We start from the raw sequence: 71,249 nt of genomic DNA on the forward strand, positions 1-71,249 counted from the left end.
ATGGTGGAGTGGAGTGAATGGTGAGGCCCTGGAGGGAACGTCCACAAAAGTCACAGGGGAGATCCCTGCCACAAGCCATCCCTCCCTCTGGCTCCCAGCTCTGAGAGCTCAGGCTGTTGTGGCCCCAGTTCCTGGATTTCTTCTTGAGTCGAAATGCATCCAGCAATTCCTGCTGATTTCTTCCCCGGACCAGAGTGATTTGAGAGTGTAGGCTGCGGTCCTGTTCAGCGTGTTTTGCTTCCCTGCTCCTGCCAAGGGGTGTGCGGGGGCAGTGAAGAAAGCCTGCTCCAAATGGCGGGAGAGGCCAGGGCAGCCCCTGCCCAAAGGCCCCACCTCCAGCACCACCTGGGTCCACAGGGCTCCCCAGAGTGCTGTTCTGAGCAGACGCTGCGGGACCAGTTTAGCCTTTACAAGCATCTGGTTTTGTGCTTTGCTGGAGCCACGAGAAGTAGAAAAAAAAAAAAAAAGAAATTCTTTCCAAGTGGACGGTGAACATGTAACTCCCTGGGGTGTAACAGGATGGAAATAGAAACAGGGTCAGGAGGGCACTGAGGAGTCGGGGCTCTGACAGGTCACTGAAGGGAGGGCGACTGAGGTCCCAAACCTTTCGCCAGGACCTGTCAGCGCCTGGAGCAGGAGGGACTAAGGGCTTGGTGTGGGGCTCCAGGGGGAGGCTTGGGTGGACTGGAAGGCACACAGAGCAGGTGTCTGTAGGAGTCCCGGGCACAGCCGGCTCTCTGGCTGGGACAGGACACAGGCTCCAGCCTTGTGAGGACTGGTGGAACCAGTGGGCCCATTCCATCAACCCAGGATTTCGTGAACACTCACACCCAGCCCTGCGCAGCTCCGGGGACAGGGAGCCCTCTCCCCATACACAGGTATGGACTCTGTCAGTGGGCTGTGGGCCAGGTTGATCTTGCTGTGAACTACCAGTGAGGCTAAGGGACACTCGGGGCTTAGTTTTGAGCAGGGGATCTGGGAAGATCTTGGGAAGATGAGGGAGGGGAGAAAGTGGGCAGGCTCAGGGCTTCCAGGAACTTACAGCCTCAGCACCAGTGGCCTTGTTGTGCCCGCATGGAGTCGAGAAGGTGGTCTTGCAGGAAGTGAGTGGGCTTGTCTTTGGGGTGTTTGAACCACCCAAGGGGGGGTGAACACACATCTGGAGGTATGGACAAACCCTTGGGAGCCGTTTATGTACAAGTGGTCATTGAGATGATTTGGAGTGGATGAGATCATGTGGCGAGTTGAGAAAAGGGGGAGGAAAACCTTGGGGGGACATATAAGGGCAGAGAGAGGCGCCTGCGCACGAGGCAGAGAGAGAGAGTGGTCAGGGGACCAGAAGAGATCCCAGGGGCGTGGCTTGGGCCGGAGAAGAACATTGCAGCCACCAACGTGGACTGTGGCAGAGACAGAGGGGAGGAGATCGAGGAAATGAGACGTCCCAGGTGACTTGCAAAAGCAGCTCTGGGGGCTGCTGGGGACAGAGGTCCCTGGAAGAGTGTGGGAAGCAAGGGAAGATGGGTGGCAAGAGCCCAGCTCAAGGGGGAGGGCAGGCAGACTAGATTGGGGCCTGGAGTGGGAAGCAGGAAGGAGGCTTTCTAAGGATGGTGAGGGGCAAAGGGCTTAGGCAAATGCCAGTGTTTTTGGAGGCTTGTTCTGTCCCTGTCCCATCTCACAGGGCCAACCCCTTTCCACTCACAAACTCCCTCAAGGCCTCTCCCCATCCCTTGAAGATCGTGTAAAGGAACACTTAGTCCCATTTTGATGAGTACTGAGTCTTCCCATTCTCCTGGTCACCCTGATACTTCATAGGACTTCCTGGAGGCAACGGCCTCATTTTCTGTGTGTACCTCAGAGACGGCGTCTCTAATCAGATGTGTGGACTGGGGCGCCTGACGACTCAGGAAGTGGTGAATGCACTTCGTCCAGATGTCCCAAAATCACTTGCAAGAGGCTCCCTCCTCCAGAAGGGCTTTTGCTAATCCCTCCATTGCTCTGGGCCAGCCTGCGACACTTTGGCATGCCCCGACACCAAGGTCAGCAACTCAGTGCTTTATTGATGATTCGAACTGGGTCCCTGGAGGGTCCCTGTGGCACAGCCTCTCTGGGGGCTCTGTAATTCTCCCTGATCTCCTGGAGGCTTGGTATGCGGTACAGGAGGAGACAGCTGTGTGCAGAGGGCCCCTGTGCCCAGGAGACGGGCGCTGAGGCTTGATCACATACATTCTGCAGATTAATCATTGTGCTTGGAGAACGCACTGGGCAAGGGGCCAGCCCCACCTGCCTGCACACCTTGTGGGTTATCCGGGGCAGGGAGGACCCCCTAAAACCCCCCTTATGAAGGTTCCCTCCCCAACCTACTTCCTTGTCTCCACTGTTGACCTCTTGCGGGCTCAACTGCCCTGGCATGTGGGAGCTCACATTCGCCTGCTCAGAGACCCTCCCCTGCTGTTGGAACCCCTGCCCAGGAGCCCGATGTTCAATTCCCGGATGAGGGGGTCAGGCCCTTCGCTGACTCCAGATTTGAGGGATGGCCCCGCCTCTGTGAGAAGACAGCAAGGACTGTCCCCAGTGTCCCCAGCTTTAGGGTGGCCAACGTGCTGTAGCGTGGGCCCTCTTTGGGGTCTGCAGCATGTTCTCAGCACCCGCCTTAAACGAGCTTCCTGTGCCATGGGGGGATGCCAGGCCTGAAAGTCTAGAATGTGCTATAGACCCACAGTATGAAATGTCTGCTCTTGGCTATCTTTTTACCCTATAAAATTGGGGTGAGAGGTCTAAAATTGCAGTGACCTTTCAAACGGATGACTTCCTCAGTACAGGATGGAAACCTCTGGTTCAAACTACTGGTCCGTGTTGGTCCCAGCAACTGGCTCTTCCAGTTTTGGAACATTCCCACTCCAGACACCCTGGGGTATCACCCAGCCAGCTTTCCACTGGACCACAGTCACCACCCAAATCTGGTTGTATGTATGTGGTTGATATTATCCAGCTGAAGCCTGAATTACCTGCAATCTCTTGAGAATAGGACAAGTGTTGGACATTTCACTCAAAGCTAACAAGCATGGTTCCTAGTTAGGTTTTCTTTCGCTCACCATGTACACTTGTCTACTTGGGCTTGTATATTTTTTTCATGTAATGTTTCACCCATTTAACTGATGGCCACCTTCCTCACTGAGGCCCTCAGGGCCTCACAGCTTCATCTGGGGAGACTGACAAAGCGAAATTATAATTACTTATAATTACTGTTTGGTTCCCAAGACTAATCATGTGAATTTTAAAAGCCAACAAAACCTCTGAGTCCTTTGGTCATGTGAAAAGTCCTAGAGGATAGCAGCCATCAGTTAAAGATATAGTTAAGTTGAAATTAGAAAAGTGAATGCAGACCCAGTCTATCCTCTAGTGGGGCTTTAGAACTTGAAAGAGTTTAGAAAAAAAAAGTAGTTCTTTATGGGTCACAAGCTAAAGAGGGACCGTTTGCACAGTTTGGACAAAATAGAAGTACTCTTACCAATAAATATGTCTCAAAATGACAAATAAAGCTCTCCCCCTTTGATGGCTCCAGATCCCGGCAGGAAGTGATGGGCACAGGCACTATGTACAGAGTGTAAACAGTAAGGCCCTTGGGACGTAATGAGGGGCAGGGCCAGGTGATGGGATATGCATGGAGGAGCCACTGTAGGGGAGAGTGGGTCCATGGGTAAATACGACAGGCTTGTAGGATGGTCATCCAATCTGCCACCAAAACTTGGTGGTCGTGGCGGCAGGTCCACGGGGTTCCTCCAGTCGGCAGTAAGGAGAAATTTTGTCCATGGAGAAGCCCTGGTCCCACTGACTTTTTCCCTCGGGGAGGGGGGGCATTGGGGACAGCCAGGAAGGGCCTCTGTGCCCTTTCCTCCCCAAGAGGAGGGGCGGGCCTGCCTCGCCACACTTGAGGCTGTCTGTCCAGGGTTCAGGGCATGGATGGGGCAGTGTTTCTCAAACAGAGACCCCCTGGAACCCGCAGCTCCTTCCTCCAAAAAGAAGAGCTCCAGGCACCTGCGTCCAGGAGGCGGCCCTACCCCCGCCCCAGTTCCTCAGGGAGGCCCCAGAGCAGCCACCCTGATCAATGTCTGGGTCCCTGAACCGGCCTCGGCCTCTTGAACAAAGCCAGCCTCCCTCACTGCCCTCCTCCCCCCTTCCCCCACCCGCAGCCCCTTTCCTCCTCCCCCCAGCACACTCCCCGGCCTCGCTCAGGCTCCTTAAATATCAGTCTCCCGGAGGTTGCCGTAGTCGGCCAATTCGTAGGCCTGGCAGGTGGCGCCCTCGGCCACGTCCTGGGGGACTCCCAGGGACACCGCCTCCACCTCTGCCCGCAGGGTGCCGGCGGCCTCCGCGCGCTGCGCGCTCCCGGCGCGGATCTTGTGCGACAGGCTGGAGACCTTGGCACGCAGCTGGGTGGTGGGTCTCCGCAACGGCCCGAGCAGCCTCCACTCGCGGAAGTTGCAGGGCGGCTTCCGACGACCGGCGACAGGCGCTTGCGCCTCGGGCGCGCTGGGGGAGCCGGGGGCCGAAGGCGCGGTGAGGGCCAGCGGGGCCCCAGGAGGCGCGGCGTCGCGGCCAGGAGCAAAGTCGGGCCGCGGGCCGCCGGTCGAGCCCCGCCAGTGGTGGCCGTAGACGCGCCAGAGGGGACGGCGGCGCCGGCGACGCCGGCACTGGCAGCGCAGCAGGCGGAGGAAGGCGCGCTTGAACTCGCGGCTGGAGCAAGGGTAGATGAGCGGGTTCACGCAGCTGTTGAAGTAGCCGAGCCAGAAGATGACCTTGAAGACGCCCTCCGAGGGCTTCAGCTGCGGGAACAGGGAGCCTGCGGGGAGGCAGAGACCCAGGCCCGTTAGACGGACACTCGGGGCAAGGGAGGCCCCGGGCAGCCCCTGCGCGCAAAGACCTCAACTAGGGGCTGAGTCCTGGACTGGGGCTCTCAAGGGATCTCTCCCCAGGGGGTCCCTGATCTAATCCGAGGGGTCCATGAACTTGGATGAGGAAAAATCATCTTCCATTTTACTCACATCTCCCTGATCTTGTGCATTTCCCCCAAGTCGAGTGAAGGCAACAAACCCGAATATAAGGAGAGGAAGCCATAGGAAGTCACGGCTCTTGTAGCTCAAAACCGGTGCAAGACCGGCAGTTCCCCCCGATCCGCCCTGATGGGAGCGGTTCCTGCCAGATATTTTCCTGTCACGTTCAGTTGGTGCAGATGCTTTGAATACTGTCTGTGCCGCTCAGTATTTGGAAGTGACAGGCATCAGAACATACCACTAGATCCTTATTTAATGCCTTAACCTAGTCACAGATTTCATTCACAAATAGTTGGGTGTTTTCAATGCAATCGGTTTTATTTGCAATCCGTGTATTTTAGTTTATGCATTTGAAAGGGTAACTCCGAGAAGGGCTCCGCGAGCTTTGCCAGATGCCCAGGGAAGTCTGTAGCATACAAAAGGTAAGCATCTTCGAATTCAGTGTTGACCAAGGCTGGCCCCATGTCAGGCACTGTGCCGGGCTCACATCACACATGGCCCCATTCCCTGAGTAGCTATGTGCATAAACTATCACGGGAGTGAAGACAGGGTGATGGCAGTGCTCAGCATGTGGGGTGGGGGGCTTCCAGGGTTCTCAGAGGATAAACAGGAGCCTGGCAGGATGAGGAGGACAGAGAGTGTTAGGAGTGGAGGGGACAGGCGGGCAAGAGAAGTACAAGTTGGGGACCTGGAAATGTCCTGTGGGATATGCCGAGAAAACATCATTTGGGACAGATGGTGAAGGGCCCGAAATGCTGGGAATTTCCACATTTATTTGTGGGTATTTGGGAGCCACGGATATTTTCAAGCAGGCGAGAGACAGAGCCTCGAATTAAGCCTCAGAAAACACAATGCCCATGGCTGTTGGAATCAAGCTCAGTGGGGCTGTGCCAGTGGAAGTGGTCAGCGAAGGTTTCTGGGGTGGCTTTGAGGGAGCAGAGTGCCAGGCAGGAGGGGGTGCGTGCACCGGGACCTGAGCTGTGTCAGAAAGACCCTGCTTCTCACACTTCTCCCCTGGCATCCCCACCACCGACCTGAGGGGTCATGTCTTCAAAAGGCACCTGACACAATGCAAGGGCATGACCCAGAAAGCAAAAGCCACTCTTGTTCTCACATCCTCAGCGGCAGCGGGGGGGGGGGGGGGGGGGAGGTGGCAGGAGCATCCCACCTCAGGCCAAAGTTGCAGGTGCCTGTGAGACTGAGCAGGCCAGGGGCAGTGGTCCTTGCCAAATTATGGGACCTGCTCTCTCCTCCCCTTGCCCCAAAAGAAAGGAGAGCAGGGTCCCCTACTGAGGGGACAGAGGCACTACGCCCCCTCTCTGACCTGGGGGCACTTTCCCATCACCCACCTCCCACCATACAGAGAATTCTCGGTGCCAAGACACACAGTGGCGGTGGCAGAAGAGGAGAGTCGCCCAGTGTCATGAGGCACAGGACTTTGAAACTGTGGTCACGTAGCCCTGAGCAAGTTGTGGAGCCATTCAAGTCTCACACTTTCTGCGAAATCCAGTAAGAGTTCTCTGGAAGGGATGTGCAGATTCATACGTTTCAGAGTGCAGGACTTCGCAGGCTCTTAAGAAACACTGGTGTCTCTACTGGTGTCTCTCTCCCTCTTTGGTGGCTTTTGAGAGAGGACAACTCCACCCTGGGAAGAGACCCAGTTCCCAGCTCTGGGGAGTCATCAGGAACAGAAGCCCAGACCTGGTGGGTTTGGGGGAGGCTGGGGCATCAGTCAGCGTGTGCTAAGGAGGCAGCTTCCCCTGGGAGAGGAGTTAGACAGTTGTCCTTGGAATGTGGGGACCACCAGGGTTGACTTCAGCCTCCAGGAAGGTGGCCCTCTGAATAGCATCCCTCCACGGTTGCAAAGTAAGACCCCGTGCTGAAAATAACTCTGACTCAGGGCACAGTTCTTTTATATTTAGCCCAGGATGACAAATCAGTGGACTATGCTTTCAGCCGCACGCCTGAAGCTGGCCAAACAGCATCGTTATCAGTGTGGTTTTTACTCAGATTCGGGGGCGACACGGTATATCATTAGCATGCCCTGGGCCGTGGTAGTTCACGGTCAAGCAGCCAGCGCGGACGCCCGCCCCAGGCTGCTCATTCCTTACACACAGAGCTGGGATCCATACCCAGCCTTTCCGCCCTGAGATTTTCCTACCGCGCCCTGCTGAGGTTCTTGTCTTCCTTCGGGCTCTCCCAGAAGCAGACCCCGAGACAAGGATTCAAGTGCAAGTTCCTCACTGGGGGCACCTGGGGCACAATCCCGCTGGGAGGCCGTGCAGTTCAGAACCTCAGAGCTGTCCCACCAGCTGGGGGAGGGAGGTGCGGTATCTCTACCCCCATTCCCATCAGTCACGGGATGGGCTACGCCCAGGGGCGTGAATTTCCCTCGCTTCCTGCCTGCTGTGGGGGGTGGATGAGGAGGATTTGGGTGGAGAGAGGCCCCTGGGCAAAGATGCGGGCAGGTGTTGGGACGGAAGTTGGCTGATGGGCCCCGAAGGTCCAGGGGGTGGCCTGGGGGGGACACTGACAGCATCTGGTGCAACTGTTTCATGTGCTCTCTGCCCACTGTGCGGACATCTTGCTCAGAAAATACAGACGCCTGTGCATGGGCTCCAGCTTCCACAGCAACAGCACCTGTGTCCCCCTCACAAGTGGCAGTTCAGAGCCTCACAGTCCCCTCCGCCCAGTGGGCTGCAGTCTGCCCCCATGCGTCCCCGCACCCAGTCTCACTCTCCCTGCTGTCCTGCCCCACCCCCAACACTCTCTCATCAGCTCGAACCTCTGGCCAAGATCTCTGGGGTCCAAGGGGCCTGCGAGCACGTGCCTGCCCTTTGCATGCATCGATGAAATGGGGAGCTGCCCCGAGACCCCTGAGGATGGGCACTTGGCTCATGGGCATTGTCCCTGCAATGCCGCCCGGCTGGGGGGGCATCAGTGGACAAGCCTCTTTTCAGCCACCCCCAGCTTTCTGCTCCCCCAGCCACTCTGACTTGGGGCTACTCAGGCCAACCTTGCCTGTATGCCTTCTCATCCCTCTCCAGCGGCCCAGCACACACCTGTGCCAGCCCCTGAGCCTGGCTACAGGAAAGCCTCAATGAGCGGGGGTGGGGGGGCAGGGCTCTGAGACAAGACCACGGTCTCTCAGTGCCTGGCAGCCCCCTTTCCTGCCGACCTGGCTCCCTCTCCTGCAGCCTTCCTTGTAGGCGGAAAGCCCACCTGGGCTAACTCAACTTGGCAAGTGCCACTGGAAACAGAGGCCTGTGTGGGACACCCTTCTTCAGCCTCCCACCGCTCTGTACTGGCGCCCCGCATCACACCCTCGCTCTCCTTTCTCTTATGGCTCCCACTTCCCTCAGCAGTCTTACTTCTGTCTTCCTGTGCATCAGCTAAATGGCCACGCTGACTTCTTGCTGCCCTCTGGCCACAGCGGGCTCCTCAGTCTTGCCCTCTGGCCACAGCGGGCTCCCCGGGCGTGCCTGGGGGCTTTTGCTCCTGCTCATCCTCGATTGCCCTTCCTCTTTCTTCCACTTGTTAGTGCCAGCTCTAGCGACACCTCCACCTGGAAGCCCTCCTCATACCACCCCTCCCAACCCAGCAGTTAAGGGTACTTTCCCTATAGTACATTTTCAGGACGGGCGACTATCAGTTGCCTATCTTATCTTTTTTTTTAAATATCTATTTATTTAAGTAATCTGTATACCCAACGTGGGGCTTGAACTCATGACCCTGAGATCAAGAGTCGAAGGCTCCTCCCAGCTGAGCCAGCCAGGCACCCCATGTCTATCTTATCTTTAAATGGTAAGCTCTCCACACGTACTCGGTGCATCATAGGTGCTCCGTACATCCCAACCCCTCTCTGTCACACCCTGCATCCCATCCATCACCAGCTCCTACTGGTCCTGGAATCCCCCCCCCCCCAGCTTTGTGCCATCCTCTGGTCCCAGCCACTATCACCATCTACCCAGAGTGCCCTTCTAAGTGGGCCCCTTGTGCCTGTCTCTGTGTCCCTGGATCTTGTTCTCCACACGGCAGCTGGGGAGGTCCTTCTATTTATTTATTTGTTTTAAAGATTTACTCATTTATCTCAGAGATAGAAAGAGAGAGCATGAGCAAGTGGAGGGAGGGGCAGAGGGAGAGACTTTCCAAGCCGACTTCCTGCTGACCTTGGAGCCAACGTGGGGTAATCGCACCTCCCAGGAGGCCACCAAGCCGAAACCAAGAGTCAGAGCCCAACCGACTGAGCCACCGAGGAGCCCCTGGGGGGATCCTTTTAAAAAATAAACCTGAGCATTTCATTTCTTCACTTAAAACCCGTTTGCCACTGCTGACTACCACTTGCTGTCCTCTCTTATCTGTTCTTGGACCCTCTGCCAGCCCCTGGATGTCCCCCATCACCCCTGCTTAGCCGTGACTCCTAGTCTCTCAACCCTCCCATGTCCACATACTTCTGGATTTGGACTCCAGCTCGGGCGTGATTCCCCCACTCCCTGAATACGTTAGGGTCCCCGACCTCAGCTCCGTCTGGGGCTTCCAGGGCCCTTGCTGTTCACCCTCAGCCTGTTCTCCCCCAGCCTGTTCCCCCAAGTCCCGCACCAGCTCCTTGAGCCTTTACTCCGCCCCTTGCCTCCTCCGGAGCAGCTGATCTCACTTCCTGTTTCACAGAGAAAACAGAAGCCAAGAAAGTTGCTCACTGGCTCAAGCCTTCCTCTCCTCCTTGCTAAGAGGGAGGTCTCTCCTCCTGCCCAAAGTCACATGCCTACTTATGTGGTCGTGCGCTCCATCCGTCCGTCCCCTTCCAGCGTGCCCGTCCCAGCTGCAACCTCAGCTGGTTGTCGGGCTACAACCTCGTTCTCTCGAGCCTTTCTGTCCACGCCTGCCTACTTCCCTTCCGCACCTGCTTTTCGCTGCTTTGCCCTACAGCCCCGCTCCTCCCAGGCCCCCGACCCGTGGACACGGCTCTCATCCACCCCGGACTCCTCTCATCTCACCCGTGGCTCCCAGGGCACCTCACTCTTGGATTTTCTACTCTGTATCAATTCCCTCTGCTACTTCTTCAGCACGTCGTCACTGCTAAATGTAGGAGTGCCCTTCTCAGAAGAGTCTGGAATCTCTTCCCTTTGTATTCTCCTGGCAATTTCATCCCAGCTCATGGGTTTAAATACTGACTTCAGACTGACAGTGCCCATAAGTTCTATCTCCAGCTCAGACAGTTCTCCCAAATTCCAGACTCAGATCCAGCGGCCTCCCAGACCTCTCCACGTGGGTGTCTACTGGCATTTCACACTTATCCCGACCTCATGAAGCTTACCTTTCATTGGGCAAGGCTGGCAAGACATAAGATAAACAAGGAAAATGCGAATGTATCAGGTAATACGCTAAGGAGAAGTAAAGCAGAGAAGGAAGATAGGAGGTGTGTGTTCGCGTATCTGTGTGGCTGGGAGTGGTGGTATAGATTTTGGACAAGGTGGCCAGGAGAGGCCTGCTGAGAATGTGACATTTGAGTAAAGGGCTGAATAGAGGCATGTGGACATCTGGGGGGAAAGCATTTCAGGTAGAGGGAACAGCAGGTGCAAAGGACCTGAGGTGCCCCTGGTATGTTTGCAGAACGATGAGGCTAGTGGTTACATAATGGAGTGACTGGGGGCACAAAGGACACGAGGTCAGAACTCAACAACTATCCTCCTCCCTGTGCTTATACCCTGCTTTCTATCCTCAACCCAGCAGCTAAAGTGATTCTTTAAAAATATAAATGTATCAAGTCACTCCTTAGGTTCCAAACCCTCTAACAGCTCCTCTTCCCCCTCACAGTAAGAGCCTATGACCCACACAGCTTGATATGTGCCTCCCCCACCCCTCTACCATCCCCTCTTCCTACCCCCTCTACTCCATTCAGCCACACTGCCCTCCATGTTGCTTCTTGGATATGGCAGACACACTCCCACCGCAGGGCCTTTGCACTTGCTTTTCCTCATCACCTTCTCCCCAAATATCCACATGGCTCGTGCCCTGACCTTTGCAGTGAGGTCTCCCTGATTTTCCACCTAAAATCGCATTGCCCTCCCCCCTTCCCGCGCTCCCCATCCCCCTTAACTGGGGCTATTGCTCTCCGTGGCACTTACCGCCTCCTCCCGTACTATTTGAGTTAGTTTTCATTTTGTCCAGCATCGCTGTCTGCAGCCAAGTCCCCAGGGCAGGACTCGTGCCTGTTTTGCTTGGCACTCCACTCCCGTGGCCCCGAAGCCCTCCCGAGCACACTGAACACACAGTAGGTGCAGAACACTTGCCGAGTTTGCTCAGCGAGCCCCTCTTCTCTACCCTCTGTGTCCACCTGGGCATCATGCCCGGTGCCTTCGATTTTCTCTCTAGCGGGGTCCCTCCCTTCACCTCGTTCCTGAAGCCTTTGCTTGGTCTGGCATCTCATTTTGTTTGCATGGCTGTGACAGCCCCCAAGGGTCCTCTGGCCTCCTCACTCTGCACACAGCTGCTGGAGGCTTTTCTAAAATTGGTTTCTCTCCTTAAACCTCTGAAAACCGCAAGTGGCTTCCAGCAGCTCTGAGGACTAAGCCCAAGCTTTCTTGTGTTGCATTCAAGGCTTCTTAGGACCCAGTGCTGCCTGCAGCTTGCTTTCCTCCAAATTTGGCCACAAGCCGAAGGATGAAGCTGCGAGGAGGTCTTCTCGTGGGGGCTGGGCTCCTTCTGCCTTTCTGCCTGGCCCCATCTGTTTCTTCCCTCCCCGCCCTTGAGCCTTGGGGCAGGCGTCCTCCCCACCAAGCCTGGGTTATGGGCCCTTTTATGCAAGCCTGCATTTTAACAAAATGTGTCACTGCTCTATCTACCCTCCTAGACTACAGGTTTCTTGAAGGCAACGATGAGTTTAATGCTTGTTTTCACCGCAGCCTCTAACACAAGTGCCTGGTCCAGAGCAGGGGCTGAGGGGTCGCGTCTGTGCACCTGTGAGGAGAGCTCGTAAGAACGCAGGTGGGAGATGAGCACAGACCCGACTCCTGCTTGCTTCTCTCTTCTCCTTTGCCTTGCTCTCATGTGAGTCTCCCATCAGGCTTGCTCCCACCTGCCTTCCCGCATTCTCTATATTGGGGTGCCTCTGTCAGGAGTCTAACTAATGTCAAGAGGGGCTGGACATCCACGAGTCATAAAAAGCAGGGCCTCTCCTATGTCAGGAGGTAGGCTCATCCTATGGCATGTTGGCTGGGCCAGCCTGGCCCACACATTGTTGGGGAAACTGAGGCAGCCTGTGAGGTTTGTGTTTGCAGGCTTGACGATCACAAGCCAGTCCCCACACCTAAGAACCAGAGATGTCCAGGGCTAGGAGTTTCCACTGAGATGCTGGTTAGGCCGGAGCTGACCAGTCTGGCCAACCTCGCTGAGGGGTGACAGCTCTGAAGCCACGGGGCAGACTGTGATTAACAGCTCTCTTCTGGCATCACCAGAAGGGAACTTGTTCTTGGCAGAATGTCAGAATTCACAGCCAGGCTTGCTCATAACTTGCAGCCAACCATGAAATATCAGGCTGCACCCCAGCTTGCCCCCTTTCCCACCCCCTCTATCACTAGGGACTTTTCTATCCACAGGCAGCCATTCTCTCTGGTTAGAGAGATAGAGTGGGGTTAAAAATACCACATTCTCCTAGATAGTCAGGTGTCTTTTCGCCAGTAGGGCTAGGAGAGAAGGAACTCCCCACCCTATGCTCCCTTTCTCTCTCCCCCTTCTCTCAACTGCTCGCTCAGTGGCTCTGACCCTGGAATCCAACAGCTCCTCAGTCAAGAGAGCCTGGGACCTCTGCAGCCGGTAGACCTCTTTGCTATACTGTAAAGGGACAAATAAACCTCTCGAGTAAAGCACACTTGAGCTGAGACCTCAAGACCCGAGGGGGGACTAAGCCATGCATCTATCTGAGGAAAGAGAATGCCAGACAGTGGAAAGGGCATGTGCAAAGGCCCTGAGGCAATAGGGCATCTGAGAAGTTGGAGGACAATCAAGAAGTTGGGATCACTAGCACAGAGAAGGGGAAGGGGAGAGTGGTAGGAGATAAGGCCGTTTTGAAGTGGGCACAATCATGGAAGGCTGTCAGGAAGAGGTGACCTGGATGGGGGCCCAGTCTCAGATGGATTGTGAGAACACCAAGGGGTGATTTGAGGGCACTGTGGGGTCAGCTGTGCCAAACCAATTCTCTTGAATTCCTTGCACTGCCAGTTTTCCATGGTGAGAGGTAACTGGCGGGTCCTTTGGCTCGAGATGGACCAGGAATAGATCAGAAGTCCTGTGCCCCCATGTTTGCCTCAGGACCCACGAACTCCGTAGGGCTGGCAGAGAACTATCTGTCTGGCCCTGGACGCCCTTCTATAGCTGTGGGGATGTCGGCGGAGGGGCGGCTCCTAGGTGCATCCCGTCAGTGGTGTGTTTTTCTTTTACAAAAAAGCTCTGTCTGCTGAATCAGGGGCCAACTCGGTGTCCCTGAACATCTGAGAGCTCAGACTGTGAGCTTGAAATGATCATCTGCCACTAAAAGAGACCAAGGCTCTTTACAGAAATGGCTGCTTCCAGGTTCTGGGGGAAGAAAAGTACAAGCCGAGCCTGAGACACCTTATGAGGCACCTGAGCCGCTCACCAATCGTAGCAGCACAAGGGAGAAGAATTCTTGGCCCAAACACCGAACCGGAGTCTCATCAAGCCAGTTGACAGGAAGTACAGGGAACAGAGGACGCACTGAATGGCCCTGCGGGGACGCAGACCCAGACTGTGGGCAACGCTTCAGGACAAATTATCTGGTTTCTTCACCAAAGAAATTGCAGGAAAAGGTGGGAGGAGGGATCTTACCAATTAAAGAGACCTCGCAGGCAAAATCAAGCCCACGCAACATACGCACCTTTCTCGGATCCTGATTCATACGAACAAACTTACGAGGCAACTGGCAACATCTGAACACTAAGTAGACCGTATGCGACACGAAACCGTTATTTTTATGGGTTATAATGGATTGTGGCTATCTTTCAAAAAAAGTTCTTGTGTTCTAGAAATGTATGTATATCGAAAAATTTACAGATGAACTGATATGGCGTCTGGATGGTCTTCAAAATAATCCTCAGTGCTGGGACAGCGGGTGGGGGTTGGGACGCACCGAGGCTGGCCTTGGGTTGACATTGTGGAAGCTGGGTCACGGGAATCAGAGTGCCGTGGTGGGGGCTGGGGGGTGGGGGGGTAGGGAGCTACTAATCAATAGGCATAAAGTGTCACTCAAGGTGAAGAATTCTAGAAATCTGTGCAATGCTGTACTTACAGCTAACGACAGCGTGTTGTGCACTTCAAAACTTGTTAAGAGGGTAGAGCACATGTTCAGTGTCCGTCCCCTAATAAAAAAAAACCAATAAAAAGGGGGTGCTGTGTTTTCCACTCAGACCCTGGGCATGGGGGGTGTGAAGAGGCCATGGGATCCACCACTTCCTCTCTCTCTCTGCACGCATTTACTGAGAACCTACTATGTGCCAGGTGCCGCAAAGGTGCAGTTAGGGGATGTCATGCCAGCCCTTTCTTCAGGCTTTCGGGCCAGGGGAGAGCGATGCCACTGCTGGGGACCTGTCACCAAGCACCCCTACCACTCCCCCTGCGACCGTAGGCCCCTGCGTGACCTCAGGGAACCTGTGCAGAGGAGTCCTTCGGCCTTTGGCCAACACTCTCAGAGGCACGTGGGGGATCTACCCCCTATAGCTGGCTGCCCCCGGGTGCTTTCCGGGCTGGACACCGATTCCTTGGCAGGGCTCAAGCTTCTCTTCTGCCTCCTCCCGCCTTCTCTCTTTCTAATTAAGGCAGCAGATAATGACAGTCAAGTTATGAAGCCCATGCATTTTAAGAGTATAGCTTGATGACTTTACATATGCACACGCCAATGTAGTCACTGCCTAGACCAAGATCTAGAATGTTCTCAGCCCTTCCAGAAGGTTTCTTTGCTCTCTCTTCCAATCAATACGCATACCCACTATCCTGACTTTGATCATCAACTAGTTTTGCCTGTTTTTGAACTTTGCACACACAGAAGCGTGTAGTACGTGTGCTTTTAATTTCAGATCCGGCTTACTCTGCCCAGCGTCGTGTCCGTGACATTCATGCACGTTGCTGCGGGCAGCACGGTGGTTATTTTTCCTAGCCGTACAGTAGGTTCAGCCAATGAATTATTTACCCCTTCTCCTGTTGACGGCATCCTGTCTCAACTCGTGACGCCTCATGGACTCCCCATTCCACATCTCCCAAGCCACAGGGCTCCCCACAAATACCTCCACCCTTCTGTGTCTGCATATGTGTAGTTTCCTCCGTCCTCACGCTTTGTGATACGTGTAAGAATATTAACGATTACAGTGCACAGTGATCAAAGCACGTGCAGAGTGTTCGGGGAGCAGGAAGGAGTACCTAACTAAATCCAGGGGTGGTCAGGCGGGGCAGCGATATCACAGGGCCGAGCCTGACAGTCTGGGAAGGAGGCCCAGGTATGGCTCCCAGATGGCTGGGGTGGGGGAGGGCTCTGGCACAGGGTCTGGACTGTATCTGAGCCTCCAGACAGCTTGTACACCTTGACATGCATTTGGGAGGGCACCGTGGGCTCTGAGCCTCTGAGGCTGCTGTGCATGACCGGGCACATTCGGAGGCCCACTCAGAGGCCAGTGAGGCTCAGTGACCTGCCCAACAGAAGGGAGCTGGGAGTGCAGCACAGGGGTCTGTCTGTGGCCGCTAGGAATAACAGGGGGTGGGGCTGATGTGTGTGTGTGTGTGTGTGTGTGTGTGTGTGTGTCCCACGGGATAGGTCCACCTCTTGGGATAGCTAAGGGGGCACCTGCCAGGCAGGTCAAAGCCAGATGCAGTGAAGCCCCGCTGTCACGAGCAATGCAAGGGAAGACGTGGCGTCTGGAGGTGCCTGGGAAAGGAAGGGAGCTCTTGTGCAGATGGGTGCTTGTGGGGGCAAGGTTTCCCCAGTTCCTCTGTTCTACCCCCAAAGGCTGGCTCAGACCTCTGGGGGTGAGAGGCCTCTTGCACTCAGTTCCCTGGGGCAGGGTCTTTCATCAGGGGCTCTTCCTGCCTGCCGTGCCCCTACCACACCCCCTTTCCGCACGGAAGTCTGCCGGCAGCCTGACCTGCTGCCCCTCTCCACACGCATTCCGTAAGTTTGGGTTCCTCTAGACATCAGAAGGGACCTTTACACAATGTCCCGTGATTTTTCTAAGGCACCCAGTTCCACGTGAGCTTGCTGAGGCGAGAGCAGGGGGTGCCTATCTGTCGTGGGCAGGGCTGCCAAGAGCCCCTCCTCCAAAGGCCCCAAGCATTGGTGACTCGATATTCTGTCATTCAGCCTGGAGGACCTTTGAGAGTGAAAGGGGGGCATTACTAGTAATCACGCCAGTCAGCGGGCATCGCTGGGGCTGTCCTGGGCACACCAGGGTGTGTGGGCACTCTGGTGGAGTGGCCGGCCCGGGGCAGCATCAGCAGGGAAGGCCCAGGCAGGTGGGGACCCTCTCATGAGGGCGAGTGACGCTTCCTGTGTCCATACACAGCTCCCTGGGTGCCCTGGAAGGACCCAATGCCACCCTTCCTGGCCTTGCTGACTGGCATCTTGGGGTCAGACAGGTTGCTGACTGGCTTCGGCTCGTGCCTCTACTGAGTTTTGAGTGTGTACGAGTGGGTGAGGGGCACCCTGGGTCTGTTGGACAACCCCTGGGTTGTGGCCCTACTGGGTGCCTTCATTTCCACGGGCTGTAGCCCTGGCTGGCACACACTGCTTGTGCTTTCTCAATCCCCCCACCTCTGGTGCTCATCACACCTGGCCTGGGGACGAGGGCCCGGGAGGAGGGAGATGCCACTGGTATCTGGTAGCCCACTTCTCTGCCTCCTTCTGGTTCCTTCAGAGTGGGTGCTCCCTGAAGCTCTATCCCCAGCCCTGCTCTTCTCTTTGTCCCTCCATCCTCTTTCTGGGAGACGGTACCCCATGTTCCTGCTTTAGCAACCACCCCCTTCTTGGTCCCCTTTATCTAAGTTCCCAACATCCTCCATCCCAACTGTATATTGGCATTTCCATACCAAGATATGCCAGGCCCTTGGATTCCACATTCCTCCCCAAAGTTGCTGCTCAGAAATTGTCCCCGTTCCTTCAAAGGAACCTCCCTTCTCCCAGGCCTGGGCCCAGGGCTAGGGGGTGTCAGGACCTCCTGGCTCCTTCTCCCTTTTGCACAGCTCTCAAGCCACTCCTGCCCCCACTGAAGGCCCCGCCCTCCAAGCCACACCAGGGCAGAGGCAGATCGGAATATTCTGTTTCCCTGCTTGGCCTCTGTCCTGCTTGCTCACTATTGCCAGATTCCACTCAATTCGGCTCCACCAGCGGCCCTGGGCTCTGCTCTGGGGCTCAGGAGGCTGGGCACAGCACAGACTGGTAGGAAGAGGGAGACAAGGACATGCTGGGGGCCCCACGCCAAGCGTGAGGAGCGGCAGAGATGGAGGGATTGAAAAAGGGCCAAAGGCCATGGAAATTTAGAGATGACTTCCTGGAAGAGGAGCACATGCTCTAAACCTCAAAAAAACAAAACCAAACAAATCAAAACAAAACACAAAACAGTAGCCCTTTGCAGTGTTGACCGTGACAGTGAAAAATACGAGAAATCAAATGCTCAGCACGAGACTGCATCGGCACACCATGGAATAGTCTCGAACGGAATACCACACTGCTACTACAATGAACCAGCACGGGTAAAACTCAGCGACGTAACGTTGCAGGAAAAAGGCAAACTGAAGAATGACGTGCATGGCATAATGCCATTTACATAAATGCTGAAGGCGCACGAGACAATACTATGTATTACTATGGATACAGGTGTCTGCAGTAAGAGTACAAACAGAAGAATGGGGTGACAGACAGATTTACCTCTGGAGGGGGGCAGGGAGAAAAGGAGGAAGGGACAGCAGGAGGGAACTGACTTTGGGCTGTGTTCTATTTCTTTGACAAGAGAAACAGAGAGAGGGATTTGAGGCGAATACGGCAAAATGTTGACATCTGTTCAGTATGGGTGATGATGGGTACAGGGACACTCGCTATGTCATTTTCTCCTTATCTGTGCATCATTCTGTAACTTGGAATTTTTAAAAAAGTTAAAAGAGCATAATGGGACGTGGCGCTCTGTACACAGCTTGCTCATTCCCTACGGTGGGGGGGGCAGGGTGAAGCGAGGGGGGGAATGAGGGCCCCTGGGGTGGGGTACGGCTGGGCAGGGACAGGGCAGGGGTTGGTCGGTGGGAGAAGGAGGCTGGGTGGGGAGCTTGGTGGGGAGGGTACTAAATCTGGGGCAGGCTTCTAAAGGGGGCGCACGCTGACCTTCTCCTGCCTGCCTAGTCGCCCCCCCAAGTATGTTGCCTGGTGTTCGTGCCTCTGTACCCCCAGAGCAGCCTCTGCCTGGCTGACTTTCAAGTCAGTGATTTACTCAGAAGCTACTACAAAAGCAAGAGCTCACGGGGCGCTCACGACAAGCAATGATTAGATTTACACGTAACAGCTCACTGAACTCTCGAGACGGCCCCGCAGGTGGGCACCGTTACCATCACCACCAGCCCGGTTTTCTGGATGAGGACACAGAGGCAGAGAGACGCTCAGGGACTTGCCCGAGGTTACGGAGCCAGTCGGGGGTGCAGCTGGGATTTGAACCCAGGGCGTCTGGTGGCAGAGCCTGTGGTCCTTGTTGCTGTGCTCTGTTGTTCCTTACACGCCGGGCACTGTGCTAGGCGCTGTGGATTTGGTAAGGACCTGGCCCTGCCCTTGAAGAGGTTCGGGGCTGGTGCGGGGAAGTCAGACACCAACCAAGCGGCACGCAGATGTCAGTAAAGGGGCCAGTAAAGGAGGAGAAACTTGTGCCCCAAGGGAGGGAGTACAGAGAAGGACACACAGAGGTTGAGGCATCTGAGAAGACCTCTCTGAAGAGGGGACATTTACAGGGAGACCTAAAGTTAACCAGGAGGGGGTGGGGAGGGCAAGACTGCAGGAAGAGCGAGTGCAAGGGCAGGAGCTCTGCGTGGGCAAGGACCTGGAAGAGGGTCAGAGGAGCCAAAGCTTGCAGTGAGCAAGGGCCAGGGCAGCAAAGCCATGAGGCCATCACTCAGGGCCCTCCTTCCAGGAGGGGGACCACATGTCCGGGTTTGCCCTCACTGCCCCCCACTGTCCCGGGTTGTGCCTGTGATCCCAGCATAAATATTCATGACGTCTCATTTTGGTTTGGACAATAATAAATTTGAAGGTCACCCTCTCACAGGCCATGGTGGAGAGTCTGGATCTTGTTCCCAGGGCAGTTGGAAAGCACGGAGGGGTTTTAACGGAGACTGACACTCTCATTTATAATATATAAAGTTCACTGTGGCCGCTGTGTGGAGAGGGCCTGCAGGGCAGCAGGAGGGAAGCCAGTCGTCCCCTTCCTGACTCCGCTGCAGAGTGCGGAAGGAGCGAGGCCTGGGAAAGGCAGGGGGAGGCCCGGCTTGGGCTGGCTGAGGTTGCAGCCATGGGCAAAATGACTCAGGGCAAATGCGTCCCCAGAGATGATGCTCCCCTTCTGCTCCCTATGCTGCCCTGGCCCCAAGGCTTCCAGGAGGGGCCTTCGGGGGGTGGGACTAAGCCCCTGAGAACAGCCGCCCACCTCCCAGGACGGCAGGGAGGCTGCTGAAACAAACAGGAAAGTTCTCAAAAGAGCTAAAGGACTCCGTAAATGTCAGAAACAATGACGAACGATATCAACTGAACCTTTGATCATCTGTCCCTATCCCCTTCCTTCTCATCCCACACAGCCCTCCTCCCCTCACCTCCAAGAGGAGATTTCAGAAGATACCAGGTGGGGAGGGTCTCCTAGTCGTCTGAAACTGAGTGAGTTCCTCGTGAAAGCAGGTGGCTTCTCGACCCTGCTGATGTACGTGCTTGCTGCACCTGCGTGACTGGAGGCTCACCCATTGTGCACCCACGTCTGGGAACGGCATTTGTATCTGTGTGTGTGTGTGTTGGGGTGGGGTATTTAGAGGAACACGTACAGTGCTGACCACATACTATGGGGCAGACGCCCACACAGATGCCACAGACCTCTTATATTTAGGGGGTTCGGGAGTGATAAAACAAGCCCCAGGCTTATCATGGCCATGGGGGGGGGCGGGTAGGACAGAAGTCAGAAGCCTGCAAAATGAATCCTGCAAGCACGAGGAGCCTCTCCCATGTCGACCACAAAGTGCACCTGCCTGAGACCAGGGAACCTTCTCGGCATAGGGGGAGAGCCTCCTCTGGCCTGGGAAGGCCATCCAAGTCTGGGTGCCGGGAAGGCACAGCCACGGGCTCCAGGGGGCAAGGAAGGGGCTGGTGGGAGACGGGTCACTCACCAAGCGGCAGCACGAAGAAGAAGGGGAACCAGCAGAGCACGAAGACGCCCACGACGATGGCCAGCGTCTTGGCCGCCTTCTTCTCGCGGGAGAACTTGAGCAGGCGCACGGACAGCGAGCTGCGGAAGGTGTGGCCCTTGGCGCTGCGCAGCCCGTGCGCCCCGTCGGCGGCGCCCGCGCTGGCTCCGCGGCAGTGGATGCGCAGCACCACCTCTGAGGCCTTGCCGCGCTCTCGCTTGACGCCCGCCTCGAGGCTGCGCGTGGTGCTCCGCGCTACCACGTACACGCGACAGTACATGACCACGATGACGGCCATGGGCAGGTAGAAGGAGCACACCGAGGAGAAGACGGCGTAGCCTGCCTCCTCCGTGATGCCGCAGAAGCGCTCGTCAGGGGGCACGGGCTCCTTCCAGCCCAGCAGCGGCCCCACGGACACCACCAGCGCTACGGCCCAGAGCAGGGCCAGGATGGCGGCCGCCTTGCGCTCGGTCATGATCGCGGGGTATTTGAGCGAGTGGCGCACGCCCACGTACCGGTCCACGGAGATCGTGCAGAGGCTGAGGATGGAGGCCGTGCAGCACAGCACGTCCACAGCGGCCCACACGTCGCAGAAGGCCCGGCCGAAGGCCCAGAAACCCAGAACCTCCATGGTGGCCGAAAAGGGCAGCACTGTGGCGCTCAGCAGCAGGTCGGCCACGGCCAGGTTGACGATAAAATAGTTGGTGACCGTCTGCAAGTGGCGGTTGCAGGCCACCGAGAGGATGACCAGCAGGTTGCCCGCCACAGCGGTGAGAATGAAGGCGGCCAGGAAGACGCCCACGCCCACGCCCTGCGCGCTCACCACCAGCCCCCCGACGGCCGCCGTGCCGTTCACCTCGCCGCCGGTGCCAGCGCCCCCCGGCTCCCCGGCGGAGCTCCGGTTGTCCTCGCCGCTGCCCGCGCCCACCACGCCGCCGCCGCCGCCCGCGGCTCCCGGCACGCCGCCCACTGCCGGGCCCTCCGAGGCGGCCGCGCCGCCCGCGCCGCCCCCGCCGCCGCCCGCGCTAGAGCCCCCCGCGCTGCTGTCAGGGCGCGGTCCCTCGAAACTGACGCTCAGGAGGTCGCGGAAAGTCATCTCAACGCGCGGCCGTCGGGGGCTGGGCCCGGGCGCAGGACGAGCGACTGGCCAGGAGAGGGGCCCCGGGCATAGCCGCGGGGCTCCGGCTGCAGCCTGGCGCGCGGGTCCCGTCGGGGTCCTGCCCGAGTTCCCGTAGCGCGGAGCGCGGCAGTCAGCGGAGCTGGGCCGGCGGGGCGGCGGCCGGGGCTGCCGAGGCTGGCGGCGGAGTCGGGCCGGAGAGCCGGGGCTGGCGACGCGCGCCGCTCTCTGAGCGTGCCCAGGCGAGCGGGCAGAGCGGCGGCTCAGGGGCCGGGCAGTGCAGGCAAAGCCACTGCGGCGCTCTCGACCGGGCGCGGGGGGCGGGACGGAGGAGGGGCAGCGCCGGGAAGGAGGAGGGGGCGGCCGGCGCCGAGGGAGGGGGCGCCCCGCGTGCTGGGAGAAGGGGCAGCGGGAGCCCGGAGAGCGGCAATTCCGGGGTCCGGAGGGGTCTTGGCGCTTGCGCCAGCTCCGACCCCGCGGCAAGCCACCCCTGCCTCGCCGCGGGTGCGCACGACCGTCCTCTCTTCTCGCCGTCAGCTCTTCGCCCCTTCCCGCGCCGCTCCCGGGCCGATTTCCCTTTCCCCCTCCGCCGCGTCCCCCTTCCTCACGCCTTTTCCCCCAGCCTCTCGGTCACTCGTTGATGCCCTTGGGCGCGCGGAGCGGAGACGGCGCGATTCCCGGGTCCCGGGGTTCCCGGGCTCCCGGGCTCCCGGGCTCCCGGCTCCGGCCGCCAGAGAGCAGCAAGCACCCGGGATCTGCGGACTGCGGACCGGAGCGCGCTATACGGCGGCGATCGCCTCCTGGGACTGCCTGGAGGGATCTGCAGCACCTCCTTACTCCTCTCCAGCCACTGGCCCGGCCAGGGCCTTAGCCACCTCTGTCCAGTGCGGTGGAGTGGAGAGAGCCCCGGGAGGGATCAGATGCCTGTGCTGGTCTGTGATGGGAAAAGGAGCAAGAGACTATTTGGTTATGGCTCTCGGACCCTGTCCACCACCCATGGGTTTGCATACACCAACTTCTGCATTGTTACTTGACTCCATATCAGATGTGGAATAAAACTTCCTTGTTACACTAAATAAGTGGCCTTCTGGGGAGGGAGGGTTTAAGTGCTGGAGGGTGGGAAAGGGCGCTGGGCCCCATGGTTAAAGAGTGGGGGGGCTGGCAGACTGGCTGGCTCCGTATCTGCGCTGTGTACCATATGAGCTCTTTGACTTCTTTGTGTCTTAGTTCTTCATCTGTAAAAGGAGGATACGAGTAGTGTCTATTTAACGATGTGAACATGAAATTAGTTAATATGTGTTAAGACCCAAGAGCAGTGCCTGGGTTTTTTGGCTGCGTGAGACTTGGCAGGGCAGGATTTGGACACGGAGGACAGAGGGCAGGGGATGTGTAGAACTGGTTTGAGCGGAGGACACAGGTGGAGGGTTGGGTTTCAGGAGCTTCTTGCTAACTAGCGGGACTGGGTAAGGAGAAGCAGAAAGAGATCATTCATTTGACCTAAAATTACTAACCAGGGCGTCATGCTGACACGTTGGGTGGCAGGGGGAAGGGAATTGCAGGGAGGGTCATAGTGCTAGATGAGGAAGGCTTGAGGTGAGGGTCCTTTTGGAGAGGTGTCTGGGAAGAGGTGGAGAACTCAGGGCCTTGGTGCCCACTAGCTGTGAATGACAGGGGCAGGGTGTTGAAGAGACCTAGATGGGAAGGTGCTTTGGAAAAAAAGCAGAAAATGGTGCAAAAGTTGAGAGTGGGTAAGTCCCTCTCATCCTGACCTCCCCAGCCCAGGAAGCTAAAGCTCTTAGAGTCCCAGCTTAGAAACAGCTCTTCCAAGGCCCTCAGTTTCCCCATTACGTCTTCCATCTTTTACTTGGGTCTTTGAGAATTTACTATAGAAGAGTAGGCATGAAGGCAAGGGGAGCCCTGCTGGTCTTTAGATCCAGTGGTGAGGCTTGATTTAAGATAGATCCCTAGCACCTGTGATTGTCTCCCCTCCTTTGTGAGACCCCTTTAGAGAGAGCATAAAGAAAAAGGAGAAGTTCATCCCACAACAGAGAAGTTAACTCCTAGGCCGATAAACCTGGACGTCAGCTCCTGCGAGAGGAGATCTGGATCTCCTCCCCTCTCGTGAATATGGTGCAGGCGGTTGTCACTTGCAGAGTCAGAATGCTGAATGGGGAGGATGCTGATGGAGAAGGCGTTCCTGATGGGTATCCTGTTTTGGGGGACCAGCGGTCCCCAGTTCCCTCCCACCCCACCAACCTTTATTTGTTCATTCAACACAAATTAAACAACGGCTACATGCCAGCAACTGTTCTGGGCACTGGGGACAGGATGTTGAATAAAGCGAAGTCCCTCCTGGGGCTCAAGTTCAAATGGCAGAAAGGGTAGCTAAGCATTAGGAGGAGGGCTGTCCCATTGCTATGGAGCGAAGTTTTCTCTGGCTTTGATATCTGAGTCGTGGACACTCTCTTCAATTAAATCTTCAGAGAAAATCCAATGCAGAGGCACTCTTGCCCAGCACCGCCGCACCTCTGAATAGCAGTGGAGTCTGAAAGAGTAAAAACCGTGCATGTCATTGGAAGACACAGTTAAAGCTGCCAGTTGCCAGGATCAGTCCCCTATGAAGAACATGGACATCCATTCTATTCTCCAGCTGCAAATGGGTCCCTAGTCCTAGCCTGACCTTTCAGCTTACTATGGCTTGCCCCTCCCTCTGGCTACCACGAGACCCATGATCCCGACTGACCCACAACCTAAGCCTTTCTGATGCCCCTAATTACGTCATTCACTTCAGTTATATCCTGTGGTCAGGGCTCGGGGCTACCTTCTCTCATCCTCAAGACAGCAGAGTTTGGTGCTTAGGATTGGCACCTCTCGATGGTCCTGGGTCAGAAAGTATGTGGGGAAGGGATGCCCTTTGCAAGGAAGGAGATACTTGGTAATCTATCCTCCCAGCCCGATCCCTCTGTCAACTGAGGCCGCAGAGGACTTGCGGCCAGGTATGATTTGATTATTTATGCTAATTTTTGCTTAAAATTAATGGAGTTGGAGGTTAGTGGTTTTATCTCCCATCACGGCGGTGATGCAGAGGTTGGGGACCAGCGCCAATAGAATGACATCCTACTCAGCCTGGCAAGCAGCCCACTGCTCTGCGGACCCTTGGAGTGGCTGTTTGCTTTGCAGTTGTGGTTGCTTCTGCTCCTAAGAGATACTTTTTTGTTTCTTTTTATGTTCTTTAGGGGAGGAAATAAGCTGGGAAGCAGGATATTGGACAAAATTGGAAGACACACTAGGGTGGAAAACTCCCTGAGTGGGGCAGAGATTAGTTGCGGTAGGTTAAAAGCTGAACCAAACAGCCCCCAAATGTCAGTGGCTTAGCACAATGACACTTTAATTCGCATTTACTCAACATCCAGTGTGCATGTACCTGGTCGGCAGCTCTCCTGGACAGATCTCCATGAGGCAACTCAGGGATCCAGGCTCTTCCCAATGCTTCCTCCACTTTTTCCCAGAGCGGGAGAATTCTCCAGGATCCTAGAGACTTCTTCTAAATTGTCAACATCCAGAACAGAGGGGGATCGTGGAGGATTCTGTGCACATTTTAGAAGCCACACCCAACACCTCTGTCTGAGCCCACAGCCCCACTTAGATGCAAGGGGGAGATGTCATTCGGCCAAGTGCCCAGGAACAGGGAACGGATTTGATGACCATCCAGCCTGCAGGACGGCAGGAGTCCCGGGAAGACTTGATTGGGGCATTAGCCAGGCAATGCCTCATGGGTGGATTGTGAGAAGAGCAGGTAGATTGACTGCTGTGAACGCCAGCTAACGCTCCACCCTGGCCGCTGGGTGCTTTCGTGTGGCTACCCCTTTGCGACCAGGCCCGCGTGCACACTTCCAGCACAGCTCGCTAAAAAAACGTGAGTTGGGAATCCCATTTGGGAATGAGCTGGTGATGGTGGCAATTCCAGCTCATTCGGCTCTGGGGTGTGCAAGGAGACCAAAGTGGGCAGTGGAGACAGTTAGCATGGCCTTCACCTTCACAGAGAGTTAGCAATCCCTTTCTGGCAGAATCTACCCAGTGCCAATGGGAAACTCTCCTTCCTTGCCTAGAAGTCTACTCCTATAATCCGGGTCTCCTAACTCCAAGAAACAGTATTTCTCATGACATCACCCTGTCTTTGTACCTCCCCATACAAGCGATATACAAACGACTACCCCCTCCAGGCCCCTGAGATCAGATTACCCATTGTGGGGAATGCGAGGAGTGGGGAAGACGGTCCGGTCCGTAGGGATATTCTGTGGGAGTGAAAAGAAAGATGAGAAAGTTCCAGGGATAAACTTTGCTAACCTGACAAATTCTCTGACCCCCCAACAGAGCGGCAAATGCTAATGACGGAGATTTCCTAACACAGAATGAAAATAGGCCAGTCAACTCAGAGCAAGTGGCCTATAATCAACTTGAGAGGCCAGGCAGGGTTGCAAGACTCCAATCCCAATTAGGGAGGCTGAGACAAGTCCTGCTGGGATGTCAACCTTCCAGCTCACAAATAAGATGGCCCAAAGCCATTTTCCATTTCCTTTCTCCTGGGCCAAGATTCTCTGGAGAAGACAGTGAAGAAAGGAGGATTTCCCTTGATAATGATTCCCTGGAGGAATGGAAGGTGGAGGAAACAAAAATATCCCAAGCGCCCCAGGAAAAATATTAGGAAGTGAGACTGGCCTTCCCCACGTTGGTGTTCTCCATGCCTTATCCCTCGGGCTCCTACCACTTCCCCCCTCCTCTCTCTTCTGTAGGTTAGTCATTGATGCTTGGATCCTCCCTCTCCCCATAAATGTAAAACGGTGACAGTAACTGTCCCACGTGGGGATTAAGTGTCTGCAGAAATCCCACTCACCTCCTCCTTTGGGGCCCCGTTGTCTTTGATTTATTTCTCTGCAGCGTTCTGTAATTTCATTGTTTACCTGTGGTGCCTGGAGATCGTGGCCTTCTTGGGATTTTCAGTGACTGCGGCATATTTGTCTCATCGTGTCCAGCAGCGAGCGCAAGCCTGGGCTCTTGAAGTTGCTCAGTGAGTTTGTTCAGTTGGTGGACAAATGTGTGAATCAACAAATGAACACAGGAAGGACTGCACACCCCTGAGTGTCACTGAGGGTTAGAATGAATGCCTCTGTCCCTGGGTGCCAGCCTTTCCCAAAAGGTGACTAGGGAGGACTTCACGCATTCTGGGGCGCCTGGTCTGTTTATGGTGGGTTGGGCGCCTTTCTTCGAGGAGGAGCGCTTCTGGGAGGCACCAGCAGGAGCTGGATGGGGACATGCCCCTGCTCCCAAAAGGGAATAGAAAGGGCCTTGAGTTGGAACGTGTCTGACATGTTCCTGTAGTTTTTGGCTTGGGCTCTAGTCTAGGGCCTCAGGCCTTTGAAGGAAGGTGGTCATTGGACACTGCAGGACCCAGTGACTTCTCTGATCTGGGCAGAAGGCCGCTCTGAGTCTCTGCATACGTAGGAAGGAACAACGATGACTCGGTCAGCTAATACCCATTTGAAATCATCTGGTCCCACCAACTGGCCACTGTAAGAGTACCAGAGATTATGTGCAGAAAGGTTACAAACAGATTTCCCCCCATTCTTCCTTTTGAAAATCAGAGGCTAAATGTTGGTGTTTTATAATGGCCTCTTTGAATCCCTGCAGAGATCTGTTTTTTGTTTTTGTTTTTTTATTTATTATGTTAGTCACCGTACAGCACATCCCTGGTTTTTGATGTAAAGTTCGATGATTCATTAGTTGCGTATAACACCCAGTGCACCATGCAATACGTGCCCTCCTTACTACCCATCACCAGTCTATCCCATTCCCCCATCCCCCTCCCCTCTGAAGCCCTCAGTTTGTTTCTCATAGTCCGTAGTCTCTCATGTTTCATTCCCCCTTCTGATTAACCCCCCTTCTTTATCCCTTTCTTCTCCTACCGATCTTCCTAGTTCTTATGTTCCATAGATGAGAGAAACCATATGATAATTGTCTTTCTCTGCTTGACTTATTTCACTTAGCATTATCTCCTCCAGTGCTGTCCATGTTGCAGCAAATGTTGAGAACTCGTTCTTTCTGGTAGCTGAGTAATATTCCATTGTATATATGGACCACGACTTCTTAATCCAGTCATCTGTTGAAGGGCATCTCGGCTCCTTCCACGATTTAGCTATTGTGGACAATGCTGCTATGAACATTGGGGTGCATATGGCCCTTCTCTCCACTACGTCTGTATCTTTGTGGTAGATACCCAGTAGTGCAATGGCTGGGTCATAGGGTAGCTCAATTTTTAACTTTTTAAGGGACCTCCACACTGTTTTCCAGAGTGGCTGTACCAACTTGCATTCCCACCAACAATGTAGGAGGGATCCCCTTTCTCCACATCCTCTCCAACAATTGTTGTTTCTTGCCTTGTCTATTTTTGCCATTCTAACTGGCGTAAGGTGGTATCTTAGTGTAGTTTTGATTTGAATTTCCCTGATGGCTAATGATTTTGAACATTTTTTCATGTGTCTGTTAGCCATTTGTATGTCTTCATTGGAAAAGTGTCTGTTCATATCTTCTGCCCATTTTTTTAAAAAGATTTTATTTATTTATTTGAAAGAGATAGAGACAGCCAGCGAGAGAGGGAACACAAGCAGGGGGAGTGGGAGAGGAAGAAGCAGGCTCACAGTGGAGGAGCCTGACGTGGGGCTCGATCCCATAACTCAGGGATCATGCCCTGAGCCGAAGGCAGACGCTTAACCGCTGTGCCACCCAGGCGCCCCTTCTGCCCATTTTTTGATTTGTTTATTTGTTTCTCGTGTATTGAGTTTGAGAAGTTCTTTGTAGATCTTGGATACCAGTCTTTTACCTGTAGTGTCATTTGCAAATATATTCTCCCATTCCGTGGGCTGCCTCTTTGTTTTTTTGACTGTTTCCTTGACTGTGCAGAAGCTTTTTATCTTGATGAAGTCCCACAAGTTCATTTTATCTCTTGTTTCTCTTGCCTTTGGAGATGTGTCATGAAAAAGGTTGCTTTGGCTGATGTCGTAGAGGTTGCTGCCTATGTTCTCTGCTATGATTCTGATGGATTCCTGTCTCACATCAAGGTCTTTCATCCATTTGGAGTTTATCTTTATGTATGGTGTGAGAGAGTGGTCAAGTTTCATTCTTTTGCATGTAGCTGTCCAATTTTCCCAGCACCATTTATTGAAGAGACTGTCTTTTTTCCACCGGATGTTTTTTCCTGCTTTATCAAATATTAGTTGCCCAAAGAACCGAGGGTCCATTTCTGGGTTCTCTATTCTGTTCCATTGGTCTATGTGTCTGTTTTTGTGCCAGTACCATGCTGTCTTTGTGATCACAGCTTTGTAGTACAGCTCGAAATCCAGCATTGTGATGCCCCCAGCTTTGTTTTTCCTTTTCAACAGCTCCTTGGTGATTTGGGGCCTTTTCTGGTTCCATACAAATTTAAGGACTATTTGTTCCAGTTCTTTGAAAAATGTCATTGGTATTTTGATCGGGATAGCATTGAAAGTGTAGATTGCTCTGGGTAGCATGGACATTTTAACTATGTTGATTCTTCCGATCCATGAGCATGGAATGTTTTTCCATCTTTTTGTGTCTTCTTCAATATCTTTCAAGAGTGATTTATAGTTTCTAGAATATGGGTCCTTTACGTCTCTGGTTAAGTTAATTCCAATGTAACGTATGGTTTTTGGTGCTATTGTAAATGGGATGGATTCCCTAATTTCTCTTTCCTCAGTCTCATTATTCGTGTATAGAAATGCAGCTGATTTCTGAGCATTGATTTTGTATCCCACCACCTTACTGAATTGCTCTATAACTTCTAATAGTTTGGGAGTGGATTCTTTTGGGTTTTCCATATAGAGTATCATGTCATCTGCGAAGAGAGACAGTTTGACTTCTTTGCCAATTTGTATACCTTTTATCCCTTTTTGTTGTCTGATTGCTGTTGCAAGGACTTCTAGTACTATGTTGAATAATAGTGGCGAGAGTGGGCATCCTTGTCATGTTCCTGATCTTAAGGGAAAGGCTTCCAGCTTTTCCCCATTGAGATTGATATTTGCTGTAGGCTTTTCATAGATGGTTTTTATGAGATTGAGGAATGTACCCTCTATCCCTACACTCTGAAGGGTTTTAATCAGGAAAGGATGCTGTATTTTGTCGAATGGTTTTTCTGCATCTATTGAGAGAATTATATGATTTTTGGCTTTTTCCTTCTGGATAAAATGTATGACACTGATCGATTTGCGAATGTTGAACCACCCTTGCATCCCAGGGATGAATCCCACTTGGTCATGATGGATAATCCTTTTAATGTACTGTTGGATTCTATTAGCCAGGATCTTGTTGAGGATTTTGGCGTCCATATTCATTAGGGAAATTGGTCTGTAATTCTCCTTTTTGATGGGGTCTTTGCCTGGTTTGGGGATCAAGGTAATATTGGCTTCATAGAATGAGTTTGGTAGCTTTCCTTCTGTTTCTATTTTTTGAAATAGCTTTAGGAGAATAGGTATTATTTCTTCTTTGAATGTTTGGTAGAATTCCCCAGGAAAACCATCCGGGCCTGGAGTTTTGTTTTTTGGAAGGTTTTTTATTACTGTTTCAATCTCTTCATAATTAATTGGCCTGTTTAAAAAATCAATTTTTTCTTGTTTCAGTCTTGGTAGTTTATAGGTTTCCAGGAAGTCCTCCATCTCTTCCAGATTGCTTAATTTATTGGCATAAAGCTGTTGATAAAAGTTTCTAATAATCCTTCCAATTTCATTGGTGTTGGTTGTGACCTCTCCCTTTTCATTCATAATTTTATTAATTTGGGTCCTTTCTCTATTCTTTTGGATAAGTCTTGCCAGCAGTCTGTCAATTTTATTGATTCTCTCAAAGAACCAGCTTCTAGTTCTGTTGATCTACTCTACTGTACTCCTGGTTTCTAATTCATTGGTTTCTGCTCTAATCTTGGTCAACTGCTTCCTCGTGCATGGATTAGGCCTGTCCCTCTGTTGCTGCTCCAGCTTCTTGAGGTGAGAATATGAAAACTGCATTTTAGATTTTTCTATTCTTTTTGGTGAGGTTTGGATGGCTATGTATTTCCCCCTTAGGACTGCCTTTGCAGTATCCCATAGGTTTTGGACCATTGTGTTTTCATTCTCGTTGGTCTCCATAAATTGTTTAAATTGATTTTTGATTTCCTGGTTTATCGAATCATTCTTGAGCAGGATGGTTCTTAGTCTCCAAGTGTTTGAGTTTCTTCCAAATTTTTCCTTGTGGTTGAGTTCCAATTTCAAAGCGTTGTGGTCTGAGAATATGCAGGGAATAATTTCAGTCTTTTGGTATCGGTTGAGACCTGTTTTATGACCCAAAACATGGTCTATTCTTGAGAATGTTCCATGGGCATTAGAATAGAATGAGTATTCTTTGGTTCTGGGGTGTAGTGTTCTATATATATCTATGAGGTCCAACTCATTGAGTATGGCATTCAAAGCCCTTGTTTTTTTGTCGATTTTTTGCATGGGTGTTCTGTCTATTTCTGATAGTGGAGTGTTGAGGTCCCCTACTATTAACATATTTTTATCTATATGTCTCTTTATTCTGGTTAGGAGTTGGCTTGTGTATCTTGCCGCTCCCCTGTTGGGGGCATATATATTTATAATTGTCATATCCACTTGTTGTATACATCCTTTAAGAATAATATAGTGCCCTTCAGCGTCTCTAACTATAGTCTTTAGTTTAAAATCCAATCTGTCTGATATGAGAATTGCTACCACAGCTTTCTTTTGAGGTCCATTGGCGTGAAAGATGGTATTCCATCCCTTTACTTTCAGTCTGAATGTATCTTTAGGTTCAAAATGAGTCTCTTGTAGACAACAAATGGATGGGTCATGTCTTTTTATCCAATCTGCAACCCTGTGGCGTTTTATGGGAGCATTTAGGCCATTTACATTGAGACTGATTATTGTGAGATATGATTTTAATGATGCCATGTTGCCAGTAAAGTCTTTGTTTCTATTGATTGTGACTTTCTGTTCTGTATCACTCTTGGGGCGTTTTTACCTTTATAGTACCCCCCTTAACATCTCCTGTAGGGCTGGTTTCGTGGTTACAAAATTGGTCAATGACTGGCGATTCTGGAACGTCTTTATTTCTCCATCAATTCTGAATGACAGCCTTGCTGGATAAAGGATTCTTGGCTGCATGTTTTTCTCTGAAAGAGCTTTAAAAATGCCCCCCCCTTTCTCTCATTCCAGGTCTGTGTAGATAGGTCTGACGTAATTCTGATACCTTTGCCTTGGTACGTGAGAAATTTCTTTGCCCTGGCCGCTTTCAATACTGTATTCTTGGATCTAATATTTGCGAATTGCACTATGACGTGACATGGAGTAGGTTTGTTGTGGATGAGCTTGGGAGGGGTCCTCTCTGCCTCTTGGACACGAATGCTTGTTTCCTTTGCTAGATTAGGGAAGTTTTCAGCTACAATTTGTTCAAATATCTCTTCTAGACCTCTGTTTTTCTCCACCCCCTCAGGGATGCTGATGATTCTGACATTGGAACGCTTCATTGAGTCAGTAATCTCCCGTAACCTACATTCTTGAGGTTGGATTTTTTTGAGCCCAGTTTCTATTTTAGCTTTCTCTTCTACTAACCCATGCTCCAATTCACCGATACGTTCTTCTGCCTCATTGACCCTGGCTGTCAGAGCCTCTAGTTTTGACTGCATTTGGTTCATAGAATTTTTAATTTCTGCCAGATTCGCTCTCATTTCTGCCCTTAGAGATTCTATATTCTCATTAACATTTTCATTAATACTTTTTTCAAGTCTACACTTCATCTTGACCATTGTTAGTCTGAATTCCATTTCTGATAATTTGGTTATATCCATATCCATTAGATTTGTGGCAGATGCCACAGACTCATTGTCTTTTCTTTGCTGGGGGGGACTTCTTCTTCTCGTCATTCTGATGAGGAGAGGTTGCGGGGTTGTCTTGAGCCCAAATTATTGACCGGGACCCAGGCAGTGCGCCCTTGTTTTATAGGGATCTTAGGGATGTGGGCTTCTTGATTTTTCAGCCTGCCTTCTGGGGGACGGGCCTGCAGCACCGATACTCAGGCAACCCTGTTTGGGTGGAATCTCCGTGTCCCCTGCGAGGGGGGATGGGGATGGGCACACTGTGAGCCGGTATTTCCAGGCTTTTGCTCTCTGGTGGCTTTCCCTGGCGGTTTGCGGTGCGTCTTCTGAGAGTCAGAGCAGCAGTGGCTGAATCCCAGCCTCTGTCTCAGAACAGAGAGATCACAGTCAGCTCTCCACTGAGCCCTTCTGGCCACTCTAACTCTGTTTCTGTTGGTGCTGCTCAACCCTGCAGTGTCCCGGGATGTGCGCCCCACAGCCTGCGTCCCAGCCCTCACTTCCAGGGCCGGCGCGTCTCTGTCCTTTGTGCTTCTAACGCCGCCAGCTGCCAGCCGCCCCGCGCGCGCTCTGGAAGCTCCCGGTCTCAGTCTGGATCCAGTGAGCGCACCGGAGCTCCGTTTCAGTCTGGTGGCGCGCGCCCCCTCTCACGGTCTCAGTCTGCTCTCTCGCGGGTGCTGTCCGAGTCAGCCCGCTCTCCCGTGCAGGTGGCTACCGTTTCCCGGCGCCCAAACGTGGCGGCTCCCTCCCCCTTCGGTTTATCTTCCGATATCTGTGCGGGTTTCACGGCTCCCCGCTTTGTACCTCAATACTCAGCGCTGGAGATGTTCATTTGTAGAGATCCAGATGTATCTTCCTGTGTCTCAGGCTGATTCCGTGGATGTTCAGGCTGGTCTGGTACCTATCCAGCTCGACTCAGGGGACTGGCTGAAAAAGGGGTCCCCTACTCCTCCACCATCTTAACTCCCCTCGAGATCTTTTTTTTGATGGCTTAGCTAGGATCATAACCTTGTGTCGAGGGTTGAATGGTGGCTCCCCAAAGGATATGTCCACATCCTGATCCCTGGAACCCATGAATGTTATCGTCTTCAGAAACAGAGTCTGTGCAGATGTAACTAAGGGAAGGACTTTGAGATAAGGAGATCATCTGGATTATTCAAGTGGACCTTAAACCCTATAATAAGGATCTCGATAAGAGTGAGCTGGAGGGAGATGAGACACACATACACTGAGGAGAAAGTGATGTGAAGACAGAGGCAGAGAACGGAGTGATGTGACCGCAAACCAACGAAGGCCAAAGATGGCCAGCTGCCACAAAAAGCTGGAAAAGTCAAGGAAGGGATTCTCCCCCGGAGCCCTTGGTGGGAGTGTGGCCCTGCCAACATCTTCCCCACTCTGTGGTGGGGGTTGGTAAGTCCAAAATCTGTAGTGCGGGCTATGAATTCAGGTGTGAATTGAAGTCCGAAATCTGTAGGGCAGACCAGTGGACTGGAAACCCAGGTTTCCAGAATGAAGAATTTCTTCTTCCTTGGGAACCCTCAGCTCGTGCTCTTCACCCATTCTGAGTGCATGAAGCCCACCCACATTATCAAGGTCATCTCCTTTATTTAAAGTCCCCTGATGGCTGATGTTTACTACCTCTCCGGAACACCTTCACTCACACATCTAGATCGGTGTCTGAAACACAAGCAGCCACACAAACAACAGCGCACCAGAGCCTGCTTTTCTTCTTTTGCATGATGGAATCGTGACCTGATAGGTTTTTATTAGAAAAGTGTCAGGTGTGGTTTTAGGGGATCTTGCTCTACTTCAGGGGCCCACTGGTGACCCTCGGGTTTGCTGTGGTTAGAGAGAATCACGTCAGTTTAATTGGCTTCTGTCATCTGGGACTCAGCGCTGAGGTACTGACCAATGTGTATAAAATTGGTAACAGCTCAGGTAACCCAGGCTCACATGCACCCAAACGAATTCTCAACTCTTCTACGAATAATCGCTGGTCTTCTCTGGGTTTAGGGAAATCTTTAATTATAGTTACTAATTCAGTTCTGGTTTCTTAATAACTGGTTATAGTCCAGTTCTGGTTAGTTAGTTAGTTAATTAATTAATTCTGCAATGATCTGCATACCTGGCTCTTGGTGGGCATGAACCTTTAGAGGTGACTGGCATTTAAGGATCTTAGGAGTTGTTGGGGAAAGTGTAGGAGCTGGGCAGGGGAGGAGGAGGGAGGAGTCACTGGTGGCATGGAGGGGGAGCAGTGGAAGGGGAAGGGGGAAGAGGCAGGGCTGCAGCTAGGGAAGTAACTGGAGGACAAGGAGGGAGAAGACGAAGGACAAGTCGAGCTTGCTGTTCCTTAAGTTTTCAAATTGCTCATTAGCTTTGGCCAAAGAATCTTTCAGTGAAGCAATGTTTAAATCAGAATTTCCTTTGGGGACCTCTGCACACTGATCAAAATATCTTTCTTATTCCTTTTGTTTTCTAAAGTGTCTCTCAAATGAGCAATTTTGTGCAAGTCACATGTTCCCTGGAGTGGCCACTGGTGGTCCGAATGATCCTGGATGAAGTTAGGCCATTTAGAAAGACAGGCACAAGAATTTGGATTCTAATGAGAAGAATCTGTCAGAGGCAGGGCTTTTCCTGGAGGAGGAGAGGACTTGGATGACCCTTGAGAGCTGGCAGTGATCTGTAGAAAGGTGATGCTTTGACACTTTGTGTCTTTGGGACCTCAGCCTGACGGTTGGCTGTCTCCAAATGCAGACCTGACAATTGGCACTCCCTGGGGAAAACCGGAGAGAAGACTCTCCGGACAAGGTATTGAGATGGAAGGAGAACCTCACCCAGCGTTACCGGTGACCCACAGCGGTTTGTCCGCATGGATTCCGGTGCAGTGAGAACCACGCACTCACCACTCTACGAGGCTGGCGTGATCTACAGCCGATAGGGGGCCTCTGCCTGTGCTCTGTCCTGTGAGTCTCCGTTGGGTGACCAATAATTTTGGCAGAACAGCACCAAATGGAAGCACAAAAGAGAGCAAAAGAGATGAAGAGGAATGGCCCAATTCCACCAAGGATGCAAACAAAGGAGACCCAATCAAAACACCCGGGCACTACACCGATAATCAGTGGCTAAGGACTCAATGCAAAGGGAGGGGAGTTCAGACTAAGTGCTGCTCCCCACCCCCCACCCCCCGCCATGTGGATTTGATGAGTCATGAGTAGCAAGGCACCAAGGTCTCAAGGGTTGTCTGCACATAATGCACCCGGCCGAAGCCTGGGGTCTGCGGTGATGGGCAGTGCAGACTGTGTCTCGTTGGGCCCTCCAGGAAAACCGTGGACATAAATGAAGGCTCCTAGATGAGAACACACAGAGGCTGTTTATTCAGAGTCTATTGTTGCCGGGGAGTCAGCCACCATTACTTGCATTTGTCAGGGACTTAAAGGCAGGCGGGGAGTGGGCAAGTGCTCTAGCACAAAGAGAAAGGAAGGCTTCAGGTGTGCTGTGATTGGAGCTTGTTGGCACGGGGACACTGGAAGCGGGGCATCTTATGTGATCGGGGGGGGGCATCTTTGCCTTTATCTGGTGGGTCCTGGGTTGGAAGCAGGTACAGGAAATCAAGAAGCTAGAAGTCCCTAAACAATTCTTTTTTTTTTTTAATATTTTTTATTTATTTATTCGACAGAGACAGAGACAGCCAGTGAGAGAGGGAACACAAGCAGGGGGAGTGGGAGAGGAAGAAGCAGGCTCATAGCGGAGGAGCCTGATGTGGGGCTTGATCCCACAACGCCGGGATCACGCCCTGAGCCAAAGGCAGACGCTTAACCGCTGTGCCACCCAGGCGTTCCCCTGAACAATTCTTGACCATTCCAGGCCAAGTGCTGTGAGCATCTGGCTTCCTGGGCTGGTTGTTACAGATAGTGGGTAAGAGTTCTATTGTCATATATGGTCTGGCCGTGGTCCATTTGTATGTTCAGGTTTTCAGGAGATATTGGTGTCTTGCCCCAGCAAGTTCACAGGATGGGCAAGGAAATCAGACGGACGTTGAAGGGCAAGACTGTGTGCGCCTGGAATCAGGGGGCCCCTCTGAGGCCAGGTTGAGGGGTTAGGCTGTGGGCAGGTGGCTGGTCAGAGCAGGCTGATGGGGTTGGCCCATGGCTTCCTTCTGAGAGTAGGTTACCAGTGGAGGGCTGACCCAGGGATGCTGGCCTTAACTCTGACCAGCCCTGATTTAAGCTCTTCCTACTTTCTAAACCTCTCCTTTGACATTAAGAGACCTTCTCCAGCTTCACCTGGTACCTTTGGGGGAGTACTTTTAGGTATATTATAAGGTTGGAGAGGAAGTGGTATGGTTTTGATAATAGGGGGCCAGGGCCAAATTACAGCCTGTAGTCTCTCCCTGCTGTGTGGGAAAAGCACTGGCACACCTGCACGCAAAGATGCTTTGACAGTCACATCCTCTGACAAGCCAGAGCTGCCCCCGTGCCATTGTGTTAAGAATCAAGATGCTGTGACACCACGAATTTCCCAGGTGGGGAAGGGTGAGGAGATGGTGGGAATTATAGGGGCTTTGTTCCTTTCATTGTTCTATTTTATGCATTTCCTTCCCCTTGGAAGGCCGGCTCTAGGAGTAACTATAATTCCTAATCTCCAGTTATTGTGAATCTCGGGGCCATGGGATTCTGCCAACAAAACCCCACTTACTGGCTTGTCTCAGTGCCTGAAAGCCCACATCCTGGCTCTGCTCTTGGGTTGATCATTGCCTTCCATTCCCTCATTCATTCATTCATTCATTCATTCACAAATATTACAAGAGTGCACTACGCATCAAGCACTTTGCTGGGCGTGGGGGTAAAATGTTGAGTAAGATAGAGCCTTGACTTCCCTGGATACTGTAGTCTATCACGGGAGACAGGTGATTAGATGCAAAAGTGCAATGAGTCTGGTGCAATGAGGAACAGACACAGGACACTGTGACAGGACCGTGCAGGGCACTGGGCAACATTGGTGGGGTGGTGAGGTCAAGCGTCTCTGAGAGAATGTCATTTCAACTGAGACTGGATTTTTAGAAATACTGAGTTCATGAAGAATAGACAAATGCATCTCAGACAGAAGAGAAACAGGTAGGGGCGCCTGGGTGGCACAGCGGTTAAGCGTCTGCCTTCGGCTCAGGGCGTGATCCCGGCGTTACGGGATCAAGCCCCACATCAGGCTCTTCTGCTATGAGCCTGCTTCTTTCTCTCCCACTCCCCCTGCTTGTGTTCCCTCTCTCGCTGGCTGTCTCTATCTCTGTCAAATAAATAAATAAAATCTTAAAAAAAAAAAAAAAGAGAAACATGTAGAAAATTCTCAGGCCAGGACAATTTGGCATTCCTGCCACCCAATGAAGGCTGGTGAGCTTAGAGCTCAGAGAGCGAGGATTGAGGGCATGAGTTGCAGCTAGAGAGGAAGCTGGGGGCCGTCGGGAGATGCAGAAAGGTGTCTACATTTAATTTCAGTGGAATATTTGAATCAATGGAATATTTTCCAGGAAACTTTTTATTAAAGCATAAAGTATGGCGAGAGAACTGCATAAATCACGGGTGAATAGCTTGCTGAATTTTCACAAAGTAAACACACTTGCGTCACCATCACCCGGATGAAGAAATAGTATGTTACCCCTACTCCTGTCCTATGGGAGGCTGCCAGCGGGCATCTGGACCTTCTCAACTGCCTGGTCCTTGTGTGGCCTCTTGGTCAGGAGCTCCTGCAGGATTGTCACTGTTCCTTAGGGGCTTCCCCTGGGCTGATGACACGGTTCATGGTTGCCTCTTTCACTAGACTTGAGGCTGCCTGAGGACAGGGGTATATCTGTTCTGTTAACCCTTGGGTCCCCACTCTGGGCTTGGATCATTTGTCATGACTGACCCACTGACCATCTGAGGTAGAGGCCACTCTTTTGGCTGCGAAAAACCCCCCAGGGATAGGCAGTCACTTCCCGTTCCTCCACACCGACCCTCCCCCATCCTGGGCAATCACTCTTCTTTTTTTTTTCTTTTTAAGATTTATTTATTTATTTTAGAGAGAGTGTGTGAGCGTGAGTGGGGGGAGGGGCAGAAGGGGAGAGAGAGAGAGAATCTCAAGCAGACTCCCCACTGAGCACAGAGCCTGCTCCAGGGCTCGATCCCAGGACCCTGAGATCATGACCTGAACTGAAATCACGAGTGGGACACTTAACTGACTGAGCCCCCCAGGCGCCCCTCAACTACTTTTTATCTTTTATAGATTTTGCCTATTCTGAACATTTCATTAAAATGGAATCATGGGATTGGCTTCTTTCACTTAACATAGTATGTGTTTGGTATGTTCCAGTACTTTACTCCTTTTGTGGCTGAACGTTATTTTGCTCCATTTAAAGACACTGATTTAACGTCTTTTCTGACAAGTTCATCATCTGGGTTTCCTCCAGGGCAGTCGCTACTGATCGCCTTGTGTCCTGTGTATGGGTCCAACTTTCTTATTTCTTGGCATGTCTCCTAGTTTTTTGGTTGAAAGCTGTACATTTAAAATAATACAATTCGTCAGGTCTGGAAATTGAATTCTATCCCAGTGTTGGTTCTTGTGGCTGTTTGTTGTAGAAGCTGTTGTTTGCTTAATGACCTTTCTGAACTAATTTGGGAAAGTCTGTATTCTTTGTCATGTGTGGCCACTGAAGCCTGTGTGTGGTTAGGTTAGTGGTCAGCTAATGATTGGACAGAGCATTTTAAATGCCTGGAAACAAGTATTACGGTCTTTGCCAAGGGGCTCTGGGTACATATTGGGGTCCACTTTCAACACTCAACCAGACCGTGGACACCCCTTCCTTAGCCTTCACTTGTGTGTGTAAATGCTTAGAGTTAATCAGAGGTGAGAGCTTAGGGCCTTCTCAGGACTTTCCCGAGCTTGTGCCCAGCCTTATACACCCATGTGATCTTCCAGACCCCCAGGAATATGTCAGGGATTTTCAAAGTACCTGTGGATATCTCACTCCTTTTAAGTTTTTTTATTAGCCCAGTATTGCTCCAACTGTTACCCACCACCGTGGGTGGGTCGTGTTAAAGTTAGATATTTGCTTTTAATTGTTTTCAGTGTCCCCCCGCCCCAAGGGGGAATAAAGCTTTTCATTCTTTTTCCCCTGGGAAAGCACTGATTCAGGTCAAAGACAGCGAACCTTGTAAGCGGGATCTTCCAAAATTAACCAGACAGGTCAAATAATGATAATTCTTTAGGATGGTGGCTTTGAAAGGGCTCCAACCCCGTTCTGTTCCTTCTGGTGGCTGCCAGGCTGCTACTTGTCACTGCGAGTGTGGGCTGTAATTTTTTTCTTTAAGACTATTTGGAGCCGGAGAGTGGGGAATGGGATGAGGGCACGTTATCATGCCACACAGCTCACTGTTCCAAATGAGATTCGGCTGGTTTTCTTTGAATACGTGCTCTGTTAATAATAAACTCAGGTTAATTTGCAGAGTTCTGGAAAAGTGGATTCTGATCATTTTTGCTTTTACAGAGGAGAGAATTTTCAGAGAGCCTTACTCTGCCATTTTTGCTGGTGGCCCCTCCTTGTGATACTCTGTCGTATTCATCTAGGCATTTTTCGATGTTCTTTTTTCTGTGTTTCTGTTTTCTGTGCTTTTTTTTTTTCTGTAGCAAGTGTACATTATAGGTTGTGTTGGACACTTCACAGGTCGTGTTGGACACTTCCTATTGCATCACATGAGGGATTGTGTAATAGCCACTTGTCACACTCTTAGGAAGTTAAGACTCAGCTGTGGGTGCAGGAGTTGACAGCCGGGTCTGTCTGTTACAAAGTTTCCCCACAAACTTCACTTGAAGATTTGTGTAGCCATTTGTTGCCTAGACTCGTTATTTTTTCTGGGGTTGTGAAATCACGAGTTTTCGAAATCTGTCATTCCTTCTGCACCGATGAGCTGATTCCTCTATGAAGAACTTTCATCAATTTTTTGGTTATTCTGAAATACAGTTTACAAGGAAAAAGGATAGAAACTTGATTCTTTGGCTTTCATTTTTTTTTTAACTGTGATAATATTTACAGGTAACATAAACCTTTTTTGAACCTGACATGAAATGTACACATTTAAGTGTATAGTTCAGGAGTGTTAAGTACATTCATGCTGCTGTGAAACAGATCTCCGGAGCTTTTTTTATCTTGCAAATCTGAAACTCTATACCTAATAGGCAACAGCTACCCATTCCCCCCTCCCCCAGGCCCTGGTAACCACCATTCTACCTTTTACGAATTGACTACTTTAGACACCTCATATAAGAGGAATCATCCTGTATTTATCTTTATATGACTGCCTCATTTCACTTAGCCACCATAATGTCCTCATTTCACTTAACACGTCCTCAAGGTTCACACATGTTCTAGCATGTGACAGGATTTCCTTCTTTAAAAAAATTTTTTAAAAGATTTTATTTATTTATTATTTATTTGAGAGAGAGCATGGAAGAGCATGAGTGGAGGAGGGGCAGAGGGAAAGGCAGACTCCCCACTGAGTAGGGAGCCTGATGTGCAGCTCGATCCAGCACCCTGAGATCATGACCTTAGCTGAAGGCAGACGCTTAACCGACTGAGACACCCAGGTGCCCCTCTTTTTTAAAGCTGAAGAGTATTCCATTGTATGAATAGAGCACATCTGGTTTATGCACTCATCTGTTGATGGATAACTGGGTTGCTCTGTCTCTTAGCTATTATGAATAGTGCTGCTATAAACATTGGTGTGCGAATATCTCTTCAAGATCCTGTTTTCAGTTCTTTTGGATATATGCCCAGAAGTGGGATTGCTGGATCATATGGTAGTTCTATTTTTAATTCTTTGAGAAGCTCCCATACCGTTTTCCATAGCGGCTGCACAGTTTTGCAATCCGACCAACAGTGTGCAGAGGCTCCCATCTTTCTACATCCTCACCAACACTTGTTATTTTCTTTCTTTTAAATAGTAGCCACCCTAAGGGGTGTAATGTGGTTATCTCATTGTGGTTTTGATTTGCATTTCTCTGAGGTTGACGCTGATCCTTTTTTCATATGCTTATAGGCCATACAGGGTTTTTACTTAACTTTGAGTTTATATTTGTATCTCTTTTATCGTATGCTGAAAACCAGTTTGATTCCTTATAACTTTATCAGAATTACTTATTCGTTTATATTAACATGTGTATGTATGTGTGGGTCTATGTAGATGTGTGTACGTTTCAAGATAACAATACTGACTATGGTAGCAGAATAACACACTCCCAACTCCCCAAAGATGTCTATGTCCCAATCCCTAGAAACTGACTTTGTTATGTTTCATGGCAAGGGGAAATTAAGGTTGCAGATAGAATTGTTTACTAATCAGGTGGCCTTAAGACAAGGAGAGCATTTTGGGTTATCCTGGCGGGCCCAAGGTAATCACAAGAGTCCTTAAATGGTGAGGAAGGAAGCAGAAGAGTCCAAACCAAAGAGATACCTCATGAGAAATAGACTGGCCATTGCTACCATTGAAGATGGAAGTGGGCCATGAGTCAAAGAATGTGGGAAGCCTCTAGAAGCTGGAAAATGCAGGAGAATAGGTTTCCTATTCTAGGGCCTCCAGAAGGGAATGCAGCCCGGCCAATGCTTTGATTTGAAGCCACTGAGACCCATTTCAGACTTCTAACCTCTGGAACTGTAAGCGAATACATTTGCACTGTTTCAGGCCATGGTAATTTATTACAACAGCACTAGGAAACTCATACAGATTTTGGTGCCTGGACGCAAGGTGCTATGGAAACAAATACCTAAAAACGTGGACGTGGCCTTGCAACTGGGCAATGGCTGGCAGCTGGGAGAATTTTTAGAGCATGATAAGAAAAAAAAAAAAAACCCCAATAACAAACCTCGATTGCCCTGGATAGATTGTTAATAGAAATACGGTTGTGAAGGGCTCTGTTCGTGCCGACTCAGAAGGAAGTGAGAAGCAGGGTAATTGCTCAGATGGTACCTGAACCATCACGAGCAGACCGTCGATAGAAACATGGATATTAAAAGAGCTGTCGGTGAGGCTCACATGGAAATGAGAAACACGTTCTTGGTAGCTAGTGGAAAGGGTATCAGCGGAAAGCACACTGAATTGGGTTATGCAGTTATGTGGAAAGCAAAACTTGTAAATGATGAATTTAGATATTTAGCTGAGATTTCCAAGCACGGGGGTTCCCCATGTGGTGCGGTTTCTTCTTGCTTCTTATAGTGAAATGTAAGAGGAAAGAACTAGGTTGAGAAAGGATTAAGCAAAAAGGACCCAGAGCTTGATCATTTGGGCAATTTTCAGCTTATCCAGGTTGCAAAAGAAGTTAAAATTAGGAGATTCACCTTCAGGAAACACACTCTGGAAAGAAATCGAAGGGTGTGGATGGACAACCTTTTGTTAGTGCCTTGGAGGCGTCACACTGTTCAGACTATCCAGTCATACGGAGGGCTCCATGAAGGTGTGTGACTCACGGACCCCTCAGCTGGCTCAGCAGAAGCCAGGAATAGAGATGGGATTGTGCAGGAAATTTCGGTAGGGGAACCTCATGTCTAATGGAGCAAATCCCTGAGATAGACCCAGGAGATCCACAAGGCTCTTGCAAATTTATGTCAGCAGAAACACTGCTGGTACTGAGAAGCCGCACTGAAAGGTACAGAGAAAGGACAAAGTGAAAGAAGACTGCGGGACCCCCCCCCCCCCACCAAATTCTACAGGTGAGAAACAACCTGATAACACCACTGGACTGCAAACATGTGCTATTTTTCATAAAAGAAATAAAAGATGATTCCAAGGGGTGGGACCACGAATGAGAGAGGGTTATTCCTAGATCATGGAACCAAATGGAGTTTTTCTGGCTGGATTTTGAAATTGCTTGGGACATGGGATTTTCCCCCCTTCCATTTTCTTCTCCTTTGAACCAAATGTCTATAATTGTCATCTTATGCCTGTCCTTGCCTTATACTTTAGGAGCAGACAACGAGCTGCTTGGGTTTCATAGGTTCACAGATGGAGGAGAGGAATTGTATCCAGAAGTACAATTTCAAACGAGAGCTGTGTGTTGTCTTAGACCACTTAATTTGTGGTCAATTGTTACCTCAAACAGTAGGAAACAATTACTCCAACTTTACTGCCAGCAATGAGACTGCTGCACACGGTTCAAGATTTCTTTGTTGTTCATTTTGTCTTTAGAATATAGCTCACTACGTACACATGGTCAAAATACTATGTTTCTAAGACATTTGCAATATTTATCTTCTGTATGATTATTCTGCCAGCCTTATATACAGTAAGGTCATTTGTTTAAGTTTCTTTTTTACTTTTAGAGATGCTTTCTTTCCTTTTGAATTAACTTATTTTTTAGGTTTTTTAAAATTTATTTGAGAGAGAGAGAAAGAGAGAGAGAGAGCACAGGAAGGGGCAGAGGGGGAGAGAGAAACTCAAAGAGACTCCCTGCTGAGTGTGGAGCCCAACATGGGGCTTGATCCCAGGACCCTGAGATCATGACCTGAGCTGAAATCAAGAGTCGGAGGCTTTACTGATTGAGCCACCCAGGTCCCCCCCTTTTCAAAATAATATGAAACATTGACACGATTCCAAGGTTCCATTCCATCTCTTAAGTTCTCTCTTTCTCCTTATTGCTAACCATTTTAAAAATTAGTTTTTGGCTTACCTTCTGTTATGGATAGAATGTTTGGTTACTCTGAAATTCATATGTTAACATGAATGCAATGGGATGGTATTTGAAGAGGGGCCTTCGGGACGTAATTAGGTCATGAGGTAGGGCTCTAATGATGAGATTAGTGCCCTTATAACAGGAGACAGGAGAGGTCTTGCTTCTTCCTTCTCCACTCCATGTGAGGACATAGCAAGAGGGAGCAGTCTACAAGCCAGGAAGCGGGCTCTTACTAGACACTCGCTCTACAAGCGCCTTGATTTTGGACTTTGCAGCATCCAGAACTGTGAGGAATAAATACTTGTTGCTTAAGCCACCCAGTGAATCATGTTTTTGTTAAAAGAGCCTGAACTAAGATACCTTCTTTTTTAATAAACACACACACACACACACACACACACACACACACACACACACACACACACAAACGCTACTACCACCACTGACACTTTCTTTCATTTCTTATACACACACAGCAAATGATACACATTATCTTATACCTTGCTTCTTTTTTTTAAACATAAAATATTTCAGAGATCCCTTTTTAATTGTATACGCAGATCTTCCTTGTTGCTTTTTACAGCGCCAGAGTACCCATTGTACGGAGGACCTGTAACTCGTGTAACCACGTCCCTATTGTTGGATATTGAGACTGCTTCTGGTATTTCACTGTTACAAATGACGCAGCTGTGACTGGCTGGATTCCTACGTCTTGTTGTATTTTTGCTAGCGCAGCACTGGGATAGATTTCTAGAAGTGGGACAGCTGCATCAAAAAGTAAGTGCATAGGGGCGCCTGGGTAGCGCAGTCGTTAAGCGTCTGCCTTCGGCTCAGGGCGTGATCCCGGCGTTCCGGGATCGAGTCCCACATCGGGCTCCTCCGCTGGGAGCCTGCTTCTTCCTCTCCCACTCCCCTGCTGTGCTCCCTCTTTCGCTGGCTGTCTCTCTGTCACATAAATAAATAAAATCTTAAAAAAAAAAAAGTAAATGCATATGTGAATTTTCCTGGGTATTGTCAGGGAAAGAGCTTTAAAAAAAATAAATAGCTATCAGAGATTATTTGTGTGATGGCCAAGTCAGAGTGTGGCCTTAGAAATAGGTGGTTGAAGTAGAGTAAGGGAGAGGAAGCGTCACAGTTAAGAGTAGGGTTTGAGTGGGATACACACGGGGATGCTAAAATCTCAGGAGCTAGAAATGCGAGGAACACTGTCCTTAGGTGCTCTGATTCTTAGCAAATGAGAGGAGTGACTAGGAGGTAGGTGGATGGCAGCAACAAGGAGCAGGAAAGGGTGACGAAGCCATATGACCCAGCGTGTCCAAGGACCTGGAGTTTCAACCTGCTAGGGGGGAGGGCAGGGTCAGAACGCAAGCAGGACAGCTGTCTTCAACAGTCTGGGCCACGATAACAAGGTACCCTAGACTGGGTGGCTTTAACAACGAGCATGGATTCATCACACTTCTGGAGGCTGGGAAGCCTGAGATCGAGGTGCCAATGGAGCTGGTGTCTGCTGAGAGGCCCCTTCCTGGTCGGCACATGGCCGTCTTCCTGTTGTATCTTCCTGTTAGAGAGCAGAGAGAGAGGGGAAGGAAGCTCTCTCTTGTTTTTCTTAGAAGGGAGCTGATCCCATTCACGAGGGCTCTACCCTCATGACCCAATTACCGGCTCCTAATACTGTCCCATTGGGAGTTAGTATTCTAACATAGGAATTTGGGGGCAGGCCACACACACATCCAGTCCATAGCATTTACCCAAGCCTGAGATGCTGGGGATGTGAGAGAGGAAGCCGGGAACCCATAGAAAGGGCCTCAGGGAAAGAGTGTTCCAGATGGCTGCTGGATTCGTTAAGCAGGAGGGGAGTGGAATGCCCTGAGAGGAGTTGCACAGCTCAGGAGTGCTTCTGGTGGAGTGGGAGGATGCACTGGATGTGTTTGGAAGGGCAGGAAGAGGGGGGTGCTTGCATCACTGAAAAGAAGGCCCAGGAAGTTGTTGAACTGGGCATTTGGGAGTTGGTGGAAGACTGATTGTAACTGAGATGAGAGACATAGTTGACTGCTCACCCAACATTCCCCCTCACTGGACCTCCCCTCCATTCCTCCTTCCTAATAGAGTTTTGTGGTGGTTTAGCTATCTATCTTCAAGCCTTGTGCATGTCCCTTCCCTAGTCTCAGGTAGTGGGTCCTAACTGGTTAGAGCCATCCTAGAAATCCTGTTTTTAGACCCCATGTTTGGTGTAGGCGTTGGCAAGCAATGAAATTCTGTTGAATGGGAGCAAGAGGATGTCTTCTGGAATCTTCTGCGAATTATTTTCTAATTCTTTATAAAAGACACAAGGAGAAGATAACCACTCTTCTGCTTCTAGAAGTTATTGTTTCTGGTACAATGTCTGGAAATCCTGCAGCCATCTTGGGACCATGAAGACTCAGATTAGCAAGGTGATAAACTGGGGCTGGCACGACAACAAGATGGAAAGAATGTGGGTTCTTGATGACTGCGTGAGCTGCTGAATCAAGCAGCCAGGAAGTGACCATGTTGTCATGGGAAACTATTAGCTTCATTCCTTAAACTCCTGAGGAAAGAAACTATTACTTTGAGTTGGGCTATCTAGCTTTTTATTTTCTTCTTCTCATTCTTCTTCTTTCTTCTTTCTTCTTCTTCTTCTTCTTCTTCTTCTTCTTCTTCTTCTTCTTCTTCTTCTTCTTCTTGTTGCACCCATAAATGTCACAATGTCACAACTGATAACATGAGGCTTGAAGAGGTTGGGAAATGTACTTATTTGTCAAGACATATTACTATTCCCAACAGTATAGGGATTTGTCACTAAAGACATATTAAGAGACAGATATGTAGATTGTGTGTGTGTGTGTGTGTGTGTAGACTATTTCTCAAAGGATCCTGTCAAACTGGTAGTAGTGCTCAAGTCTGTGGAGAGAAATGCCTCAGGGGCAAGGGTGCCAGGGAGATACTTTTCAGTTTTGCATCTTAAGCACTCATTATTTATTCAAGTAAGATGAGAACTCAATAGCACAAAATATGCATTGCAAGTGGAGAAGAACTTAAAGGACACTGCAGAAAAGAAAATTAGTGATGGATCAGGCGAACCAAAGAAAATCTAGAACGCCATGCAACAGGTCAAGAGATGAAACTGATGAGAGAGAAGATGATGTCTCTGAAGAGAAAGCATAGATCCCACCACAAACATGGAACAGATGCAAGAACTAAAGGCATAAAAGGATACTTTTCTGAGATCAGAAATTGATGAAGATAAAAGAATTGTGATTAGACAGTATCACTAAGTCCAATAAAATATAACTAGACTGGATACAGATGTGTCTTTATTTATCCAACAGACACACTTTCAAAAGTGTCAAATATTTATAAACATTTTCATACAATAAAATAATACATAGCTTTCTGAGAAAAAAAGAAAAGGAAGCTGGAGAATCTTGGGGAGACCATGCAGGGTATGGGATATAAAATCAAATATTCTAATTATTGAATACTTTTCTTATAGATATGTAGTTTTAAAAAGAATTTCCATAAAAATTTAAATAAAGTGAGAAAATTGCAGTGAAAAAAAAGAGCTGAACTATGTTTCAGTAAAAGAATAATAATAAAGAAATACACTGGTATTTCAGTGTATCCCGGTGAAGATTTCATACTTTGGGTTTATTGAGAAAAGTAATTCAGTCTGGACTCAGATTTCTCCCTGATAAAGAAAGTGGGGTAAATGCTAGAGAATCATTTCTTTCTTTTTAAATTAATTAATTAATTAATTAATTTTAGAGAGTAAGAGAGAGCAGGAGGGGCAGAGGGAGAAAGAAAGAAAATCTCAGGCAGAGTCCATGATGAGCGCAGAGCCTGGTGCAGGGCTCGATCTCATGACTCTGAGATCACGACCTGAGCCAAAACGAAGAGGTGGACGCTTAACTGGCTGCACCACCCAGGTATCTCTAGAGAATCATTTCTTTCTTTCTTTTTTTTTTTTTAAAGATTTTATTTATTTATTTGACAGAGAGAGACAGCCAGCGGGAGAGGGAACACAAGCAGAGGGAGTGGGAGAGGAAGAAGCAGGCTCATAGCTGAGGAGCCTGATGTGGGGCTTGATCCCACTGGGATCACACCCTGAGCCAAAGGCAGACGCTTAACGACTGCGCCACCCAGGCGCCCCTCTGGAGAATTCTTTTTTTTTTTTTTTTTAAGATTTTATTTATTTATTTGACAGAGATAGAGACAGCCAGCGAGAGAGGGAACACAAGCAGGGGGAGTGGGAGAGGAAGAAGCAGGCTCATAGCAGAGGAGCCTGATGTGGGGCTCGATCCCAGAACGCCGGGATCACGCCCTGAGCCGAAGGCAGACGCTTAACCGCTCTGCCACCCAGGCGCCCCTAGAGAACTATTTCTTAAGCAGATGTTATGTCCATCATTGTGGGAGACCGTGATGGGTATACTCAGAAAGACACATGCCTAGGGAGGAAACTTTGAAATTTACAAAGCCCATTAATTTAGTAAAAAAAAAAAAAAAAACAAACCAAAAAAACAGCTTTATCTTTGTTTACCCGTGTTTCCCAATAACAAATGTTATGCCTTGGGGCACCTGGGTGGCTCAGTTGGTTAAGTGTTTGCCTTTGGCTCAGGTCATGATCCCAGAGTCCTGGGATCTCTGCGCTTGGCTCCCTGTTTAGAGAGGAGTCTGTTTCTCTCTCTCCCTCTGGCCGTCTCTCCAGTTCCTGCTCTCTCTCTCTCACTCACTTTCTCTCTCTCTCTCCGTCAAATAAATAAACAGGGTCTTTAAAACAAAAACAAAACTAAATGTTATGCTTCTGTTAATATCCATAGATAATTCCCACTACAGTACTTTGGGAATTATTTATCAGCAGGGGTCTAGGACTGTTACCCAAATTGTTGGGCATATGTAAACGTAACAAGAATATAGTATTTATGGCCTAGATATGCAAAGTCTTAGTGTATCATTCCACATACCCCTCCCATAAGGACACTGCCAACACGAGCTCTAGGGCTACATTACTGTGCAGTTTATCTAGAGATGGGAACGACCGTGGCGATGGGGTGTGACGGATAGAGTGTCAGGCCAGGAGTCAGCATATCGGATATTAAACAGAGCCCAAGGTGTGTCAGTTACTCATTATCTTTTGGGATCTTACTCCACCATATAAAAAATAATTCCATTTTCTTAGGCTGCGAGAGGATTAACTAGGATAAAAATACGAAATTAAACTTGAAAGGGTGATAAAAATATATGTATAATTTCAATTAGAGCTCCCCAAGAAGTAGACTCAGCTAACGATTCATGTACAAGTAATTTATCCGGGCGGTGATCCTGGGAAGCTCTTGTTGAGGGAGGGGGAAGTGGGACAGCGAAGGGAAGGAGCCCGTAAGGATGAGTTCTCAAGCCAGTTACCGTTGCAGGCACCTGGGGCTCAATCCCTCTGGGAGCTCTGGGACCCTGGGAAGAACAAGAACCTCAGAGTTACCCCATCCGTGGGATGAGGGAGGTGGGGTATCTATCCGTTCCCATCAGTCGTTGGTGTGGCTGCAGGGGGTGGGGGTTAATTTGCTGTCATTTGTGGCCTGCCCCCTACTCATGCTCCAATAGCCCGGGGGGAGCCCCCAAAAAGAGAGTCGCAGGTGCTGGCAGGTGACATTATGGAAATGGGTGGTTCCAAGGGGATGCAGGTGGAGCTCGGACTACGTGGCTACTACGTTAATCATCTTTCGAGTTCCATTTCAAGCAATATGCTAATAATGACCGAAATGCATATCTGAATAGACACTTTCATGTTTCCCCAAATCTCTTTCCCAAATATTATCTCAAGACCTAATTTGTGGGGACAGCTCCAGCTTATACTTATACTTGCCTCTGAACTCCTACCACCCCACGGTATGGCCCTTCTTTCTTGTGGGTCTCATCCTCCCTGATACCCTCCTCTCCTTCCCCTCCCCCACCCTCGCCTTGGCCTCTAGCAAGGGAGTGGGAATGCACAGTTGCTTGGGAAGGACTTGTTAACTGATAGAATTAAATCCAGGGTGCGACTTGGTTTAAACTCAGATATATTCCCATTCCATCCAGAAACTTCATTTTATTTTATTTTATTTTTTTAAAGATTTTATTTATTTATTCGACAGAGATAGAGACAGCCAGCGAGAGAGGGAACACAAGCAGGGGGAGTGGGAGAGGAAGAAGCAGGCTCATAGTGGAGGAGCCTGATGTGGGCCTCGATCTCATAACGCAGGGATCACGCCCTGAGCCGAAGGCAGACGCTTAACAGCTGTACCACCCAGGCGCCCCCAGAAACTTCATTTTAGAGGCAGATACCTTCTGATGAGAATGGGGAGCTGGAGAGGCCTGCATAAATAAAACTCACAGAGGATAGCCAAGCCTCTTAAAAGTTGGATTCCATCTTTTGTCCCAGCAAAATGCTTAGTGCGACCGCTTGCATGGAGCAAAACAAACTGGCTTGAGTTACGTGCCACTCGGAAGCAACCCTATTGGGACATTTCTGATTTAAAAACATCTTCTTATCTCAGAATCTTCTCTACCCCTGGTTGCCAACCCCTCCTACTCTTGGTCTCTATCTTCTGGGTGCCAGCCCCCATGCTCAGAGCCAGGGCTCCTTCAGCCCTTGCTGGTTTGGCTAACCATCCAGGTACCCCCTTCTTTCTCCCTAACCCACGTGGGGAACTTCCGAGGTCACTTCTCCGCGACCTTGCCAACTGAAGACAACCCACTGGCCTGAGACCTGCTGTGACTGAGGGGGTCAAGAGTGACACAAGTCCTTCCCCACAAGGACTTCTGTCTCCCCCTCCCCTAAGCCTGGCATCTCGAAGCCGTCCTCACTCCTGGGAAACAATCGAGGGCCTTGATTTTTTTTTCCATGTCATTTTTTTTTTGGTTCACAGGAGGTGAAAGCCTTAGAAAACTCAAAGACGGTGCCTAGAACAACCCACTGCATGTTCCCAAAACACCAGTGATATGCTGGTGGCTTTATTTTTTGATAGCCCGCAACAGAGCCGCTTGCATTTTTTCCCACTCAATTGAGTGACTTTTTGATGGATCTGACTGGTTGTTTTGGCATCGCAGAGGCATAAGCTCGAGCTGGGGCTCCACAGAGGCGGCGAAATCAGACATGAATAATAATCATAATAAACCTTCACAACATTCGAAAGTTTCCAAAGAGCTTTCCCTTGCATTTACCTCGTTCCATCCTGCAGTGCCCTGTGACACGGCCAGGGCTGATAGCGTGGCTCCCATTTTCCTCACGGAGGACACAGAGGCCCAGACGTGGGTGCCAGCTTCTCCCTCACCTGACCAGACCTGGATTCCTAGTCTGGGGCTCTTTCTATGTGTGGGGGAATGAGAGAGAGAGAGAGAGAGAGAGAGAGAGGGAGAGAGAGCTGCCTGATGAGGTCTACACAGCAAGAGGCTGGGCAAGGCCTTTTCAGAACATTAGCTTGGGTAGTAGGGCCAGTTAGGATTCAGGGAACCAGATTCCAAAGAGGAAAACACACATCAGGACAGAGGATGCCAGCTTGAGGCAGGCCCTGATGAGGTCTGAGCTAGTCCCAGGACTTGCAGGGGACCCAAGGCACGGGGCACGTTAACAAGTCCGCAGGGCACTTTGGCGGCTCATCTCCTAGGGCCGCTGCCAGGCCCAGCTGGGAGGTGAGCATACGTGGCCTTCGGGGTCGCTGCTGGGCCCCCAGCTTCACCATGCAAACCTTTCTAACAGCTCCCATTGGCCTCCAGGCACATTTTTGCTCCTTCCTACCCCCCACCCCCCCAGCTCACTTCCCCTGGCTTCATTTTGCTGGCTTTTCCTTTCCCCTGCACCGCTATTTCCATCTGCCTCAAACCCAGGGGAATTCCCTGCCCCACCTCCCCCTTTCTAGGATCCAGCTCTGTTTGCTCGTGGATATAACAAACCGCTTCCCAGAGAACACCTCTGCGGTCCTCTGTCTTCTCAGGTGAAATACACTCATTTTTCCTGGAGCCTTCTTGGGACAGCGCTCCCTCTTCTTGCCTTGGTCCAAGCTGACCACCTTGGAGATGTTCGCTTCCCACTGATTTTCCCTCGGAGGCGCCGGCCCCTTTGCTGCGGGCATCTCCTACTTTCTTCCCAACTCATGTGGGGACCTTCCAGCTGCTTCTCAGCTGGAGAAGGTGACCTTGTCGACAGAAGACAACCTGCTGGCCTAAGACCTGCTGTGAGCGAGGGGGTCAAGAGTGACACTGGGCCACTCCAGGAAGCCTTTCGTGGCTGTTCTGGTCCACCCTGATCCTGGACAGCTGGGACCTGGGAAACTGGGTTGATGGGGCCAGCTCCCTGCCCCCCTCACCACTTCTTTGGAGCTCTCCTTCCTCCGCACCCCTTTCCTGCCCTCCCTCTCCCCCTCCTCCCGTCCCTGTCATCACACACACAGCGGATTTCCTGTGTCTTCGTGATCAGTTCCTACTCTTCTCACTGAAACCTTCCAGGGAACAGATACGTCCTTCCTCAAGGCTTTTCAGATCTCAGGGTGGCAACACAGCTCTAATGGAACGCCAGGCCTCTGTCGGGGCAGGTTTGGGTGAGGTGGTGAGTCAACCTGGAGGCTCCTGCAACTCACCAGAGGGAGTGGGCCCCGAGTTTGTGATTTGCACGGAACTGACTACTTTTTTTTTGTCATTGTGACTTACCTTAGGTCGAACTCTTGTCTCGCAGTGGATAGGAGCCTCTCCCCCATCTTGCTGGGTCTTCATGCGGCTGCGCAAATGGGAGCCTGTCAAGTGTGGACATGGGGGAAGGGAGCAGGTGTGGCCAGAGGAGAGGTTGCCATTCCAGTCCCTGCACGTCGCACCTGCCTGGGGGCCAGCAGCTCCCTCGTGGCCTCCTCTGCTTGTGGGCCACATGCTCGCAGGCTGCAGCCCCTTCCCTCCCATATACTCAGGGTGCAGGCAGCTGGTGTGAGGTCAGTGCTGGGCACCCAGCCGGCAAGTGAGTGCGGCCGTGCGGGCCACTGGGGCCTGATGCAGGACATAGACTCCAGGGTGTCCCTGGGGACGTGTCCTTGCCCCTGGGGATCATGGGGGGGTTCTGGGCCCTCCCCATCCCACCCCAAATTCCTTTTGAAGGGCCTGACAAAGATGAGGTCTCTCTTCCCCTGGCCCCCCACGCCAAATGTGAATCATATTTCATTTATGGCATTTTCTTTCAGTGAAAAACACATAGTTTGACCAATTAAAGCCTCTGTTGGACTAAGCCCCTGACAGAATTGGGGAGGCAAGTGAAAAGGACGTCCTGTTCCTATGGTTTTTCATTTCTCTCTTGTTTTTTTTTTTTTTTTTTTCCCTTTTGGTCACGGTTCAGATTTAGAGAGAAGCAATGATGGGAATCAACTATGTCCATTCTGGCCTCTTGGCGGCTGTCGGGATCCAGCTCCCAGCTGTGCAGTCCAGGCCAGCAGCGAGGCTGGCCTGAGAGGCAAGCGTGAACTCTGAGAGGCCCCAGTGGGCCCCTGGAATCTGGACAGGAAGGAGGGGAACTGCCCCTGCTGGGGAGGGCCACGGGTGGTCAAGGAACCCCGCAGTGAGTGTGAGAGGGAGGAATCTAGTCTGGGGAGCAGGGAAGGTAGGGTGAAGAGGGCCGTGTGGCCTGGAGGCCTCCCACCAGCTGAATCTGGTGAAGTGAGGGGATATGAGTATAGACTAAGGAGCAGGGACACCGTGGCTTGCACAGGGCCCTGGAGCCCGGCTCCGTGGGTCCGGGAGGTGGGGCTGGGGCAAAGGAGGACACACACGGCCCGTGTGATGCAGTGAAGGTAGCGGATGGGTTAGTTTCCAAGATTCCCTGGGGCCTTTTGGAATCAGGGAGCAGGCAAGGTGGGAGGGAGGTGCCCTTCACCAGCAGGTGGGGCCAAGCACGTCCTCCCTGTGAAGGGACCCCTTCAGTGTTCTTGGGCTGGGAAGACCAAGGAAAACCGAGTGACAGGAGAGGGGAAGGAGGGAATGGAAACTATATTTGCTGCACAGCTATGCACCTGGCATGGCTTTTGGGTAATTCACACATGCCTCATTTCATTCCATCACAACCTATTTATTCATTCACTTAATTATTTATTCCATCATTCAACAAACATTTATTGAGAGTTTTCCATATACAGACACTTTTCTAGGCACTGGAGATGGAAGTCAAACGAGACAGGGCCCCTCCCTCAAGACCTCATGGTTCTGATGGGAGGGGCCTTATGTCAGGCTGGGTAGTCATGGAAGGCTTCCCGGAGGAGGTAACCTTTGAGCCAAGTTTGAATGACTTAGCTAAAAGGAAAATTAAAGAGTGGTGGTGGAAGATGGTGACGGTGTTCTATGTGGAGGAAAGAATGTGTGTGCAGGAATGGAGATGCGAAACATTGACATTTTCGAGGAAGTACAAATGGTTCCCTGTGACTGAGGCCAAGGCTCTGAGACGGGCTCAGAGGTGTGAGGCAGGGGTTGGAGGGCCTTTTGGAGGCCCAGGGGTTGTAATAGGGTCTGAACACAACAGTGGGCTTTGCAATACTTATTTATTTATTGCTATTATTTATTGGTGGGCAACATGACAATGCCATTTTACATACTGAAGTCTGACATCAGTGTCCGAGGGGCCATGCTGGATGTAGGGAGTCCCGTTGAGGGGTGTAGCCATGACTGGCTTGGGAGCAGTGGGAAGGCCTGGATTAGGATGCTGTGGGAGCATTGGGAAGGCCTGGGGAGCATTGGGAAGGCTTGGATTAGGATGCTGGCTTCAGAGATGGTTGGTTTGGGGGCTGGTGGGGAAGATGGACGGATGGGACAGGATGGCAAGGGGCAGGTGAGGTGCTGGCCACATCTTTTGGCTCATGCAATCAGTGTGTGACCCCTGCTGTCAGAGCCTGCTGTCCATATGAGGAATTTAGCAGGGGAAGACACAGACGTGGTCCCTCTTTTCATGTAATGCCAGTCCAGGGGGGAAGACAGTGAACAGGAAGTAAACAGAGTGGTGCATGCAAAGAGGGGCAAAGAAGGGGTTTGGACATCTGACTATGCTCTTGGAAGGTTCTGACTGTGGACATCTGACTATGCTCTTGGAAGGTCTCATCTCTAGGGAGACCAAGGAAGCCAGATGGTTTGAGACAGAGGAGGGGAAAGCGGGACTTGGAGCAATTCCTCCTTTCCCAGATGGCAGGGGCACCGAATGGATATCACTGATCACTTAACCGAGAACACAGGGGGAGAAGCAGCACTGCGGGTGTGGACTCGCTGAATTTGGGTGCCTAGGGGGCCTCCGAGGGGTGAGGTCTAGAGGGTGGTCCAATAAGGAAGTGTGGCATTCATCTGAGGGCTCATGATTGAATTATTCAGGTTCAAGTCCATTCACATATATGTGCCAGTTGAGGGCATGGGATGGGGGGTCATTCAATGAAAAGAAGGAAGAGAAAAGAATGAGTCATGGAAATAACTGGCTTTCCCTCCTCCCTCTTTCTCTCTGTTTGATAAAGCCATACAATTCTAATTAACTTTTTGGGAGGGTAAGATACTCACATGGTGAATATTCAAACAGTGCGAGAGGGTATACAGTGAATGGTGGGTCCCCCTAACACTTGATCCCTAACAACCCAGATCCCACCTCTAGAGACACCAGTTTCTTAATGTATTCTGGAAATGTTCTAAGCCTATAATGCAATTTTATATAAATGTTAGCACATTATATTTACTTTCTATCTTTCTTTTAAAACTGAACCAAATATCTTGGCAATTATTCCTTATCAGCACTAAAAGTCTATCTCGTTCTTTTGTACAGCCGCATAATATTCCACCATGTGCCCATGATTTAATTAACCAGTTCCTTTGAAGTGGGAACTCAGTATGTTTTCAGGCTGTTGTTCTATAAACAATACAGCAAAAATATCTGTGAACATACAAACATCATTTAGGGGTTAATTCTGGTTGCATGTAAGAGTGAACTCAAACGACAGAGATTTACGCAATAGGAGGACATACTTTTTCTCACGTCATGAGAAATCTGGGGAAGGCAAATGCTGGCATTGGTTTAGTGGCACGATGATATCACAATAAAGCCTCCATGTTCAGTTCCTGTAGTTACAAGGTGGCTGTTCCAGATCTGGCTACCACATCCTCTTTCCACGCAGAAGGTGGGAGAGGAGACAACAAAGGGGAGAAGGGTGCATTGTTGGCTAAGTCTATTATCCTTTTAAGCTTATTTTCTGGAAGCCTTCCAAACACTTTTTTTTTCTTACATCTCATTGGCCAGACCTGTGTCAAGCAACCCTCCCTATCTCAGGGGAGGCTGGGAAATATCTTTGAGTTTGGCTCATTGCTCTGCCAACAAAATCAGGCTCTGTTGTAAAGAAGGAGGGATGGGCATTGGGTAGATGTCTGGTAGATCTTATCTCTAGTACAAATTCTTATAAATGGAATTGCTGGATTAAATCCTCCTATGCATTTAAAATTTTGATTATGCCAACTTGCCCTCCAAAGGGTTTTTAACCAATTGCACCTCTACCATGTGCAAGAGTGCCTGTTTCCCTACATCATTGCCCACAGGCTGTTGCCAAACTCTTTCTGTTTTGCTAATCTGACGGGCGAAAAATGATCTCTCATTGTTTTAATTTGCATTCCTTTTGCTGTGAGTGAGGTAGACATCACTGTATGTGCTTAAAAATATTGGCATTGAGAGGAGAAGAAAATCCCATAAGGGAGAGTGAGAAGCATGGACTGGGGAAGAAGAAAAGCAGGAGAAGATGGGCTCACAGAAGGGGAGAGAGGAGCTTCAAGGATGGGAGGAGGATGGAAGGGACACTATTGGATGTTGCAAAAAAGGAAAAATAAGGACAAAAGAATGTCCACTCGGTTTGGGTTTGGCAACATAGGGGCCTCTTGGGACCCCAGAAGGGACCCCAGCAGGTTTAGCTGGAGTAGAAAACTGGCGAACCTCCTTTCCTGCACACTATTTCTTTTTTAATTTTTATTTTATTTTATTTTTTTGGAGGTTAGCAGCTTCTTTTTATTTTATTATTTTTTATAATAATTTTTTATTATATTATGTTAGTCACCGTACAGTACATCCCCGGTTTCCGAGGTAAAGTTCGATGATTCATTAGTTGCGTATAACACCCAGTGCAAAATGCAATACGTGCCCTCCTTACTACCCATCACCGGTCTATCCCATTCCCCCACCCCCCTCCCCTCTGAAGCCCTCAGTTTGTTTCCCAGAGTCCATAGTCTCTCATGCTTCATTCCCCCTTCTGATTACCCCCCTTTCTTTATCCCTTTCTTCCCCTACCGATCTTCCTACTTATGTTCCATAAATGAGTGAAACCATATGATAATTGTCTTTCTCTGCTTGACTTATTTCGCTTAGTATTTCTTTTTTTTTTTTTAATTTAGACAACTAAATGAATTCAGAGGGGTTAAAGAACTTGCTTAAGGCTTACAGAGCTTGTAAGGGGGGGAGCTGGGATTTGAGTCCCTGTTGTTAGACCTCCAGGATCTCAGATAGTGAAACCCAGAGGTTGTGGTGGAGGGAGAACATTTGTTTAGAACTGTTGCCTTACAAACCTGGAAAGGGCCTTTGAGATTATGGGTCCACTTGCCCACTTTAGTGAGGGAACTGAACACCATTAAGGTGAAGAGACATGGCAGAAAAAGAACCCAAACCCTGAGGGGATTCAGGGCATTTGGTGGGATCACTATTTTCTCCAGCAGGGGCGCTAGTGAGTACCTTGGGTTAAGTAGAACTCACCAGTCTGTCAGCATCTTAGACAAAGCAACTTCCCTGAGTCCTGCGTGGAGTTCCCAGTCCCCTGAACAAAGAAAGATGAATCCAATTTATGTTCTCATTGTTGGTGGGAATGCAAGTTGGTACAACCACTCTGGAAAACAGTGTGGAGGTCCCTAAAAAAGTTAAAAATTGAGCTACCCTATGATCCAGCCATTGCACTACTGGGTATTTACCCCAAAGATACAGACGTAGTGAAGAGAAGGGCTATATGCACCCCAACGTTCATAGCAGCTTTGTCCACAATAGCTAAATCGTGGAAGGAGCCGAGATGCCCTTCAACAGATGACTGGATTAAGAAGATGTGGTCCATATATACGATGGAATATTACTCAGCCATCAAAAAGAACGATTTCTCAACATTTGCTGCAACATGGACGGCACTGGAAGAGATAATGCTAAGTGAAATAAGTCAAGCAGAGAAAGACAATTATCATATGGTTTCTCTCATCTATGGAACATAAGAACTAGGAAGATCGTTAGGGGAAGAAAGGGATAAAGAAAGGGGGGGTAATCAGAAAGGGGAATGAAGCATGAGAGACTATGGACTCTGGGAAACAAACTGAGGGCTTCAGAGGGGAGGGGGGTGGGGGAATGGGGTAGGCTGGTGATGGGTAGTAAGGAGGGCACGTATTGCATGGTGCACTGGGTGTTATACGCAACTAATGAATCATTGAACTTTACATCAAAAACCAGGGATGTACTGTATGGTGACTAACATAATAAAAAAAATTAAGAAAAAAGATATTGGTAAATTCTGGGTTCTGTCAGAATTTGATAGCCCTTTGGGAGTGGTCTTGGCACTTAAAGCAGACCCCGTTCCCTTTAGAGAATTACTGTTCCATTCTCTGTCGTGAGAGATGCTCTAAACTGCCCCCATCTGAGGTCACTAACATATGTGTTACCATCTATCTTTGGCTCTCAATAAAGCCAACCAGATAGCCATATCTCTAGCTTGTTTGATGATTTAGTTACCCATTCATTTAAAACATTTTTATAATTAGGCTTCAGATAATTGATTGTTATTATAATAAAATATTGATTATTACCAAAATAATCCCTGTTGAGGAATAAATTTAGGGTGGTAATGTGCCCAGCCTCTAAAGACACATTATGGTCAGCTAAGGCAATCATGGTAATAGGTTCCTTTTCTGCTAGATACTCACTTTCCCAGAAACCCTTGAACTGGAGGGTGAAGGGGTCTCATGTGACACAGTTTTGGCCAATGAGTGTAAGAGACATGCATGAGAAGAGCCTTCAGTAGCATTAAATCTTCTACCTCCGTCTAGCCTTAAATGTGGAGGGTTCCTAGAGCAGAGGCAGCCATCTTGCAAAAGCAAGTGACAATAACAGATCAAATAGCCAAAGAATGGAGGAGCAGAAAGATAGGTCTTTGATGACTTTGTTACCAACCCTGGACTCCCAACCTTCAGATTTCTTATTATGTGAGATAATGAACTGTCTTTATTGTTTAAACCACTGTTACTCATGTTTCTGAGTATTTGTACCTTAAAACATTCCTGTTATACTCTCGGGCTTTTTATTTATACAAAGGCTCACTCCTCAATTCAGTGAACTGCATTCTTCACTTAGTATATCTTAGTGATTTATTTATATCCACACGCAGGTTTGCCTTTCTTCTCTTTTTACAAGCGTCTAATATTCCATTGCAATAAATATACTACAATTTATTGCCCATTGGTTGGAATTTAGATTGCTTCCCGTTCTTGCTTCTTCAGGGCAGAGCTGTAATGAACATCTCGAACATATGTATTGGACCCTTTTGTCAGTATAGCTGGAGGTGAAATTGCTGACGGTGGAATTGCTGGGTCAAATGCTATGTGAGCTGTAGAATTTGGCTGTGTTACTAAATCATCCTGCAGAAGGGCGCCATCAGTATACACACCCACTAACAGTGCACGTGCATGCCTGTTTCCCCAATCAGTTTGTACAATCGGTTTGGAAAAGGCAGCTCACTGTCTCAATTTGCATTTACTTATTTATGATTCAGCTGGAGCATTTTTTCTTATGTATATTGGATATCTGCATTCCTTCTTTTGTGACCTCCTGTTTTTACCCATTCCTCCATTTTCTTCCTGTGGGGTTGTAAGTTCCTTTCTAATAAATACAAATGTTTTCGTGTGTGACTTCAGAAAATGAGCCTTTGATGAATGTGTGGCAAGATTTACCCCCCAGTTCTCTGTTTATCTTTTGACTTTCTTAATGGCATTTTTCATCCCTCAAACAGTTTTAACTTTTATGTAGTCGTTTGTATCAATCATTTCCTTAATAGCTTCTGGGTTTTTATCTTGTTTAAATAGAAAGGACTTTGCACTCCAGAATTCTAAGTACATTTACTATTTTTTTTCCTCCTAATACTTTTATGGCTTCTTTTCTACACTTAAATATTCGCTTCAACTGGATTTTATTTTGGTCTGAGGAGTAAGATAAGGATTTGTTTTATGTTTGTCCAAACAAGCCCTTGTGTGGCCCGTTCTGAAGAGTCAGACTTGGCATGTGGGGACCTGGGTAAGTCACGGTTATCTTCCCGTTCTCTTCAGATCTAGACGGTCTTGGGAGGGTTTTTTAAATTTTATTTTATTTTTTATTTTTTAAGATTTTATTTATTTATTGGACAGAGACAGCCAGCGAGAGAGGGAACACAAGCAGGGGGAGTGGGAGAGGAAGAAGCAGGCTCCTAGCGGAGGAGCCTGATGTGGGGCTCGATCCCAGAACGCTGGGATCATGACCCGAGCTGAAGGCAGACGCTTAACGACTGCGCCACCCAGGTGCCCCTAAATTTTATTTTAATTCCAGTTTGTTAACATACAACGTTATATTAGTTTCAGGTGTACAATATAGTGATTCAGCACTTCCATACATCACCCCATGCTCATCTCAACAAGTGCCCTCCTTATTCCCCAGCACCTGTTTCCCCCCCACCCCCTCCCATCAGTTTGTTCTCTATACTTAAGAGTCTGTTTCTTAATTGTCTCTCTCTCTCTCTCTCTTTTTTCCCTTTGCTCATTTGTTTTGTTTCTTAAATTCCACAGAGGAGTGAAATCAGATGGTATTTGTTTTTCTCTGACTGGACAGTCTTCGGAGGTTTGAAGACACTAGGAAAGAAAATGTGGTAATGCAGGGGAATGGCACTCTGTGGGAATTTCCAGCACTAGGGCAGGCAAGGTGGGGGAGGAAATTGGGGAGTGGAAGGTCTGTCCTGAATCCACGACCTTCAGGGTGAAGACTGTTTTGAAGGGTCTGCTTCGAGAAGCCTCCTAGTGGGGTCTGGATGTGAGGGGCTCTGAGAATTCCCTTTTCACAAAAAGCTGGCTGGAACTGTCCTCGAGGAAACAGATGATCTTGCAAGGGATCTTCGAAGCTCTCTCTGAGATACACACATAGCCTTCATTCCGCAGGTGGCCAGAAACATGTGTTTTAACTGCATTTTGCTCTTCATTTTCTCTCATTCTCCTCTTCCCCTGGTCAGTTACTCACTGGCCTTAGGCCTTCCCCCGGATCCTATGCTGTGCCAGTCGCACTGGGGACACATCCCACTAAAAATCTCAAGACTCCTGAGCAGGAGTAGAGTGGAGACGGAAGACCAGAGTTCTTGGCCCAAAAGAAATCGGGGTTATCCCTACATGTATATGGCAAATACTCTCCACAATTCCCAGGAGCATAGATTTTGCAGATGAACTTGCTTCAAGACCATTTTTAAGATTCTTTGAGAAGGCTAAAATAAAAGGGTGTGATAATACAAGAGTTGGCAAAGGCGTAGAGCCTTTATGCAACTACATCGGAAAACCGTCTGGCACAATCTACTGAAGCTACTCGTCCTCATACCTTATGATGAAGCCATTGCACTCCTGGGTACGTGTGCACCAGAAATGAGAGACGCGCAGTAGAGATGTTGATGGCAGCAATGTTTGTAATAGTCCCAAACTGGAAATAATTCAGATGTCTATTGATAAGAGAATGAATACGTTTTTTCAGCAATGAAAAAACCTTTCCCAAACATTCAGTATTATATGTATTATGGGCTGACTTGCGTTCCCCTCCCCAAACTCACATGTTGAAGTCCTATACTCCAGTACCTCGTGTGACTATATTTGGAGACGGGGTCTTTAAAGAAGCAGTTAAGTTATACAATGAGGTTGTTAGGAGAGCCCCGAATCCAATATGACTAGTATCCTTATAAGAAGAGGAAATTAGGACCCAGACACACACAGAGGGAAGGCCACATGAAGACATGGGGAGAAGACGGGGTCTACTAGCCAAGGAGAGAAGCCTCAGATGAAACCAATCCTGCCAACACCTTGCTGTTGGGCTTCCAGCCTTCAGCACTGTGAGAAAATACATTTCTGTTGTTTAAGCTGTGGTCCTTCATCACGGCTGCCCTAGGAAACTAATAAATATGTGACTGTATGAATGAATCTCATAGATGTTACGTTGAATGAATGAAACGAGACGTCAAGCATACATACTGTTTGATTCCATTTATATGGTTTCATTCATTTATGGAACATAAGAAATAGCAGGAAGATCGGTAGGAGAAGGAAGGGAAAAATGAAGGGGGGTAAACAGAAGGGGGAATGAACCATGAGAGACTATGGACTCTGGGAAACAAACTGAGGGCTTCAGAGGGGAAGGGGGTGGGGGACTGGGATAGGCTGGTGATGGGTAGTAAGGAGGGCACGTATTGCATGGAGCACTGGGTGTTATATGCAAACAATGAATCATGCAACACTACATCAAAAACTAAGGATGTACTGTATGGTGACTAACAACATAATAATAAAAAAAAGATTCCATTTATATGGGTTTTAAGAAGAGACAAAACTAACTGGTTCACTTTAGGGTGTGAGTATTGACCGAGAAGTGGCAGGAGGGAGCCTTCTGGGGTCCTGGAAATGTTTCAGATCTTGATGTGGGCGGTGGTTATATGGTTATACACCTACGTAAAAATTCATCAAGCTGTATACAAAAGAGTCTTAAGATTTGCGCGCTTTATAATTTGTAGGCTATATCTAATAAAAGAGTAAAACAAAAAAGATTCTTGAGACATGAGTATTTTGGGGTCGGCATCACCTCCGTGTGGCTTGGTCCATCTGCCTTTACCAACAAAGCGATGGGAATTCACGCCAAGTGAGCACTGTCCAAGTCAGTTCCTTCTGAATCTGAGACAAAAATAACCACGTCTCAAGTATGTTCTTTTCTTTTTTTCCAAATGGGAAAGGCACAGGCTTTTTTTCACATTCCCAGCCAGAGGGAATCTTTCTCAAACTTTCCATAGAGATTCTCCTTTGGGCAGACACCAAACATGGACATTTTCCACCAGGGGAAAACATGCTGGGGAGTTACAGGCTTCTGAAAAAAGAGGGTTGGGAAGGAAATGATGGCAGAGCCCCCTCCCCAACCCAGCCTCTCCCCTATCCTCCGGGAGCCACGTTGCAGTGGCTGTGCATTGTCACCTTGAGGGCATCGATCAAAGGGTCTGTGACAATGCTTCTGGAGGACAGGGGTGGGAGAATGGACTGGGTCAGACAGCGGCCATGCTTCAGCTCACTCTGAGCACTGGCCTTTCCTGCCTTGTGGGAAGGTTTTGATTCTCCATCCCCCACACAAATGGAAGGGAGTCACAGATATTAAAAGAGTGTAATGCAACATATAAAATGTGGACTGTGGATAGAGTGTTCCAATTCTGTCTTGCTCTGTCCATCTGTCAGAGGTGGAGAAGAAGGAGCCTGGTTTCCTGGCTGCACTGTCTCTCTTTCCTCCCCAGGCTCCTCACTCCTACCATCCCCTCCCTGTCCAGCCAATTTATTTCCCTCCTCTCCATCTTAAGTGCCCGGGGGGTGGGGACAACTCTTCAGGAATCTCCACGTAAGGCAGGCACTGTGATAGCTTTGCTTAGGAAGGTATTTTTCAGGTGAGGGTGCCAAGTTTAGGGAAGGGACGTGACTTGCGTGAGATCACACACCTAAGAGATGTCAGAGCCAGGATTTGAACCCTGGACGGTAGGATCCAACTCTTGGGCTCGGCCACAGGGCTCAGCTGCCTCACATCTCCTTTTCTTGAGAAGGACATTCCTGGACTATTACATTCGATCCTATCTCTCAAGATAACATTTTAATGAAATATTTTAAAAAATGAAAATATCAAAATCCGTGATGAATAAAATATTGAAATGTTAAATGAAGACAAGGTCAGCATCACTGATTTTTCCTTTTGCTTTAGGCTCGAATATGGCACTGTTAGGTCAACTTTTTCCTGGGCTCCCTATCCCCATGACCTGCCCCCGATACATGATGGTGCTTCCAGAGCCTGGTCTTGGTTGGGTCTATTGCTCTCATTTGCTCTTTGTTCTCTCTTGTCCTTGGAACTCTCAAATAGATGATCTTGTATGCTCTCAATTTTCATCTCAAGGTGGGGGACTCCAAACTCTTCATGCCCAGCTTCAAACATATTGCTTCTCTTAGGTGTGTGTCTTGCATTTCCACTGACTTGCCAGAATCTCCCTGTGAATGCTGCGGACCTCCTAAGTCAACTTGTCCTCAACTGAATTCGCTCGTCCCCCCATCCTGTCCTCAGCTCTCCTTTTGACTGTCCTGTCGGTCAGCAGAAGTAACCTTCTTGATCACCTGGCTCCTCCCTCATTGTCATTTTCTATACCCAGTCTGCTATCAAGCCTTGTTGGTGTTTATTCTCAAATACCTCCTATGGCTGCCCTTTCTTCTGCAGTAACCCACACAGACCATACCTTGAGCTGGCCACCTGCGGGGGTGAGAAGATACAGAAGGGAGGACATATGAGCCACTGGTTTGTCTGAGGTCTGCAGCTGTAGTGGGGGGTGTAGGGAGGAAGGGTTGGGTTCACTTAGAGCTGTGTAGACAGGGCAAGTGGAAGTTGGAAGCAGAACCACGTGCCATGTTGTTGAAATGTCTTCTCAATCTTTTATTGTGTACATGAATATTGTGAGCCTACTGTATTCTAGGCACTTGCTGGATGTGAGGGAAACAAAGATTGAAAATCAGTTCAGGGTTTGAAAAGCTCACAGCCTGATAGGACAGACAGACCCACAGATCAATCCCACAGGAGAATGCCATTTTGGGGGCACCGAGGAAGGAACAACCAATTGTGCTTGAAAAGATGGCCAGGAAAGTTGTCCAGAGGAGGCGACATTGAGCTGAACTTCAATGTTAAGTGGAATGAGGGAGATAACTGATGTCGTTGGTGATGATGTTGGTCCTTATAAAGGAGAAGAAGATGGTCAAGTTCACCAAGGTGATAATGATGTACAAGGAGACTCCATCAGGATGGATGGAGGTCATGGGGCTGTGGAAGACACCTGACCTTGGTGCCTCTGCTAGTAACAGTTTGGGCACCGATATGGGCCATCCCAAACCAGTCCAGAGAGCTTCATTGCCTGATTTCCTGTGTCCTTTCACAGTCATGGCTTGTGATTCAAGGTATAGTTTTTCTGTGCCTTTCTCTTTCTTTAAAATATTTTTTTATTATATTATGTTAGTCACCATACAGTACATCCCTAGTTTTTGATGTAAAGTTCGATGATTCATTACTTGCGTATAACACCCAGTGCACCATGCAATACGTGCCCTCCTTACTACCCATCACCGATCTATCCCATTCCCTCACCCCCCTCCCCTCTGAAGCCCTCAGTTTGTCTCCCAGAGTCCATAGTCTCTCATGGCTCATTCCCCCTCTGTGCCTTTTTCTTCTTGAATGAAGATGCATTCAGAACCCTGACATCCACTTGGCTTGCAAGAAGCACATGAAGATAATCATTTTTTCTGGCTATTCACTTACAGGGACTTGCCTGCTCTGGGATCATAAAGAGATATTCTTGCAACTGGCCTTGACTTGATTTTAATCTGAATAAAAAGTCACTAAGTACTGAGGAAAGAGAATTTTCGCACTAATTACTAGTTGATCAGCTGGCAATGATGTTGGACATCTGGTCCCCATCCCGCCTCTCCCTCTTGCAGAGCCCTCTGATTCAGCATCTATAGCTCGGTGTATCTGGGTGCCAAGGGAGCATCTGTGCTGTGTCCAGAGAGCTTGTGGAAGATTAAAACTAGAGCTGTACTTCCTACACTACTCCAGTTCTAGAACGCCTGGCCCTGGTGACTGATAATTCCGGAGGGGCTTCCTCACCCCCAAATATCTTTCCCATTAGCCTGTCACATGCTTGAAGTCTTGCCATTACCACATCATTTCCTTTGGCCTAGGTCTGGCATCTCCAGACAAGGAGGAGATGTGTCAAGATGTTATCACTCTCAAACATCCCAGTAACAGAGTTTATAGGACACTGTCTCCTGGGCCACTGTATTTTAATGGTGGGGAGGAGGGAAGAACTGTTTCGAGTCTGGGCCATTTCTCAATGAACAGGTCTGGATGAGGCTATGTGGCAGAGGGTTGACAGCTTTGGGACCCCTGAGGCCTCAGGGGGGAGTCTGCAGATAATGGGAAGTGGAAGAAATGCCCTAAAGTTGGCCCGGGATCTTGGGTTGAGCAAAATTTAGAAGTGAATGAAAGCAGCGGATCTCTGTTTGCTTGAAAGCATCAGTTGGGAGACCCTTCAGGAGGAAAGACCAGAGACCCTGTGAATGTACTGGGAGTCTCCACCTTTCACCTGTGCCCTGCCATCACTTTCCAGAGCTAGTTCTTTGGCAGGTGGGGCCATATCCTTGACATGATTCAGGACAGACATGGCCTGCTAGGGGCAGCCAGCCTGGCAGCTGAGTAATGCCTCTCATCCCTGCTCCCTGTAGGGACTTCAAGCAGTCATGGGTTTGCTCAGGCTCCTCTGATTCCCTACCTCCTACCCTCAGCTTTTCTTTTCCCAGCATGCTGCTCGTGTGGAGACACCAGGTTGCTTTGCACCCCAGAAGACTGATGCTCCAAAAAAACTCAGTGGAAACCCAGACATTTCTTTGGTTTTAACAATTTTTAGCAAAGCTTTAGCAAGACCCACTTTTTTTGTCACTGTAAAGGTAGTCTAGCTGGGTTTTTCTTCAATAATCAGCCACATTCTCTAGCTGTGTCTCCACACAAAGCACCTTGTCCTGGTCCCCTTTCCAGTGGCAAGAAGCCAGGCCTTGAGACTTCAAAGAACTGAAAATTCTGGGGCTGGATGTTCCCGGGTGCATACCACCTGGCTGAGCCAGCTGTCCTGTTGCAGAGGGTGGCATTTATGTTGGAATCTCATAACCAAAGGCAATCAGGTTCTAAATTCAGGAAATTCTGAGAACTCACCGGGTAACTTTGAGTTATCTTTTGAAAACATGAAATAAAAATTGGAAACATCTCACGCATTGTGACTCTAAGACTGAGTCTCCTAAGTCATCAGGCATGCCTGTCACTGGTTTGCTCACAGATTTATTTCTCTTCCTTCTCCCTTCTCTGCTCTAGATTGTAGAGAACTACATTTCCCAGGCTTCCTGGTGCTGGAGCCCACCTTGCAAGAGTAAGTTGGAAATTTACACCCTGGGGGCAGCTGTTAACTAAGGACTGATAGATGTGGGTGTATCAATACCCCAGCTCCCCTGTCCCTGATGTAACCTGCAGTACTGATCCAAAGATACCCTCCTGGCACTTTGGTTGATCTCACACCCTTGCCCGGTCCTCTTCCTACTCCCATTTCCTCAGGCCCTGCCAGTACGCATTCCTTCCTTCACCATTCACAGGAATTCTCATCACAGGGGAAGACAAAGCAATGTTTCTTTCTTTCTTTTTTTTTTTTAAAGATTTTATTTATTTATTTGACAGAGATAGAGACAGCCAGCGAGAGAGGGAACACAAGCAGGGGGAGTGGGAGAGGAAGAAGCAGACTCATAGCGGAGGAGCCTGATGTGGGGCTCGATCCCATAACGCCGGGATCACGCCCTGAGCCGAAGGCAGACGCTTTAACCGCTGTGCCACCCAGGCGCCCCCAAAGCAATGTTTCTGACTCATTCTCCTTTTTCTTACTTCCGCCTTTCCCTTATTCCCCCTTACTTCCCCCTGAACCAACTGGGCACCTAGCCCATGCTGTCATTTGGGCCATGTCTGGAAGCTTTGCCTTCCTGACTTTAGGATAAGTCCTTAGAGGGGATCTTACACTCCTTATCTCCCCTGAGATGCCCAGAAGGCACTAGGGCATCCCTAGAATCACCCCTTGTCAGAGGTGGAAGGCTATAGGGGTCACTGAGACCAGGTGAGGAAACAAAGCCCCAGAAAAGCTAAGGGGCATGTTGACTAAATGATGCTTTCTCTTTTTTCTCCTGACTGAGATGTGCAGGGAGGCACTATGTCCTCATGATAGTCATTTCTTTGTTTATTGAGTTATTACTAATAATGCTTTGTGGTATTCTGAGGGGCCCCAGGCCTTTGACACAGGTGGTTGGGAACCTTCCTGAAGCCATTTTGAGAGAGGGAGACCCCATGTCCTATGTTTCAAGCTATGCTCTCAGCTTATGGAGCTGGGCAGGGAGGTGAATGTGGGCAGTGAAGGAAATGGAGAATCACAATAGGGTTTGAGGCATGTGGGTAGAGTCCAGTGAGGGCCTGAGCATTTAGCCCATTCTTGCAGAGGAGGGAAGCAGAGAATGCTTCCATGATGAAATGAAGCCTGAGCTGAATGTTGAAGGCGAATAGGATTGTTCAAGGCAGAAAAAGGTAACCCCCCCAAATTCAATATACAACCAACACTGGATATAAAGATGTTATTTTTTTATTTGGAGAGAGTTTTGCATAAGGGTAGGAGAACAGAGTTTGGGATCGAGTGGGATTTAAAACCTGGCACCATGACTTCCTTTGTGACCTTGAGCAAGTTCCTTAAACTCTCTGAACCTCAACATCTTCAACTGTGAATTGAGATAATACATCTCACCTCATTGGATGGTCATCTAGTTCAAATGAGATGAACAAATTCTTGACTTGTACAAAGCACGTGAGAAGCTATAGCTATGAGGTTCCCAGAGCAAGCTTTTATCATCAGCAAATGAATGTTGACGGTTCTCCTACTGCGTACAAGTGTTGAATGAACCTCATCTTGTCCCATGCACTCTCATTTGAGAGGACAGAAGATATTACCCTGGACTAGAGACTCAGCGAGAAGAGGCCACCTGCCCACTCTTACCTTAAGTTGGGTTCCCCAAGCAGCAGGCATCAGGTGAGTAGGAGTGCAAGTACCTTACTTGGGAGGTGAGAGAGAGAAGGGAAGTCAGCCCATGCAGGAGGCATTTTCAGTCTAGTTACCACTGTGGGAGCTCATTTCCACGGGACCCCCTGGGAGGCAGTGTAGAGCGCATGCCTCAAGGTTACCCCAACCATGGGGGATGCTGCATAGTTACCCGCCAACTCCAGTCATGGCTGAGCGCCCATCCTGGGGCATTTGGCATGCCCAGTCTGTGCTGCAGGCTGCACAGCAGACCCCAGGGGCCAGAGAGCAGGTGGGTGCTGGCAGCTGGGTGTGGGACATGGCAGTGGCCAAGGGGGTACCTTCGACAGGACACTCTCAGTGTCTCTTTCCATGGTCTTGTGGCTGGGGAACTGAGTGACTAAATGCGCGGGGATGGGTGCCGGGAGATAGGAAGGGAGGCTGAGGACAGACAGACCCGGGACAGGTGCTGCTCCTCCCCTCTGGCATTTATGCTGTGCCTCAGTGAGCAGTCTGGTTTGGTGCCCTGGACAATGTAAGTTCTCGTTTAAGATGCTCTTCCCTTAACTTGGTGACTTATGGATAACTTGGAGTTGATTTCACCACCGTTGCTTCATCAAAAAGAGAAAAGAAAATATTTGACTACCTCCCCAGGGTTCTCTGCCTTCAACCCCGATTCACCTGCTCTTAAATTCCCCACCAGTCTTCTCAGATCCAGAGAGAGATTATTAAACATTTCCGTTCCCAGGCAATTTTCCTACGTGAGCGCCGCACGACGTTTTCTCTGTCTAGTGCTATGGGTTGTAACCTGACCCTAAGAACAATTTGGATCCAAGGGGGTTATTTGGGAGATAGTCCCAGGACTCACTCTGAGGAGTGGGGAGGTGAGAGAGGGAAGGGAGGACACATTAATGGGTTGGTGGGGGCCCTCAGGAAACTCTGTCCTGCTGGGGCCTCTGCTTGAATGTCCCTCGAGGGGTGAGACGTGAGGAAGCTGGAGCACTGCCCCCAACCCTCCCCCCAAATGGGTGAGGGCTGCGGCCGAGGAGCGAATTCCCAGCCACTTCCTGCGTGCTCTGCGCTCAGAGGAGCCCTTCCCCAGGCAGATGGTGCGCTCAGCTAGACCTGCGGGGAGACCAGCTGTGGGTGCCCGCTGGAGGACGGAAGGAGACCCTCTACCAGGAATGCACAGGCCCTGGAGGTTGCTTGATTTCCTCCTAGTGGGGGCACAGACACAAATGGGAGAGACTCCTCCATCATGCCACTCCCCCGCTCAACCAGCTTCCATGGATCCCGGTCACTTACTTCATCTGAGCTAACTTCCCGAATTCTTGCCATTCCAGCGCTGCCTGATAATTCTTTACCCTCCAATCCATAAATAATTATAACCATAACAGCATGCATAATTAATCAAACCGACATTCCTGCTTTCCACACCATGTGTGCTGTGGGAGCTAATGCACATTTGGCTGATGGATTAAATTGTTTTGGACCTGCCTCGGCAGCCGTACACACGGCTAGCTGTACCCTCATTCCCAGCCTCGCTCCCCGCCTCACCCCTTCTGCTTGCCCTGTGCCCGCACACGACTCCAGGCCCAGCTGTGGCTATACCTCCATTGGGTCGTCCTCTTCCCCTTGCTCCCCGACAGAGCATGTTAGTGATGGTCACTCGTCAGGCCGGGGGCTATTGACCACCTGGTTGATTGTTGGCTCTTGCTGCAGGTGTGAGCTTTGTCTGCCCAAGGCTGGGGACTGAGTCTCTTCTCTGTCCCCACGGCACAGCCATGCACAGGGCCAAGTCCTTGAGCAGTCTTCCATGAACGCTGGCGTGATGGGCACTGGCAACATGATTATGGGGACCACAGTGGATGCTGTTGGTGCCCTGGCCACGTCCCTGCAGCATTGCCTCTGCACGGTGAACACTGTGACTCTGCCCCATGACTTCCTTTTCTGGCTGGGGAGTGCATATGGCCCGTGTGTAGGGCAGGAAGAGGTGGTGTATATATAGACCCACACGCACCATGAGCTACAGAGCAGGAAAGACACCTCAGCAGTCGGCAACTTCCTCA

The 71,249-nt window shown here is 49.8% G+C and overlaps 1 protein-coding gene across 1 annotated transcript; it reads right to left on the reverse strand.

Annotated features, from left to right (window-relative positions):
- Window positions 1–1,649: 1,649 nt before the first annotated feature.
- Window positions 1,650–22,308, reverse strand: ADRA1D (adrenoceptor alpha 1D). The gene is made up of 2 exons (XM_045810303.2): window positions 20,451–22,308; window positions 1,650–4,840 (listed from the first exon to the last, which is right to left on the reverse strand). Exons 1-2 carry the CDS (start codon window positions 21,562–21,564, stop codon window positions 4,239–4,241), a joined length of 1,716 nt encoding a protein of 571 aa, XP_045666259.1. The 5' UTR covers window positions 21,565–22,308; the 3' UTR covers window positions 1,650–4,238.
- Between the last annotated feature and the right edge of the window lie 48,941 nt (window positions 22,309–71,249).

The sequence above is a fragment of the Ursus americanus genome, chromosome 22 (assembly GCF_024610735.1).
Source record: "Ursus americanus isolate L20-20 chromosome 22, mUrsAme1.1.p, whole genome shotgun sequence".
Lineage (NCBI taxonomy): Eukaryota > Metazoa > Chordata > Mammalia > Carnivora > Ursidae > Ursus > Ursus americanus.

Bases quoted from the DNA above. Each gene is read 5' to 3' on its own strand.
- ADRA1D (XM_045810303.2), bottom strand. From the start codon at position 21,564: ATGACTTTCCGCGACCTCCTGAGCGTCAGTTTCGAGGGACCGCGCCCT. The intron at 4,841-20,450 runs GTGAGTGACCCG...GCCTCCCCGCAG, and splicing joins CTTCTTCGTGCTGCCGCTTG to GCTCCCTGTTCCCGCAGCTG.